Source organism: Macrobrachium rosenbergii, chromosome 5 (assembly GCF_040412425.1).
Source record: "Macrobrachium rosenbergii isolate ZJJX-2024 chromosome 5, ASM4041242v1, whole genome shotgun sequence".
In the NCBI taxonomy this organism is placed as follows: Eukaryota; Metazoa; Arthropoda; class Malacostraca; order Decapoda; family Palaemonidae; genus Macrobrachium; species Macrobrachium rosenbergii.
Window position 1 is genome coordinate 10,467,901 of NC_089745.1, and position 54,386 is coordinate 10,522,286.

Sequence of the window (54,386 nt, forward strand, 5' to 3'; positions counted from 1 at the left end):
CACTCAGTAAATCAGTCTGAATGGCAGACAGGTGTAGACAACCAGATGGTACCATGGATGCTGACAGACATCTTCCTGAGCAACCCAAGGGGCTGGATTAGGGAAGCAGAACACCAGAACTTTCTGTTTAGCTGCCAGGCAAAGGACTTTTCAACAGTCAAGGTAGTATAGACCACTTCATCACTGACTTGGCCCAGGTAACCGAGCTTGTCTACTATAACATTCCTCCTCCTGGAAAGTATCTGGCTGACAGCTCAATGGCATGGTGATCTTCCCCCATGTGCATCTGTCTTGCCAACTGACATGCATCTTGTCTTGCCAAGTGACATAGGAGGAAGGAGACTGTACCCTCCTCCTTGTTGACATATGCCATTTAGTTGTGTTCTTGCACTCATCAACACTATTGAATGGCCCATCACCCAATCCTGAAACACTTGCAAGGCTAGCAATGCTGTTCGCACCTCCATGATGCTGATATGAAAATAAAAGTCTTCTGTCCAAACCCCAAGGTAATGAAGCAAACACTGATGGAGACGCCAGTACAGAAAAGGCTTCTCCAAGACGATATGTAAACCAGGACAACCTGCCAGAGCTGAGCTGGTAGTTCCTACTAAGGTAAGAACTATGCTGTTACCAGGCTGAGCTTGCTGACACAAGTCTGACAGAAAAAACCTGGTTGCTGCCCTGTCTATCAGCATGCATCAGTGCCTTGTCTGCTGCTTGGGCATGAGACCTGACCTTTTCCAATTTATGATTCCCACACTGTGGCAAAATGCACAAAAGGGATCTTTGTCCCAGAGCAACTGCACCTTTAAGTATGCTAGAATCAATCACTCACCAAGATAGAAAAGGCATATCCCATGCAAATGGATCCTAAGTGGAAACCAAGATGACCATTTGTATGAACACCTGAGGGGTTCTTGCCAGTTCAAAGCAGTTCTGAACAGTCCTTTTGCAGACAAAGCAAAGGTACTTCCTGTAGCCAATATGGATGGGTATCAAAAATATGCATTTCACAGGTCTACATAAAGCATCAAATCACCTCCTTATGGAATTCAATACACAGTCTGGTTTCCACCTTGAACAGCCTAGCAAACAAACTCATTCATGAGATTCGATGATCAGTCTCCAATTAACCATTGACCCCGACACCAGAAGAGATGACTGTAGAAGTCAAGGGACTGAGCATGAAATCCAGCAGTTTTTACAGCAAACTATTTCCACGAACTTGCATTGGTACTTATGCCATCACTGAAGCCAAAATGAGCAAGCAATCCACCAATCTCAACTAAAATAATGACCATCCCTATGTCACCTCAAGCTAGTAAGTGATTCTTCTTCGTGATGTTAACTGGATCATCCAATTTTCTCTATATGGATTAACACTTACACTGCTTCAGGTCCTGTGTGCCAGAGCTAGAGGTTCTTGGCAGCATTTCTATGGCACCAGTCACTGCTTTATCCCAATTAGCTTCCACCCCTTCCTTTGATCATTTCCCATCTCTGGGTCCAACTTCTTTTAATTTGTTCCACAAGACAAAAAAGTACCTACCTTAGATAAACTTCCCCCATATTTACAATGATACATTCTGCATATTTCAACTTTCAGCATTTAAAATAGGGGTTTCAAAATAGCTGATTAGCAACTGTCATCAGTAAGTGTTCTTTGTGAAACATATTCTCCAGCAATCCTGGCCATAAGAAGACTGAGAGTATGTTACAAAAGGTGCTAAAACGAGGACATAAATGAACAGAAGCTGAATTTTCCCGAATTTTCATTTTTTGTCTTCCAAAGCATTGTTAAACAGCATCCAGCCACATCATGAATCTTATTTCAGTGTCTCCAAAGCAAGGCAAAATAAAGCTACAAAATAATATATACTCCATATTTATTTTCAGAACGGATGACGGGAGGTACAATTGTATTCACCTACAGAAAGGAAAATAATGTTCTCATTAACAAAATGGTATGAAGATCTACTGGAAAAGACGTTACATAAAATCTTACATTTAAATATGATTGGATGATCTGATCAGCAGTAATAAGCCACTTGCAGAGGGCATTCATAGTCTCCTCTTGAATCACATTACTGCATGTGTCATGCAACAGTGACTGATCAAATCATGCAATGTTCACAAGGAAAATACATCACTACTGTGACCCTCATTTTGGAAAATCAACAGCAATCTAATAATTCCTTACAGTGACAAAATAGAACATAACAAAATAAATCAAGAGTTAATGAGAAATACATCAGACAAATTGAATTTTCATCTATAATGCCATCGTTAATATTTTCACGTGAGATTATCCTTACCAGTGTGTCCTTTATCGAAAGTACAAAAATCTTTCATCAAGCTAAGGCTACCCCATCAATGCTATTAAGGTTCAGCTCACTATAACACTTGCTATAGGTAAGAGTACTTCTATTATTCAATGGGAAATATTTTTATGTACAAATGGGACCCTAAATGCCATCCCTAACCCCACCTCCCACACACATGCATGGTTTCTTAAGATTACTGATAAAACTCAAATTTCTTAAGAAAGAAAACAAATTTACTTTTCCATTCTCTCACAACATGTAGAAGAGTAGAGTTTGAAGGGGCACTTTTTCTTTTCCCTCAGTTCATGAATGTAGAAGAATCTACAAGACAACCCAATTTAACCAGACATGTTCTAACCTAGTAATAAGCAGGACAAGACAGTGAAAGGAGAACTTCCTTGGCCAAAGGGGTCCAGGATCTCCAAATTCCACATTGTTAGTGTCCTTATAGATCCATACACTTATGGAGGATATTTAAATTCTGTTACAGAGCTGGAGAAGCCTTTCATGAGTGAGTTTACACTTAGTAAAAATGAAGAGCACAATGTCACATGCAATGTCTCACCAATTTCTCTCAAATGGTATGCACAGCTTTGTGTTGGGTTGCTACTGGCAGATTTGAAGTGATTTTTGTCACTTTGTTACTTACTGCTCCTCATCTCCAATCCTACTTAGCAGGACCTAATAGAGACCAGTATCAGCCATGAACAGGGAAAAACAAAAGGTATTACCAAAGACACTGAATATATATAAGGTATTACCACAAAACTCTAAAAGCTACACAATCGTAAGTTCCCAAAATTTCATTCCCTATACTCCTTTAGCGTATTATGAAAATGAGCCCAACGATTTTCCCCCCTGCAGTAAAAATTTCAATTTCCTCTGTTAAAGTGGGGTACCAAGGTTTTGCACTGACACTGCACTTAACCAAAATAAATTCTTTACGCCAAATTATCTACATCACACATACTTTTTGGAATCTGTTAGTGTGCAATACCAAAGATAAAAATTTCACTTGTAACTACTTTTGAAGTACAAATTGTAAGGGATAATCATGCAAAATAAAAACCACAGGAAGAAGAAGAAATTCTTAGTGCCAAATGTTGATGGCAAAATTCTAATGACTACAACTGGTGATGCAATTAATAATTCAATTACAAAATGACTAAAACACAGGATAAAGGCTGCATACATATACCAACAGAAACAAACATTTCAGCATTCATCCATTATCAAATACTAAAGATTGTACAAATCTTGCCAGAAAATGCTCGCAGCATCTAACAACTATCATTTTATAAAGAATGATTGAAACTTTTGGAAAACAAACACGAGAATGTCAATCAGAATTAATTAAATGAGACATGGTTCAACTGACATTTTCTGCTTTCATACAAATGCAAAAACTAGGTCCCACTGTGATGACATCGGTAATTGAGGAAGTCTGATACGGTGGAATGACTTGCCACTCCATTGTAACTTTTCTGTGTTCTCAAAAACCCTAAGAACAAATCAAAACACTTGAGCCAATTCCCATTAAGCCTGCAACACTGCTACAAGCAAATATACAACAATGAATTGAATGAATTAGCATCATATAAAAAATAGTCTCTCAATCTAGCTAGACTAATGATTACCAAGGGTGCTTCAAGGAGTGCAAAGCACTTTCAAGCTGCTTTCTCCTGCTCAAGTGCTTTGCATCTGGAAATGCATCCCTATCCTCCCAATATAAACAATCTAGAAGTTGAGGATGAACAGTGAAGACTGCTTATAGAGGAAGACCACATATTTATATATTAGGATTTATATTCGAAATTAAGACCGCTGCAGTCTCGTGAGCAGAACCAACCACTAACGGAAATTAGGAATCGCAAAGATGAGGAAACACTTCTTCACATTATAGTTATGAATAAAACACACTTTTTTTTTTTTAAGTACTGTTGAGTGCTTCTTTACTCTTTTTTTTTTGCCTGAACACCAATATCCAAGAATATATCATTTTGAGCATGCAGAGGCTCCAACTAAGAACATTTACTACAAAAGCTGATTTAAGAAATCATATCACCTGTATGTGTGAGATGTTACCCATAAAAAATGTTCAGTAGAAAAACTAAGCAACTGGTCTTCTATTACAAGACTGAAACACAAATTACAAAAAGTGGTCTGAAGAAGAAATGTCGGCACTTGTTTTCCTTAAATTAAAGGAGAAAGGACAAAATCAGCACTTCATGTATGAAAAATCTCTCTCATGGGGTTGATATATAAACAAGCCTGACAATTACAAAAACAATTCCCTCCTTTTCGAACCATATCAACATAAGATTTGAAAAAAGGGAACCAACGATATTCACACCATCAACTTTATCACTTCAACCAATCAGTTATGTTTCTCAACAGAGTCTCACAATGCTGGCCTGAAAAAAACATTACGTCACTTCCCAAACTAAGGAAAAAGGACAAAAACAAAAATCAAAAACAAAAACAAAAATCTGTCGATTTGGAAGAACAACACTATAGTATCATCTGATACTTGTTTTAATGTGTACAGTCTCGACTGAAAACTTTCAAAACAAACAAAACAAAACCAGAAATACATAAAAAAAAATAAGATGATGTTTGGGGACCATAAGTTTGAGCGTTATCCTTTAAGAACTCAACAAGACACATGATACCTGATTAGAAACTAAAAAATATTTAAAATACAAGTTCTAACAAATTTAAGAGACTGTTTTCTGAAACATTTATTCTGCATATTAATGATATTTGGCCATTATAAGTATATAGATAACTAAATAATTAATCCATTAGTTTAATTCTATGAAACTATCCAAAAAAGAAAATAGAATTGATATTACTTTTTGAGGGAAAGGCTAAACTTATGGTAGGAAATTAACATACTTTAGAACAAAAAATTAAGGAAAAAAAAAATAAGTGAATAAACAAATGATTAAGAATTACTAGCTTTACAGCAAAACCTTACACCTTCAGCAGAATAAATAAGAGTAATCAATCTTCTTTCAACACTAAAACAGTACTGTAAAAAAGTTCATCTGTAATTGATTAAATTTTCAGGCTTCAGTTGTCAGAATTCTCAAAGAACATCCCAAGAGGATGTTACACATACTTAGCACACCCACTTTCCAGCTGCCCATCTCAATCCTAGGTATAGATAAGTTTCTTTCATTATCTAGGGACCTCAAACTTGTTTAGCAAAAAAGCATCCACTATCAAAGACAAAATATGAAGGTAACCCCTCTAAGAATGAAAGACCATGGAAATCATTATGTGAACTGACACCAAGGATACATAACAAAACATACATCGTATCTAGCTCTGATGGCTTCATCACTAGTATAGTAATATTAAACAGGAACTTCAAACATTCTTAAAAGGTGTTTGTTCACCAAACTTCATAAAACTGCAGATAATTTGCACAGGTATGGCAATCAAACTTTTCATTTTGGTAAAAAAAATCTAAAAATCGCGCAATGTGAAATTAAAATACAATGCCAAAATTATTAGGTGAATGGTCACTCCTCAAGATCTTATCTCACAAATTTAATCTCTCTCAAGAAGTAATGAGAGAATAGCACCAAAACCCCTACATGCTAAGAACTGACAGAAGTCTTGTTTTAATTTATTTTTTCCATGATAAAAAACTTACTCATAAGATTTCACCCACAAGCAATTTCTACATTGGTGAAGACAAAACCCAATCAGTCTTTAGTTTAAAAAATTTCATTATCTGCAATGTCACCATGTACAGACTGACACTGGAGATATAAAGTGACAGAGGAACAGGCATTAGATCATCAGTCATAGAGAACCAACTATAAACCACAGAACAAGAATAATTACCATCCATGAAATAAAAACCAATTCAGCAAATTAGATCATCAACAAAGTAAAGCTGTTTTCAAACTACTGAGTTAACTAAAACAGTAAAGGCTAAATAATTCTAAAATGCAATGAGCCACATACAAATACTCATTACTCTTGGGGAAGAAAGTATTCAAGCCTTACAATGCAGATGGTACATCTTAAACTCTTGAAAAATATATGGAATATATTAAAAATAACAAATTATAGAAATAACTATGTGCCATAAATTGAAAACTACTGAACTAGTATACTAAAAACCTGTAAAATTTGGAAATCCTGTACTGTATACTCCAACTGAAACTCAATAGAATTAACATAATATAAATGGTTAAAGGAAGCTAATAGGCTGCAGAACTGAAAAAACAATGAACCAACATGATACACTATGCAACTGATTAAGATGCTGAAACAGTAACACACACACACACACACACACACACAGACTTACCAACAAAGTGTAAACACTATAACTAAAGACAAAAAACATAGTATATATAGTGATTGTGTGTTTCCATTCACTAATAAAATGATGAGAGTTCAGAATAGAAAAAAATAATCCACAACAAGGAAAACTAAAAAGTTCAACTGTCAATAGGCAAATACGTATACACCAGTTTCCTTATAGCATTACGATATAGTACAGGTGTAGGATATCTGCTACAAAATGATCAAGATAGCACATACAATATCTGCTTGTGGGTGAAGTCTATATAAGCATATTACTTTTCATACCCTGACATAAAAAAAAAAAAAATATAAGATCTATGCGAAGTACATTGTGAGGCTGTTGCAACCTAACGTAAATACATAACAGAAGGTCATGATTATCATAATAAGTATTGGTATGTAATAAATATATTACTCTAACTTAAAGTCTAAATCATATAAACAAATTCACATGAAACAACATAATACAGCTATATAAAATCTTACCTCACTACTCAAAAATGATTCATGATTAAAGCCATTTTCATGAAGTTACCACTAACGTTATTAAAAATTAACTTTCAATGAACATGCTAGACTAAACATTACTACAATCAGTTTACCAGTGAAAACAACATCTGGCATAAAAATGAATGTCAGTCAGAAAACCAATGCTTATAAATATGATATGAATATCTGGCTTTATTCTTGTAATGCTGAATGACACATGTAAGGGTAAGAGTGGGTAGGCATACAAAGCAAGCTCCTTTTTTTACCATCCACATTAACATGGCATTACCAACTTTGTACTACTGTACCATACTACACCAAAATGAGGTACTAAATCCTGGATGGGCCAACTAGAACAAAGATGCCAGAATACACCAGAATTTTGAAATCTTATAAAAATTTAAATCAAAGTAACTTCAGTGATGATGTCAGCCAGTGATATTCGGTAACTAGTTACCACATACAGATGGATTAACTCCTATTTCATGCTTATGCCAACTTCTAATACCTCAGAATACTTAAGAATCATTTTACCCCCCTTTCTTAAATGTGAAACAAGTTTCCCTTACAATTCCCAAAGTCAATCCACCCCCAACAGAAGAACCTTACCAGTCTCCCAGGATCAGCATGATGTTTCCATCACTACCTACACATGGCACTTATACTTACAAGAATGACCAGAATTTTAGCCCACATATGACTTATAAACCTATGGCAAGGGATAAATGACTAATGGGGAACCAATCCCTCAATTTTAAGCTTTTACCATGAAAAGAACATTACTTTCTCCTCTCAAGCGATGCATACTAAAGAATCCAATGAATGCAGATGACTGACTCCAAGCTCCCCTATAGCCATGCCACAGTATTTTAGCATCAAATTTCCAACTTTGTATAACAGACTTCACTCAGTAGCCATCTAAATACAAAAAATAACATTTCATAAGCAGCAATAGATCCCAAGAACTATCCTACTGGACTGTAAAAGTTTGGTCAACTAAATACATTTACATTCAACTTGAAACTTGTTGAATGTTAAGCTCCTCTTTTGATTTAGGTGTCTTTTAAAAACCTGTCTTCAATCAAATTTCACCCAAAATATTCCAAACACTTTAAAAGCAAACAAATATCGTAACAAGAGAAAGAACTCATGGCTGTAATATTTACTCTATTTTACTCCTTTTGTTACTGGTTCCAACATTTCAAACTTATTACCTGCTACACAACACAAGACATGACATCATCAGACAACTTTTGAAAGTAATTGTTAGTAAGTTATAAAAATTGTATCACATTGCTACAGACTGCCAATTTACTATAGCTTCCCATTACAACACTGGAACTGGAGCTACAAGATCGATCAAAGAGTGTTTTTCTTAAATGGATGAAAAGGATAGTGACTCAGATTCTTTATACAAGAGAAATTGTGTAAACACACCTCCGGTTTTTCTGTGAGAGTAAATTTTCAAAACGTACCTTTTCAAAATAAAAATGAAACACTACTCCATCCATTACTTATCAAAAAAATATCATCCAACAAAAAAATATTACAAGCAAAACCATGAACAAAAATTACCAGCAGCCAATTTTAGACAAATCTCCGTCTCAACTTTTTAATTTCTACAGAACCTTTGTCTAACAGCACAATTACTACATTTATTGTCATACACACCTTCCTGGAAAACAATTCTGAGTAAATTACCTATTACAAATTTACTCCTTCACACCTTCAAGCCATTAACAAAAAAAAAAAAAAAAAAAAAAAAAAAAAATGGAGGTTAAAAGTAAAACTGACCCCAGTAAGAAAAATCACCTTTGGGGATCCTTGCAAACTAAGCACACAATGATCACAGGGTTGCTTCATGGAATCCTCTCACATGGTTACGCCAGTCTTTGTGAGAAGTATCACGTGTTTTGGGGCAGTTAATACAGTATAAATATGTGAGTTACAACAGTTTACTGCATATATATATATGTAGATATATAATGCCTTTAAATATAAACTCTGCCAAGAAAAACTTCAATTCCATAAAAATTTCAAACCTTAAAACTGCCAGAACAGGGTTGAGTCTGATGGACACAATGATAAAGAATGTAGACTAAAACAGAAAAAATTGAAAAAAATGTACGTTGCAGAATACAATACGGTCATTTGCATTACAAATATAAAATGTTCTTTAAAATTCCTGATAAATGCATTGGTATAATAATCTCCTAAACTAGCTTTCATTACATGTCAAAAAAATTTCTCCAGTTGTTTATTTTGTTATATAATGATAATAAACACTAAATAGTGTCCACTTTTTACACACTTTCATTAATATATCAAATTTACACTCTTTCATTAAATTCCAATTTTCAGGTCAGGAGGAAAATTTGAGTTGTACAGACACATTGTCTTTTAAACTGGTATCTAACATACAGTACTGATAAATGACATTCAAAGTTATAACAAAGTACATAAAAGTACTTCAGTCACAATTACCCATATCACTTTATTTTTAAAAGGGGGAGGGGATTTATTATATTTATGATAGTTTATCTTACAATTCTGTATTTGTTTACTCAAGTGCTTTGTGGGAAGGGAAAATCCAACCACTCGTCACTTCCTAGGTGGGAGTTTTATCACCCTCAATACAGTAATTCCAAAACATTAAGGCATGAGTATAAAATTCTATACAACGTAAAGATACTCCCACTTACCTGAAGAGTCTGTACATGCCGAGATATAGAACACATTACGTACACTTCATTTGCTCCTTAAAAGCTACTGTACTGAGTGACAGTGATCCCGTCCACTCATAATGGTATAAACGGTGAATATGAAAATGAGACTATGAATGGCTAACAATGATTATGAGAGTGAAAGATGATAATGAAGGAATAGAAATCCTTAGAAGTATTTTCATTATTTGGACGAATTATTGCGTTCTCGTCGTCGCCGGCTCTGTTAATAAACTGATCTCAATCTGGAAAAGGATGTTAAGGAAATCATAAAAATATATAAATAATATAAATATCATCTTAATATGCAAACCAATAATAGAAAACAATGCAAAACAACAGTAATAGACGTCAAGACATACTGTGCAGAAAAATGATCAATGACAAAGAAATTAGTTTGAATTTATACTTTCTCCAACAGTAGTGTTTTACTTCTTATAATATTAATAAACAATATTTCGAGGTTAATGCGAAACAAAATGTCTTAAAATTAACATGTACATCTGACACAAATATATTGCATACAGTATTTATTATTTTTCATATCAATAAATAGCTTAGTTACACCACTAAATTTTAAAATTATATAAACTGGACAAACTCAAAATGTTGATTCTGACAAAGCTTCTCTTATAGACTTGTTTCCAATACGGTACTTCAAGTAAGTTGCTGGCTGAAACTTAGACAATCACTCACAATACGTTTGATTGTAAGTGCTCCTCTGCATTCTCAGCACTCAGGAATGGAATGGAATATAAAATTTAGGCCAAATGTCAAGTGCTGGAACCTATGAGGTCATTCAGCACTGAAAAGGAAAATGGAGAGTAAAAAGGTTTTAAAAGTGTAATACGAGGAAAACCTCGCAGTTGCACAATGAAACCGTTGTTAGGAGAGTGAAAAATAAGATGGAAGAGAGGATATGAACGGAGATACAGTATAAGGAATGAAAGGGGCTGCAGGTAGGGGCTGAAGGGAATCTGCAAAGAACCTTCGTAATGCCTACAGTGCACCAAATGACATGCAGTAATAGGTTATGAAGAAAAGCAGTTGTTTTCTGTGATTAATTGTACACTTCAAAGTTAAATGGGACCAACACTAACAAGTTCCTTAGCAAAAGAAAGCTGTCCTAAATGCATTTATAAAAGGATACAACTCGTAATCCTCGTTCAATGGGGTTGGTGAGAAGCAGACCTCTGGGTGACCAAGTACGCTCATTTTGTTCAGCAACGTACTTGGTCACCCTTTTCATCATCTGTGAAAGAAAGAAGAAAAAACATAGTCAGGACATCCAGTAACAGCTTATAACTGCAAAAATCTTCACTATCGAGATGAATTCCTAACAAACACATCATAAATATCAAACATTTTCTCAGGGTCATGAGCAGTGTGTCATCATCAGTACTTCAGGAACCCCTCATTACAAGAATTTATAAACTTACCTGTTCATAGTGCGTTTCCATACAAAAGAATACAAGGTAAGCCGTTAAACAACCTAAGCAGCCTTCACAGTAACGCCCACACGACATTTTCTCGGCCTCTACAAACATACCATTGATGTCATTGATGGTATTTTCAAAGACCGACCTTTCTATCTGTAATGTAACAAAGATATAATAAACTAAAGGTTGGATAAACAAAGGAACTCTTTGATGTGTTCAAATACTCAGTAGTGAATAACATAAATCCTTGAGCAACAGAAGACTTTTCTCACCAAATTATTTGCTTTTAAACCTGGTGTTTGCCAATTACATGAGGTATGTATTGGGGCTTCTAAAATTTTGCTTCATAATTTTTAACCAACCTCTTGCAACCTATCATTCAACTTTGATAGATACCTTCGTCACATTGTTACAATACCTGCTTTGCTATAAGAATTATCGACTGGGAAATGAAACATGTTGAAGAATTTGCTCTGTCAGCTACCTATAATTAGCTTATCTATTTGGGCAATTCTGTTCCAGTATTTTCTCATACTTTGAAATACATCTAAAAATGAGAGGAAATAGACTTCAAGATTTTTTCCTCAACATAAGTACAGAGTTTTTTGTGGTGTCTGTAATATCATTTTACATTAAAAGATGTTTATCATCATTCTCTGAGCTTCCACTTGAATGAATACAGTCATCACCCTGTGCACAAATGAGTTGCGTTATGGATGGCCGTTCATATCTTGAATTGTTCGTAAGTTGGTTTTTAATATGTGGTGCATAATTTTTGTTGATGTTTACATTCCCAAGTTAACTCAGGAACCACAGATTATACTATTTTCACTGCAATTGTACATCATGCAGTGTTATAAAGAATTACTTTGGATGCTAGAATGGTAAAAAGAATATAAAATTTAGATTCACACAACATTCAAAATTTAGTATTTTTTCCATTCTTTAAAAGTTATGAACTTGGGGAGAATTTCGCAGGAGCAGCATCTGACATTGGCAGTTAATAAACTAAACAATGCACACTGCCACCTATTGACAAAAATACATACTAAATGTTTCCTAAGGGGAAACGAAACATAGAAAATGGGAATTCATCAAAGACAGAGTTAAATTGGGAGGATAGAAATAAGTAAGAATACTTTACGAACATGAACACGTATTCTTGTGGTTGCAAGAAGAATACACAGTAGTTAATGATGAGAATACTCGGGATAATCAGGGAAGGAGTTAAAGGAACAGGTTCTTCTTCTTCCTTGTGTTCTTCTATTCTTTGCAAAAATTCTTACTAGCAGAATAGGTGTACAGAGCAAAATTTGAAGTTGTGACACTGTCTGTTCGTATCTAAGAATGTTCGTAACTTGAATGTTCATAAATAGGGTGGTTTTTGTTGTAAGCCTTCAACATTTCAGATTTCCATTTGTGAGCTTTCTAAAACCGGACCATTCTGTGATGATCATCATGACTGAAGACATTTCCTTATAACTTTGCCTAATTGTTGTGGATTAAACTACATCTGCAACAGAATGGCCTTTTGATGATAATCTTATCTTTTAACAATGATTATTTTATCTTTTGACATGGCCATTAAATACTTGGTTGAACTAAATTCCTATTTGTCATATCCATTTAAGATGTCTCCAATGGCATTTGACTGCACAATTTTTCTACAATTTTTTGTAACTTAAGTAACATAGTTTTTAAAACCTGATAAATATTTTCTTTATAATTTTTATACAGCTTTTGATGAGGCTGAATCATGAAAAGACACATTTGGTTTGATGTGAAACTATGATGATGCATAAATGACACCAACAAGCAGCTAAAGTGTCAGTAACGGTCTTTCTTCAGACTTGTAATGACGCAGGTACAATCAGATTATGTTAACCACCAAGCAGTATTCAGACATTTAGTTTACAGTTCCCAGAAATTTCTTTTGGTGGTTTAACCTATCCTGAATGCAAATGCAGGCTTTGTGAAAATATCTATCTGGTGCTAAGATCTGGAAGAGCAAATTCATTTACAACTGACATATTTTTTGGGTCAAAACCAAGGACACTGTCAATGCTGCTCTCTCACGTTATGAGAGCAGTTATATTCCATTCCATGATTTTAAAATATTTTTCTTACAGACTCTAATCAGTAAGTAGTCAACAAACTAGTGTACTGCAGTGTCTTTTGTAAAAATAAAAATGAAAACACTACCTGCTTTTAAAGTTGCACGAGTTTGCATTCACAACATTTTACCTCCCAACATGATGGTTTTGCTAATGTCTAATGCTCTTAAGACTTCATGATACCACATGATCACATATTGGTCACCTAGCTTTGAAACAAAACCAGTGATATAATATACCTACAATAGAAGAAAAATAAGCAGTTAGTAACTAGAAAAAGATTAGTTTTAGTAACTAGAGTCAATTGCACAAGGTAATTTTTACCAAAAACAGAAAACTGAATATCCAAGCTAGTTAGGCATAAGTTTTAATCACAAGCATACACCCTGGACCACTTAGTGAATGAACTGTACATCGCAACTGACTGATATGTGTTGTTCATAATCAAATGTCATATTAGCTGTTTAGTGTAACCGTTCCCTGAGAGCAATATACCATACTTATTGTTTAAGAGAAAGCTTACCATATTCACTGGAATAGAAGACGCCCCCACCAAATAATGTGTTTGTTTACATGTAAGCATTTAATGTTACTGGAATGTATAGCTACAGTATGGAAGAAAAAACTTGGATAAAACATGTACTGTAACTAAGACAGCAGGAAAAGTATTTTTAATAACAATTCTACTGTCATTTAGAAGACAAAACAAAAGCAGCTTTGGTAGAGCAGATAACATTTTATAACAAGCTACCAGTAGAGAAAGAAATACCGGTGAAGCAGGATATGAGACAAGCACAACAATCATTTACAATGAAAACCTCAAACATGAATACAATACCATATTCGCTGGAACAGAAGACACCCCCACCAAATAATGTTTGTTTACATGTAAGCATTTAATGTTACTGGAATGTATAGCTACAGTATGGAAGAAAAAACTTGGATAAAACCTGTACTGTACACTGAAAACCTCAAACATGAATACAATAATAAAACATGATAAGAAGAAACAAAAGCACCACTGGTACAGCATAAAGCAGGTACAGTATAAGGAACATCAGTGTCTACAACAATGACCTCAATCATTTTCAAATCCTGAAATTTATCAGAATCATCATCAAAGCTTAACCACTCATAATCACCAGTGCTGTACTGTTATCACCATCTTCACATAATACATAGTGTTGTTATGATAACACGGTACTCGTACTAAAATGCCCGTCCTGTTATAAACACTGTTATACAAACACCAAATATACAAAATGGCAACAGCGAAAAAGCATGACTGGAAATAATTGGTGAGCAACAATAGATGGAAGTGATGCAGGTGAGGCCTGTGACAATGGTCACTGTCAGTGTTGCTTACCATCGTCACCATCATTTCAAGTTTATTTCAAAAACTAATGGACATTTCCATATAAAAATACTGTAATGAGATATCAGGTAGATATGCCATAAACATACATAATCATGCATGTGCTCAACATCCAGCTTTAATTTCTATAATACTGTATAATTCCTTTTTTAATCAAACTATGTACAGTACCATAATCATCACACAGGAATAATAATAACTGCAACAATAATGATGCTGGTAATCTGTGTAAATACCAGCACAATAATATTATAGTATTATGGACTTTGGCTACAAACAAGTACTGGTATCTATGGCTTCTGGGTAAATATTAGTCTACCAGATACCTCAACATTGCACAGAAGACCTGAGTGATGTTTCTTAGCCATTTTTTGAAAAAAAAATTTCTTATATATCACCATATACAGTACAGTCATTCAATTCAAATGTTTCCCAAATTCCCTTATTGGCATCATGGCTTAACAGAAATCCTAAAGAAATTTCACTTTCTGGGTATCATTAAATGAAAATTACTAACGTACGAGTTTAAATCACTATTGTAATTTAACCATGAAGTGATTTTACCTGTGAAATGATAGTTACATTTAAACTTAGTACAGTATATTTGGTCAGAATGTTTCAGTGTACTGTATATCAATTGGATTGAGCTTTGCAATAAAAATAAAAGTCAAATTTGAATGATGCACAAACTAAAATTTGTGTTTCCAACAAAGCATTTACATAAACTGCAGGGAGACATTTCCTTACTTAATAAATTATCTTGCAAGAATACAGTAAGCTACAAAGCCCAACATCTATGCCAAGCCAGAGGACGAAAACATGTCAGACAATAAAATATCATACCTTTCCTTCTAATTCTGGTGGGAATTTAGTCTGAAATTTTACAGACGTTCCCTCTGAGTAGTCACGCTGAATGAATAGCTTTAGGCAGCCTGCAGTTGCTCGGGATCCCGCCAAATCTTCCAACGGCGTCCCATGATTCTGTTTAAAGTAAAAATTAAATTCCCATGATTCTGTTGAAAGTAAAACCTAGATAAAAGTATGAAGCCATTTTACCTACAGGCCGAGGCACCCAAGAAATGCCACTGACTAACAGGGAGCAGGCAACTTTCACTCATCCAGGGATATTAAAACAAACTGCCACACATATGAAAGGCAACAGACACTTTTTAATGGATGAGAAATACATAAAAGGAAATAAAATGCAAAAAATTAAAATCATTACAGAGGGATAAGGTGACCTAAAAGGGAAAAGATTACTGGCACATGACTGTTAGGTTACCATATTAAAAGATCACATGAAAAGTGTCACATCATAAATAATTGGAAAGGTTGTAAATTATGGAACGTCACATTAAAATTTTTTTTACCGAGAACAATGATCATACTATGGATAGCAATGACACGCAGTGTCTTAAGACTTATTGATATACTATACTACTGTATACTGCCTGTGTCCCATCAAGATATGCTATACAAAAGGAAACGAGATAAACATCTGCACTAAATAACTCCTAATAGAGTCACAGTCTAAAAAAAAAAGATAAAACCCAAAATTAAGAAAAATTCACTGCTATAGCAGCAAATTAGATTTCAATAACCACAGTACTTTACATAGGCTATTTATGACACTGTATTTATAAATGTACTCGGCCCAAATTCTTTTAAATCCCAATTTTAGTTGAGCATAAACACTGTACATGAGTATCATCTGTATGACAGGTAGGTTTACTTTACCAGCTTTTGAATATTCACTGGTCTCACCAGATGAAAGTTATTCACTGACCAATATCTTATCATATACAGTATCATGACAATGTAACTGACAAAAAATTACCATCTATTCCACACACTTTCTCATATTTCATTCATCAGCTTCTTTGAACAACATATTACCATAAGAATCCCTAATTATACCATACGAATCTGCCAAATTTTGTGGAAGTCCACAAAGTTGTCAGTCTTAAGTATGTCTCATTCATTGACAAGGCATTTACCTTCCCAAGAACAACCATCATAAAAATCCCCATGGATGGCTCATCCAGGGACTAAACAATCCCCCTAGGTCTTGAAGAGGTTCTTTGACAACTATACTTCCTCACACAGGCTAAGGCCAGAGTTCAAGAGACCATGGATAACAGGCCACTAACAGGATCAGTGTTCAAGAAAAAGGGGTTCAGTGGTCCTTGAAACAATATCCCTACTTGTGGTGGTTGTAGAAGTGACCACTCTACATTAGCCTTCCCTTCCCTTCCCCTCCCCTTGCCTCCCGCTCGAGCTGGTCCATTTACTATAAGATAAGACCTCTTTGTCGTGGTTTTGAGGTCTGAACCCTCCTGATACCAGATGAGGAAAGTGTGGCTGACCCTGAAGGCTTGACCTTGGTACAGTTCAATGCCCATGAGGCCTTATAGGAAGCTGCAAGGTGGACAAGGGTGTCCTGGATATCAGAGCGCCTCTCATTCGCCACTATCTTAACTTTACCTTTCATAAAACTGTATTATATTATAAAACATAAAAAGGAACTAAAAACTGATCCATTCCACTGAGCTAGGGCGGGACTCTTAGTTATCCTCAGTTTGACTAGGGAATAACCAGAGTGGAAGGTATCATATGTGTAAAGCCACAATCACCATCCAAAAGATGGATGAGGAGCACAGAGACTCCTGAACTCTCCAAACACCTGCCAAGGGCCAGAACAGGAAAGAAGGGGTAGATAAAATGTGGATGTGCTTTTTAAGCCCCTCCATGAGGATCCCCTCCTAACATATCACCACCTTTCAAGCACAAAGTAGAAGATCTAGCAGACTACACATCACCAAAACGAAGAATAAACCAATTTGAACCTCCCTTGGATATCTTTCTGGTGGCCACTCAAGAACCCTTGTAATATACCTACAGCTTCTCATAGAACTTTGGTCCCAGAAGGAGACCAAGGACAAAGCAACCCTAGTAATGCACATGGGAAATCCCCTTGGTTTGCCTCAAAGGGAAGATTCCCAACAATCCAGCCATGCAGGAGAAGAAAATATGACTCTCAAAAAACAATGATCATTTAATAATTAAAATATGCCAAACCAGGTAGTCTTATACAATAAACTTATAAGAAAAAAAGTTTCTACAACACAAGAAACAAAAAAGTGTCCCTGACAAAACTGATCAACCACAAACACATTATAACACATTATTCATTGTTCACTTACCACTGACATACTGAACAACCGCACAGTGATATGTAAAGATAATAAAACAATAGTTTAATAGTCTAAAAACCAAAGCAAGTTGTGTGACCACAGAAGCACCTGAGACATCTTGGCTCAATGCAGGCCAAAAAAAATGGGGGCTTACTTAGTACACTGTAACCCAATGCCTCATCTACTTGCCAGTCAGTTAACTACCTGTTACCAACGTTCAATGGCCAAACCAGAATTCACCTAAGCTATATCCAAATAAGGATGCAGGTCAGTATCTTTGCAGTAATAAAAAGATGGAAACCACTGATTTAGCCTACAGCCTATTAATAAATGATCTTTCTGAAAGAAAAATTCTGATCAAGGAACCACAGACCTTAGCTAGGTTAGGGTACATCAGAAAGCTTAGCCTAGCTTTTAGTAGCTATGTTTGTATAGCCTAGGCTATATTCTTAAATTGGTAGTATGCTAGCCCTTGGCTTACAGACTATCTTAGACTTCTTCCTTCGTTTCATCATTCTGGAAACAGAATAATACCCTCAACTACCCAATTACAGAACAGGGAATAAGCTAGGCCATATGCCACACCGCACACCTAATCCTAAAAATACAGTATATACAAAGTGGTTACCAGCACAGAACCATATGGAAATTGCCCATCAATATTAATATGAAGTAGTTTTACGGTGCCTACTTAATCTTGCCTCCTACTCTTGATTACATAGCTTCAGTTCAGATGCAAGCATATTTCTTAACTGTTTCATCATTGCTCAAGTAATGTTCTTAACTGTTTCATCATGGCTCAAGTAATGTTTATGTGAAAAGTCTTGTACTTTCAATTGTGATGTCATGATAAACATTCAATGATTTTACCAAATACAGCTAAAATTATATATATTTTTTCTGGCAGTATGCAACTTTCTGTTATTGAAATCTTTTTAACTTTTTTAATGTGGATCAAATAGAATTATAAGAATTTGTTGCCTTGTGACAGTGCAAGACAGCATAATCAGTAGATCCACATTATATGTAATTCAAATTATCTGGCGATGTGCACTATGCCATAAAAGTGACATTACATCCATCCACTACTATCACTAACATGAATGCTTTAGTTGATGATGTTACATCAACTTTTGCTCAATGTTAACTGTATTATATTTTTAATGAGTATAACAGCCTTTAATATATTTGGATTGAGTGTAGATATACTTTCATGAATATAAAAAAAATAATAACAAAATCTCTGAAAATGTTAATATGCATTTTGCGGGAAAACAAAATAATGTACAGCAATTCTAGTAAATAGCTAGTTTTATACCACCATTCATTCATTAATAATTTTCCTAACTGAAATCCTTGTTACACTGGACACAATAAGACTGACAAATCATTCTGTCAATTTCTAAATATAATCAAACTGCATATCTAGCACCCTAACTCATTTGTGAAAACTGGGTTGTAGCCCCAGCATGCCACATATTTGCACTTTATTATTTATGTGATTATTACAGACTAGCCTACACATACTTTCTGCTAGTGCAATTCACACAATTTTTCTCTTCCTTCACCCACAAACCCATGATTCCAAATGGAGTCGGCCAATAATTCTTGGAAAAAATAAGGAGGGAAAGAATACAGAGAAGCTAACGATTTCCATGAAAAATAATCTTTAAAAATGCATAAAACACTAAATAACCAGTCATAACAATATACTATTCATGTGTTTAGCAATAAATAAATAAACAATATATTTACTAAGCAGCCTAACCTACAGATTCCAGGTACTCTACCAAGCTCTGCCTCGCCAACAGTGGCAATTTAGGCTTTGCCTATGAATTAAATTGAATTGAATTGGCTTTGCCTATGATCAAGAATTTGATCAGCAAGGAATATATCTTAACCAGGCTATGTGTAATTCTGCTGTTCAAACTACAAAATTCTAAATTAATGTCCTGTAATTCTTACTTCCAAATTAATGTCCTGTAATTCTTACTTCCAAATTAATGTCCTGTAATTCTTATTTCCAAGTTAAAGTCCTGTAATTCTTACTTCCAAAGTTATAAAGGTTGATGGGCTTAAGTAGGCATGCCCCTTGATCAGAAAGGTCAATTTTACATCGTAACAATGAACCCTGGGCAAAACTGAAGACTACTGCCACAGCCTGATTACCGTCAGTCAGTGACTGTACTGTACACTACCCTTTTCTTATGTGCTTTTTTTATGCTTATGCCTTTTATTTTTTTTATGATATTTACAATTTATGTTTTTATGTTCATCCCAAAGGAGCTGGTACTAAACATGGCACCCATTTTGCACGTAAAATGAAATTTACCGAAGTAGAGGGGCGTGGTAGCAGCGTTCAGTTTTACCAACTCTGAGTTAATCTTAGCAAGACGGACACTACACCATCACTCTCACGATGGTGTACACGTCGCATGCATCAGCCCACCAAGTATCTTTAATAAGTAGGCTGGGTGACGAAGCAACACCCTGTTCAAAGAACTATCGGCAATCCCCAAATAGTTCCGTCTGGGCCACCACAGAAAAATAACCTTAAAACTGGTAGCCTTGGCTAGCCTAGGTTGACCTCGAGCAGGCACGGCCCCACTAGCCTAGCCAAGACTAGCTTACCTTACGGGCATAAAACAATATTTGTCCCAGAAAAGTGTTTTATCCAATAAGGGCTCGAAAGAAAAAATAATGAGGCCTACCCATTGGTGGTACATGTAAAGGGATGGGCACCAAGGATTTGCAAGAGCTTAGCCTACAGACGAGAGATCTACGTTTCACAAAAGAACTTATCAGACTTCAAGATCAAAATTTGACGTCATATTTCTCTACGCGACAAACACATTCACCATTTCGCAGCCTGCAAATCACACTGGGTACATGAGGCGAGGAGAAGTGGACTTCCGCCAGGCAATTATGATCTATTGTTATTGTGCATTCCTCATCTGACAATCAGCTGCTTCCTGGAAGCGATTGCGTACATCCAATTTCAGCCTCTGATGAGAACTATATTAAAAATTAAGAAGCATTCGGGTTTCATATTGCCTAAATATCTCTCACCATAGCACTCATTCACTTCCGTAAGGAAATACTTAGGGTTTAATTCAATAAATACACATTTTGTTTACCGCGTTCGACGCCATCTTGAATATTATTAGGGACCCAGTGTGTAAAACGGCACAAACCCTTCAATGTCAGGGACCATTAATATAACACTCTTAATAGGATGTAAGAAAAATATTGTTCATTATTGTTTGACGTATACATTTTACAATCCTTCTTTCGTTTAAATTATTCATTTTTATTTTAATGTGACCTTTAGCTTAGATGGGTTCTAAACTTTTAAAAGCGATAACATAATCGAAAAAAAACTTCAGGAAGCGACGATGTTTTGGTCTTCCCATTATCGGAGTGGTGACGTTCATCGTTATTTTCAGCCTGATTGCTTCTTTCACTCTAATATCATTAGGTGTGGCGAATTTATTAATTCACTGTTTATCTGCAGAAAGACCTACTATTTACCACTGTTTCCAATATGTCTACATACGGCACACACACCTCATGTTAAAGAAAGACTTTCGAGAGATATTAGATTTATTTTCAATATTTAATTCGAAGGTCGTGGTATGTTCAATGCCAAGCTAGAACTAACTGTTATTTGAAGAAACACAGGAAAGTTTTCCAGGATAACAAAGGTGGAACACGTAAAACTCTTTGCTTCCCGTTTAAATTATACACCATAATCAAGAATCTGTAAGACCAAGATATATAAAACTACCATTCTAGATTATCATGAAAATTCGTGCATTTGAACAACGACTGCTTTATCTAGATAGACGACTGATGGATAGTACATTTTTATTCACTGAATGAATTCTGATTCTGTCGAAGTTAACAGACGAATTATACCGAAGCATCGCCCAGTGCCATAAGTTATCTCTTGACCCATCAGTTCCTTAATTTGACCGAAGTTACGACAGTACCGGGGATGGGAAGCTCATACAAAATCTTCGAAATAACAGCCATCACTCAATGTCAATGGCGAGTGGTTAAGACTAAACCCGTGGGCCGTGTATTGAATATGGACGGGAAGGAAGTACAGATGTCTTAGATATGGACTGAAACAGTTGTTACGGGGATATATGTAAAACTAAAAGTAAACTGCTCTCTACATGAATATTTTAAAAAAATGTAAAGAATAATACTACTCTTTAATGTCAGGTCAGATACTGAGATCCATATTTGACTTCTGTAGCCAATTATTGAGAATTCACTTGCTTTTTATATAGGAACAACAAAACAGGATTCGAACTCTCAGAACCTATAATTATATTGGATAGCCTCCTTAACAAGTTGTATAATGCTTTTATGCTATCTGAGCTTTTCAAGGAAATAATAATATAGCTGAAATCTACATTATTAAGCGAAAGTCTGAAATGTTCTTTGCTTTAAAACTTCCCGTACCAAATAGTATCATTAATAAGTTTATGAAACCAATAGAAATAATTTACTAGACTCTCACAGGTAGCGACAAAGGAACTACCTAAATGAGAAGCGAAAATTGGAGCAGAGTAAAGTTAGAGAAACTGGACAACCAAGTCGGAAGAGACCAAAGGGAATGGAGGGAGAGAACAGGCAGAGTGCAATGCACCTGGGGCCTAAAGACGTGATACTAAATACCCTTTAGATGGTAATAAAAAAAATCGCTGTTAAAAGCGAATGAATGTTTATCATATTTCAAGAGATTACTAAAATCAAGGGAACGGTTGTGAAGCAAAGTACGACGTGAGATGAATTGCTAAATAATCCCCCTTTTATTACTAACTGAAACAGTTTTTCATATTAACCAATTAATCATAAATATCCTTATTTCAGAGCAAGCTGCCCTCCAGTCGGGCCAATATGTTAAAATATAAAAGACAGAGACCCCACTGCGCATGCCCAAACCACGTTTCAGCATCCTACAAGGGGCCATTCTTTCGTGAGAACCTCAAAAGACAAAGATTACAAGGATGTCAGAAGGGTACTGTGTGCTATGATAAATAAATATATTAATAAGAAAAATGTGTTTTGTTTTGTAAAAAAAAAAAAAAAAAAAAAAGCACTGCTTGGTCAACATGAACCTAATAATGATAAATAGCTTGAATCCCAATTTAGGAGCCAGGACACGGGAGTAAAGAGGTAATAGTAAGATCAGAAATCTACTTCTAAAGCTGGTCAGAGTGGAACCCAGGTGTTATATGATGGCTGTGCGTTTATGGCGGACTGGAGCCTCAGTAAAGAGATGGATTGCGAAGTGGTAACTTAGAACTCCAAATTTTACACTCAGGCCAAAAGTTACACGCTAAAGGCTTCTTTCCCGGACGCAAATTCCTGAGATGTATGCTAGTGTTGCACCCGCCCGGTTTTTTTGACATGCCCCTAGATTAGGTTGGATAGGTTAAAATACTTACGGTATACTCTGGAGTAATTTGGGTGGGGGAACATAATGAGATTATTTTCAAGAAAATTCTGTGGTTAGTTTTTAAGATATGGGGTCCAGCTTTTTTCAGGGAAAGGCACCAGTACTCGGTTACATCTCACGAAAATGTTTTCGGGACGCAAAAACCGAGTCTCACCTTAAAAAAAATAACTACAGAGATAAGTTTTTAACTGCATATATATTGCAGCCATGTTTCCCACTGATGGTCAATTTTTTTCTGATAAAAATGTCAAGGATTCGCCTAAGTTTGATATAATAATATTTAGCTTTGTTGGTAAAATAACATATCTTGCATTTGTAGTTTTTATGCATAATAAGATATTACAATCAACAAAAAATATCTCTAATTTTATATCCTCGTATCGTGTTTTAATCGATAAAACATTTATGAGACTGGGAATTGTAATGTTTTGATAAAAGCCAAAATAATCAGCGCCTGACTTATCTGATAAAAAAGAAAAAAACCCACTTATTGTTTACTCTTTTGTTTAAGCTACACATAACGTTTTTAAATTGTTTGGATGTATATGGCAACTGGAATACCACTTAAAAGTCTAGCAAATAAAAAAAAATCCAATACCTGAGCGGCACAAAATAACAATATGGTCCGCCGAAAAATTCGGTTGGTATGTGAGCAAATTTTGTATGAGAGATTTAGCCGATTTGGGCACGAACGCTTAAAGAGGTTGCCCACCCCTGCTCTATAAAAACCACTTTAGGTATTGCTTACGAGAACCTCTTGAATGTCAGCTCTTCAAGCTTAGCTTTGCTATACACGTTAGATTTCAAGTTTCCACAAACACTAAGCGTTGCAGGCATGCACCGAACTGAATTGAATATAGAGTTTAGGCCAAAGGCCAAACACTGGGACCTACGAGATCATTCAGCGCTGAAGGGGAAATTGACAGTAAAAGGTCTGAAAGGTGTAACGGGAAGAAAACCTCGCAGTTGCACTATGAATCAATTGTTAGGAAAGGGTGGAAAGTAAGATGGAAGAGAGAATATGAAAGGATATACAGTAAAAGGAACGAAAGGTGTTGCAGCTAGGGGCCGAAGGCACGCTGCAAAGAACCTTAAATAATGCCTACAGTGGTGCACTGATGGCACTAACACCCTACAGGGATTTTATTCAGTCAGTTCCCAGGAAGGGGAACTGTCAATACCTAAGTTCAATATGAACACGGTCTCATTTCTGTAAATGATTGACACACCATGCTATTGAAGCACCTCTCCCAAGCCACCACAGCAAGTCCCAAAAGATCATTTCATGAGAAGGCATTTTGGTAAGGGATGACATCAGTTAATTTGTTAATTTATCTGTTTCTTTTCCAACTGATCTCCTCTGCCTGTATTTCCCTTTACCTTCTGTTACTTCTTTCGAATGAACATTATATTCTTTGGAAGCTTGAATTTCATGTCAATGGCCCCTGCCGGCTTGCTCAATAATAATAATAATAATAATAATAATAATAATAATAATAATAATAATAATAATAATAATATAATAATAATAATAATAATAATAAATAATAATAAAATAATAAGTAAAAAATGCGCCGAAGTTTCTTCGGCGGAATCGAGTTTCTGTACAGCGTATAATGCTGGATGAAACTCTCAGCAGATGCACATGAGACTTTCAGCCAAGACCCGGTGGTGGCCTGTGTTGTTGGCGCCTATAGCGGTGCCAGACGCACGAGCACGGCTAACTTTAACCTTAAATAAAATAAAAACTACTGAGGCTAGAGGAATGCATTTTGGTATGTTTGATGATTGGAGGGTGGATGATCAACATACCAATTTGCAGCCCTCTAGCCGTAGTAGTTTTTAAGATCTGAGGGAAGACAGAAAAAGTGCGGACGGGCAGACAAATAGCCATTTCAAGAGTTTTCTTTTACAGAAAACTGAAAAGGATGGCAGAAGATACCAAAAGGGACACTAACTGTGTTTCAGGTGAAGGTCTGAAGGTCATGTCCAACAAGACTTATCTGACTTCCATTAAAATACAATCAGAAGAGATGTCACTTTGTGTTAGTGATTCAGAAGAGATGTCTCTTTGTGTTGGTGATTCAGAAGAGATGTCACTTTGTGTTAGTGATTCAGAAGAGATGTCCCTTTGTATTACTGATTCAGAAGAAATGTCACTTTGTGTTAGTGATTCAGAAGAGATGTCACTTTGTGTTAGTAACAAAATCAGTGGAAAAGAAATCTCACCTGATCGGGATTCCAATCTTTTCTTGGAATTGACATTTACGTTCCACGATGTCACACTCTGGACAAGCAGCACGTACTGGCATTCGTGATGTAACTTTTCAATGGCCTGTAGATACAAATAATATATGTAATACTTTATGTAACCTGTTAAAAAATGAGGGTAAATGGGTGTGCAACGAAGGAAAATGATAAATGATTAGTGTTATAGGTCACATATGGAGGAAACAATTGTGAAGGTACAGCATACCTTCAAGTAGCTAAAATGCCAAATTAAAGTCTTTTTGGCTCTCAGTACAGACAAATGAACTCTAATAACGGATCATGAGATTTCACAGCAATGTATCAAAAGTTATCTGTTATTTATTAGTTAATATTCTGCATACATATATGCATAGATTTCAGACAATTCGGATAGCGATTACTGTCACATTCTGCCCTTATGAACACAAAGAGGTTTTGAACAGATTTGGATCCCAACCTATCATACCTTTGCTGCTTCAGTTCCATTCCTAAATGACCAATTTTTTTTATACAGAGGTAAACATTTATATATAGGTTAGTTGTGCAAGCAAAATCTTGTGGTAGAAAAAGGCCAGTTCGATCTAACAAGAACAGAGCACGTGGGAAAGAATATAAGTGGTGCCATATCAATCATAAGAACAGGAAGTAAATAAATAAATACTATATTCAGTAAGTGTCAGCACATGTATAATCAAAGTGGAAGGTGGCAAGCAGTTAATGAGGGCATACATAAGGCAGGAGTAGTCATCCCAGGTGTGGTATCGTGGAGGGGAGGTGGGATTGGGGAAGGGAAAGGGAGGTACACAGGGTGGCTGTTAACATACGACAAGGAGAGAAAAGATATTTCGGTAAGAACATAATCAGAATCTCAAGGGTCACTGCCTCACTGTGCCTCTGCTGATGCATGCAGGTAATGACGTATCTGGCGTTGAGTCAACCGTCGTTGGTATAGCAGCGCGGGTGGGGAAGGAAAGTTGTTTGTAAAATACTTTTTTACACAGGCCTCAAGAAAACTGATATAGTTCGTGAAGTTAGCTTCAGTCGCTCACTCAACCAGTTGCCTCTGCGGGTCCCATTGTGACTCACTATCACTGACATCAGACTCTCAGGATCTAGGAAGTGATGGAAAGCAGAGAGAGAGAGAGAGAGAGAGAGAGAGAGAGAGAGAGAGAGATAGAGAATTTATTTCTACCAAGAGCTGTGGCAGCAATATAATGCTACAAGGCCGATAATCGACTAAAGCACCAATGGTCGAAAATCTCGAGGAAAATCCTTATATAAAAGACCTCATTCAGTGTCTCCCCCTCAAAACAAGGTAGTTAGACCGAAGATCAAGACCCAGTTTGTAGCGTTTATGCAGAGCAATATTTTACCGTTTTACTTTATTTCATTGTTATGACAATCGCATTTAAAAATATTCTCCTAATAACGGACGGCGAATTCATCTTAGTTCATAAGGGTAGTGGTTATTATATATATATATTATATATATATATATATATATATATATATATATATATCTATCTATATATATATATATATATATATATATATATATATATATATATATATATATATATATATATATATATAGTTTACTTATCCAAGACGCATCCGTTAAAATATGAATACAGCAGTGACCGCTGTATGATTTTCCTCGAAAGCCATCCACTGAGAGAGAGAGAGAGAGAGAGAGAGAGAGAGAGAGAGAGAGAGAGAGGTGGGGAGGTTGAGGGAGAGGAGCTCAGCCCGCTCCCCCCATCCAGCTTCTCAAGCCTCTCAACTCTACTTGACTCCACTGTTAGCTTCTTTCTTTCCAGCGTCGTGAAACTGAGGTGAGGTCTGTGACTTGTTCCCTGTAGGCCAAGGGCACCATAGGCCTAGAGTTTTTTTTTTTTATCCAGTCAATCAGAACGATGTGATTCATATGCCCATGTAGACATGATTGCCTTTCCATTTTCAAACTCATGGTGCTTCTCGATTTAACGAAACACGCCAGAGACGCGGAAACAATACGACCAATGACTATATAGGCTACATTTCCACCGGAGACTGGTTTATAGGCCCAAGGTCTCTGCTTCCACGATCAACTCCAATCAACCAAAGAAACCTTAAAAAAAAAAAAAAAGTTGGAACCCAACGATTTCAACCTCACCCGTTCCGATAAGGGTAGCTTGGTGGCTAGTAAGGTTTTATACGTCTGAACGAAAACGACCCTCTCAACGTTTTTTTTTTTTTTATTAACGATATCTGTTATTTTAAAGAAAGAACCTTGTGGTTAGTAGAGATACCTTAGGCCTATTACTGAAATATGAACATGAAAAACAAGTTAATCACTTTTTATTTAGACTTGTCTGTAGTTTAGTAGACGTAACTGGCCCTATTGCCGAAATAAGACAGTGAACAAAAAAGTTAGCCTCATACGTAATATAGTTAGACCCACCTCTGGTTTGGTAGACGTAGCCAGGGCCTACTACCGAAATATGATTTTGAACAAAAAAGTTGATCACATACGTGATATGGTTAGGTGATATGGTTAGACCAGTGAGTTAGATGTGGCCTAAAAAGTTAAGTATACCTTAGTTTAACCAGACCACTGAGCTGATTAACAGCTCTCCTGGGGCTGGCCTGAAGGATTAGATTTACTTTACGGGGCTAAGAACCAGTTGGTTACCTAGCAACGGGACCTACAGCTTATTGTGGAATCCGAACCACATTATAGCGAGAAATGAATTTCTATCACCAGACATAAATTCCTCTTATTCTTCATTGGCCGGTCGGAGATTCGAACGCGCGGCCAGCAGAGTGCCAGCTGAGAACGGAACCCACCCTCCCAATGAGGAACTAAGCCTACTACCTAAATATGAATGTGAATACATAAATTAATCACGTTACGTATACGTAATATACAGCAGTTAGACCAATCTATGAGGTGCTTTTATAACAAGGAATTACACCAACGTTATTTTGTCTTGTATCTCAACAAACTGCTGATAATAAGAAATATATTTTACTAGATGGTGTTTTTCATGATGTAAGTGTTATATATGTGAATGTGTATTGAGAGGGAATTAATACGTTTCGGTTAATGATTCATCAGAATGAATTATGAAGTGATGTTGGGGGGGGGTTATCTTACGAAACAAAGGTTTACGACAAAAACTATTGTACCGGTGATATGCAGCCCCCCCCCCCTCCTGTCGTTATTGCACAGACTGGCAACTGTAATGCATGCAGAAGTTTTTGAGAGTTCTTCAACAGGAAAAGGTGATCAGTGAAAATAAATATCAGGAGTTATTTATTTTCTTTGGGGTTACCTTATGGTATTTTACAGGGTATCCCTAAAATACACAAGGCTGCTTTCAAGGGCTTGAAGGAAAATGCAGAATGAAAAGATAAATGAACCACCCATGACCTTTACAGCACCAAAAATGAAAATGTATGCTGCGTTTATCTGTATAATAGTATACTTAGGAGAAAATGTCTACTTATATTTCAAAAAGTTCTCCCCGTTATAGCCCTTAAACTTGTTTCAAAACACCCAGTCCCCGTAGGGAGGCTACTGCCGTCAGTGCACCTCATGCGGTGCACTGTAGGCATTACTAAAGGTTCTTTGCAGCGTCTCTTCGGCCCCTAGCTGCAACCCCTTTCATTCCTTTTACTGTACCTCCACTCATATTATCTTTCTTCCATCTTGCTATTCACCTTCTCCTATTTCATAGTGCAACTGCGAGGTTTTCCTCCTGTTACACCTTTCAAACCTATAACTACTATCAATTTCCTTTCCAGCGCTGAATGACCTCATAGGTCCCAGCGCTTGGCCTTTGGCCTAAACGCTATGTTCCATTCCATTCCATTCCAAAACACCCAGTAACCATCGGGTCAGTGGTTCACTTAAGGACCGTCTCAACCTTCTTTTGTCTTTAATGTTGTAAACAAGTATATGTGGCCAGACTGCGATCATGAGACCTACAGTATGTTGTATGCCCGATGTTGTGGAATGGAACGAAATATGCAGTTTAGGCCAAGGGCCAAGCGCTGGGACCTGTTAAGTCATTCAGCGCTGGAAAGGATATTGAGAGTAGGTACGTTTTAAAGTGTAACAGGAGGAAAACCTTGCAGTGCACTATGAAACAACTGTTAGCAAAATGGAAGAAAGATAATATGAATGGAGGTACAGCAAAAGGAATGATAGGGGTTGCAGCTAGGGGCCGAAGGCACACTGCAAAGAACCTTTAGTAATGCCTACAGTGCACCCCGTGAGGTGCACTGACGGCACTAACCCCCAACGGGAAATGTTGTAACATCAGTTTTACCACCCACAATCAAACAATTGTATGCACGAGGATGTTGCTAAGGGTTCGCCAAGAAGCACATAGAGGTCTTAGTTTTTAGAACATTCCAATATAAAATCACTCTAAAATACGTAAAATCTACATAGAACATAAAGACTTCCAAGTTGATGGAAGAGTAAACAATGAAACTGACCTGAACATTTTGGAATCTTCATAACAAAAAAAAAAAAGTCCCAACTATAAACGCAAGCACAGTCGTCATCTGTACAACTGTTTGTGGCTAACTTGACGTTTTACAGACTTGTCATTGCTTTAGTGTTTTCAGTATAATATGTATGAATGCACTGTAAATTTAAAGTTAAACTATTATAGCGTCTACAGTTATCTGAGCCTTGAAAATGCGACTGGAAATTAAGTCGCGAAAAGCCTGTCCCTTCTCTTTACTTGTGTGCTATTACGCAACGGTTCTTTTCTTTATATATACACTATATATATATATATATATATATATATATATATATATATATATATATATATATACATATATATAATATGAGGGAATGGGTCAGGGAAAATTAAAAGACCAAGCACCTATTTAAGTCCAATGTAAAAAAAAAAATGGTAGCTGAATGTAAAATTACTGAAGTGAGGTACTCCCACAAGTACAGAGACAATGAACGGACATTTTATTTATTATTAAAAGATAGTTTAACCAGACCACTGAGCTGACTTATCAGCTCTCATAAGGCTGGCCCGAAGGATTTAAATGAAATACCGGGTCTAGGCCAATATCCAAAGAATGGTATCCTTTGGATATTAGTCTAAGCCAGAGGACAAGCACTACGACCAAATAGCTCATTCGGTCTGGTAATGAAATTAAAAACTGCACAAAGGCATATGCTGTTTTTATGTAACGTTTTTAATATTGCATAACTCCATGTAGTATCATTGTGCCTTTTCAGTACGAGAGAATACTGCTAGTATTTTTAGATGGCCATACAGGAACTGATCGAGTTGGTTTGAGGAAATGAAAGGTTAGATATAGCTTGGAGAAAACCCAAAAGTGGAAGACAGTTTAATACGCCTAGAGAAAAATTGGTACCACATAAAAAGTGTAGAACTTGAGACTAATTAATTTTAATTAAAAAATTGGTACCACACAGAAGCTGAGAAATTGAGACATTAATTTGTAAAATTGGTGCCACATAAAAGTCGTGAAGTCGAGACTGGTTACTTTTAAAAATTGGTACCACACATAGGCTGAGAAGTTATGGCTGATTAATATGTAAAATTCGTACCATACAAAAGCAGAGAGTATCATTCGTGTATCAAGTATTAAATCGCTAACGTTCACTTAAATAATCTATGGCGTTCCTTAACTAGAATTCTTGTAATGACTGACTGGCGGGCGTGACTGCAGCCTCGCAAACGTACTTACAAGAGCTGGCGGGCGTGACTGCAGCCTCGCAAACGTACTTACAAGAGCGCGTGTGATTTACGCTCACAAAGTACTTGCCATGGAAGTATTAGGCTAAAATATTGACCTGCATTAGCCTACTGTCAACTTAAAACCGTTCCTACGATAAAAAGAAGAAGAAGAAAAAAAAAAAAGACCTGATTGCCTCACCCACAAGCCATCACTCAAGGGAGGTAAAACTTTAGGAAGGACAGTTCTGTTTTTGAGCATTCTGTCCTCTGACCTGTTTCACCTTAAGAAGGACGCTAATTTGTCCTGCTTTTTAGGTATGTCAAAAAAAAAAAAAAATTTAATACTAAAAATATAAATAAATACAAATACATATACTAAAACAGTGAGAACTGATGGTCAAAATAACCATTGCTTTTTTTTTATTAGGCCAATAATTTGATATAGTGGCTGTTGGCACAGTTAAGAACACTAGGCATGGAGCCGCAGCGTACTTGTATAGAGGCCAGTTTACACAGTTATGCACTAAATTGTTCCATCATGAATAAAATTGAATATTAATTAATTTCAGTTCTTTATTCATACACTATTTGACATTTAAACACTCAAGTCAAGTTATATATATATATATATATATATATATATATATATATATATATATATATATATATATATAGTTTTGTTTGCTCTGTATTGTTGTATGGCTGTGAAACTTGGACCTTGAGGAAGGCAGATGAGGGAGAGGTTACAGGCTGCAGAAATGTGGTTTTGGAGAAGGATGCTGAAATATCATGGACAGAAAGGAAACTAATGAGCAGGTATTAGAGAGAGTAGGCATTGAGAGAGAACTTTTGGCTTCAGTGAGAGGTACACAAATGCGGTTTGTGGGTCACATAGTGAGAAGACAAGAACTAGACCATCTCTCTCTCACTGGTAAAATCAATGGAAGTCGGCCAAGAGGAAGACCTGAACAAAATATATGGATGGATTGGTGAGAATGACTGGAGGAAGAATGTCTGCAGCTCAGTTGCTGCAGAGAGCCGGAAATAGAGGGGAGTGGCGAGCCATGATTGCCCGACGTCCTTGGGGATATGGCACCTGATGATGATGATGATATAATATATATACATATACATTATACAACACTTTATATTTCAACTCCTTAGTAATCATGCTTAATTTAGGTTAAAAATTGGTGTTGGCAAAAAAAAAAAAAAAATTGTCCTTTTTTGGGAATTTGGAAATGGCCACCCTATACCACGGCCTTAGATATTTACAGCGTTTTGCCTACCTCGGCGACCGTAATATTTACAGTTTTGCCTATGTTTTTGTTTGTGTTTATACCTTTGGTGTTTAAGATATTCAAAATATTTTGCTTATGTTTTTACGTTCACCCCCAAGGGGCAGATGGTACTAAACATGGCGGCCATTTTTGAACGTAAACTGCTATAGCAGTCTTCGGTCTCACATAGTTGATAAAGAAATTTATCTTATGAATTTCCCGATTTCATGCCAGGTTTCAGAACTTCATACTACCGACCAGACTGGATTTTCACATATATTTTCACCTAAAAATGTTTGAAGTCTACCAACTGAAATCATTCTGAGCCCTCAAACGAAACTAGGCCTAGTTCTGGACAAGCATTTGTCTGAAGAGCCACCACAGTAGTAGGATTCTTGTCCACGCAATTATCATCGCCGACATTAAACCATTACAATAGTCACATACCAGCACCGGATATGATTCCGAAATGCTCAGAATTGCAAACACAACAATACTTGGAAATATAAGCTACAACAACGGATACAAACGTTGACAGTGCACACCATGAAAATGTCATGCTTTCCTTAAACATGGCCGTCTGACAATTGCTCAAGAATCTCAACAACAAGCCCAAAGCGCTAAGACAGAAAGGGAAAATATTTACTTGCGTAAATAAGCCAAGTACGCTTCACGTTCTCACACCACACGGCCACGTAATAACTGATAGGATTGCCGGATATTCGGATAATCGGGTATCCAAACAAAGCAACTCTAAACACGTTGCCAGTTATGCTATTTATCGTATTTATGAACGGGTGGTTTTAACTCCGGAATTGGAGTATGAAATTAAGACCAAAGGCCAAGCACTGGGACCTATGAGGCCATTCAGCACTGACAGGGAAACTGAGGTAGGGGAGGTTTTAAAGGTGTAACAGGAGGAAAACCTCGCAGTTGCACCAAAGAGCATTTGTAGGAGAGGGTGGAAAGTAAGATGGAGGAAAAAAAATATGAACGGAGGAGCCGTGTAGGGAATAGAATAGAATTTAGGACAAACGCCAAGTGCTGGGACCTACAGTATAAGGTCATTCAGCGCTGAAATGTTAACTGACAGTGCAAAGTTTTGAAAGGTGTAACAAAAGGAAAGCATCGCAGTTCCACTAAAACAATTGTAAGGAGAGTGGGAAGATGGAACATATGAACGGAGGCACAGTAAAATGAAAGAAAGGGCTTGCAGCTAGGGGCCAAAGGGCTGCTGCCTAGAACTTTAATAATGCCTACACCGCACTATGGTAGGTGCGCTGATGGCACAACCCCCTTACGGAGCACAATTTTGGAGGATGTTTATAAGTTAGGTTGTTTGTTGTCTTGATCTTCAGGTCAGTGTTGCCACTCTTCAAAAAGCAAATTCCCACAAACCTTACCTCATTTCTCACACAGATTCACACAGATCATGCTTGGCATGTTTCCCACAAAATTCACATAAATCTCTGAAATGGTTATAAATATACCAAAATGAACAGTTCTATGCAAATCACAATTCGTGTGCTTCCCTTCTCTCTCTCTTTCAATCGACACTTCCCTTCTCTCTCTCTCTCTCTCTCTCTCTCTCTCATACCGGAGTCATGTTTTTTCAACATCTTTGTTTTCCTCTATATAATGAGAGAAAAAATCTTGCCGTTGTAGAAAAATTCGCACAAAAATTCACACAGATTTTCAAGAGTTTCAGCTCTCACACAGCACCTCCCAAGAAGCTTCATTTCTCACTCAAATTTGTGGGAACATCTCATGAAGTGGCAACCTATGTTTGAGGTGCTGAGTGACAACATCAGGATGTTTTTACTGATAAATGGAGATAGACAATCAGCAGTGGAAACTTCAGGGAGGGGAGGTAGGGCCAAGATGCTGTCGGACGGCCATTTTAGGCCTCTTTAGCACTGGGCAAACCTTACATTCTTATAACTATCTTTTTCTAAGGATGTTTACAACCCAAACGAACACAGCAAAACATCATAACAATATGAATTGAAGAATATTTCACGACTACGAAAACTTTCACGTTAAGGCGTTTCACGTTTTGGGCATGCAACAACGCTTTAAATCTTCGTCTGCTGTTCTTTCATAATGATCTGTTCAACTAATGAACTAACGGTAATATTATGACTCTTAAAAGCACCTTTTAAGGGATAGATAATAATTGTATTAATAATTTTAAAATAGCCAAAATGAAGGGTGGACCGCTTGACGTCCTTTTCACCAACATTAGCCTACACACGTTTCTTTAGTTTACCAGCCAGGCAGACGAAAGTTAGGACAGCGCCCACATTCAGAGCAAAAAAAAAAAAAAACAAAACAAGGGACTGGGCTACACTGCTACACATTCGATTACAAAAATGAAAACATTTACAATCACAATCACTCTACAACAGTAGTGTAAGATATTAGAGGGGAGGATGATGAATCAATTCCTAAACAAATCAATAATATTTAAAGGAATAATTTTCCCGTTACAATAAATGTACTGTACTGTACTACGATGCTAAAAGTAGTGTACATCAGTCTATATAATAATGTGGACATTAAAGAAATTACAAAAGAATGTTCATTAGACCATTCCAAAAGAATTATTTTCTTTATACATATTTTTGACTGCTTCAGTCATTTCATCCTTAACTGTATCCTGGGTACAACCACCATATCTCTAAACTCTCTGACTTCTTAACTTCGGCTATAATGGCAATTAATTTATGTGAACTGTAAAGAATTTCCTAGCTTTGCCTTTAGAAGATTGTTTACTAAAGACACTCGCTCTCTGCATCAGCATTTGACGTTGGTAAAGACACAATATGAACATCTAAGTTCTGGTTACTTTCTACGTCTGTTCTACAGACTAGTATCACTATATTGTGAGCCTCTCACAGCTAATCACGACCGATATTTTAAGGACTTACTGACTGATAGAAACGAAACCATTTTCCATAGAGGGTTGTCAGGATCAAACGTTTTTCTAATTGCAACACAAATGGAATTGGAATACAGAATTTAGGCCAAAGGCCTACCGCTGGGACATTTGAGGTCATTCAGCACCGAAAGGGAAGTTGATAGTAAGAAGGTCAAAAGGGTTTAACAGGACGAAAACTTTGCAGTTCCACTATGAAAAATTGATCAAGAGGTTGGAAAGTCAGACAGAAGAAAGAGAATATGAATGGAGGTATGGTAAAAGGAATGAAACAGGTTGCAGCTAGGGGCTGAAGGGATGCTGCAAAGACCCTTAAGTAATGCTGACAGTGCACCACGTGAGGTGCACTGACGGCATTACTCGCCTTACGGGAGCTGGAAAAGTGTCTGCACCTGTATTTAACATCCTGCACCATATCAGGGGTTTTGAAGGACTCTGTCTGAAACATCCTGTGAAACTCTGCTCCAAGGTAAAATTGGTTCAGTGGAACATAGTTATTATCATTACACGGATTAATATTCATCAATGGGTATTTCGGAAGAATGTGTGACTGATTAAAAAAAAAAGTACTCGATAGAGACCTATAAAAGTTTTGTCACTGTCAAATAGCAAATGGACTGTGGGGGAAGTTTTGGAAATACTAAATTAAAACCATTAAATTCTGGAAAAATGAAATTTAAAAATATATAAAAGAGCTGCTGGATCCCTCATCCTTTTAACTAGCTGTTGCACTGCTGTTAACCATTCTTTACTTAACCTCAGGTTAAGTAAAGTACAAGGTTAAGGTTTTTCACTGTTCAAAAACCCTTTTAACTGCTTCATGCAAGGAAAGCCAGCGAGTCTGACAAGGATGGAGTATCTCGTAAGGCTTAGTATTACAAAATTCATGTGAATGTTTTAAATTATTCTGCCTTTGTGAACTATACACAAAAAAATGTATATACTGTATACTGAAAAGGAAATCTTAACAATGACAAGGAAGAGTTTTTGCAGCACCTGAAGAACACAAATGAATAGAGTAGCATATATATTTATATACAGGAAGCTCAGACAATAAGTTCTCAGTCTTCTACACAAGGAATTATGTTCAACCATGATAGTTGATGCACATCCAGCTGCATACTTTGAAATTACTGAGAGGAATGCAATATTTTGTCAGTGTATTTATCAAGAGTATAAATTTCGTCCTTGAACATTATTTGAATCATTTACATTAACATCTAGCATAGCTGTGGTGGTTTTCTGTTAGTCTGAATCATTAAACTTAACAATTACAGAACAGGACTTTGTTTTGCTCACATCAGTTGACTCATCTATGACGGAAAATTTGTTGGTCCTCAACTTTTTTACCATGCTGTTTGTCACAGTTTTCACCCATGGTTCTAATCGTCTGTACATTCGTACACTTCATGGATAAACCTTGAGCTCCAGTAGAATCAGGGAACATCCTCTTCATCAAATAGACTAAATGGCAAATTATTTTCTGCTATGAAACACACAACGGAGTTCTGTCGTTGGGATTTCCTTCAAGCTCTAGATCAAGTCCATGCTCATTTTGTGGATGGATTTTACTGGTGCTATTTTTGACAGAAATCAGTTCAGCATTTAGTTTAAAATCCTTTCTGGGTTTTCTTCAACTTGTTTTAGCTAAGACTAAAAAACTTCAATTATCCAGGCATCTCAAAAAAACTTCCACTTACCAGGCATAATCAACTACAAGCAATTTAACAATGAACTCTAACACAGTACATAAAATTGAAATAAATTCTATTTGATAATCAGCCATGTACGTGAAAAGGCCTACAAGTAATTTCCTTAGACTTACACACTTTTAGCCAATAGAGTATGTATAGAGTATCTTAATTACATCTTCCTAAGGAAATATGATAATATGGCATTAGTGCTATAACAATGAAGAAGAGACCTGCATCTTAGGCTGACACATTTGGTTATGTGCTCACAAGTGAACTTGAGGAAATAATTACCACTCCATCATATATTTCCAATTTATTTCATAAATAAAATATTTTTTTTGCTACAAATACAGTAGTATGTATCAATTTTACTGTATAACTATATCTTATTTTCCAGAGTAAAGGAAATTGACAGTGTATCCTGGACCTAGGCTAATATACTTAGCCATTCAATTTTACATGAGGATATAATAATCAATGCATTACATAATTTTCATACTCTTACACAGAACATATACTGGAAGTTACATTACAATGACATTTATCGTTGTTATATACATATTCATTCGTTAAGAGCAATGTTAACTACCAACAAAATCACAATGAGATCTATCTATAATAGACTAGGCCTATGATATTTGCTAAAGCCTTAAACTATATGAGTTATAGTAATGAAAGCATTAAAACCCGCTCTTTTCAAAATTCTATGTCACTGTGGCTATAAAATAATCAAATTGATCATACACACACATAAATCATTTTCATGTGCAAAAATTTCAATGTGTACTGCAAAACCATCCAATTCATCGCTGATAAATAATTAGTTACCAAACGGCAGTACAAATTTATGCATGTATATCACATAATCTTAAGAAAATATACCATCGAAACCAACAAAACAAGAATACTCACTAATATTATGAAAAATGATAAATGTGGATTTTATTGATCGCAAGATTAAATAATAGACACGTCTCGACAAAACTGCTAACTTAACAAAGTACTCCAAAAGGAGCTAGTTAGTTAGTTAGTTATAAATGATTTGTTTAACCAGACCTCTGAACCCTTTTAGAGTTCCTCTCGGGCTGGGTAGTCCAAAAGCAGCACTTTAGCAAGAAATCAGAGATACAAAGGAATACAGTAGCACCTAAACTTAAAAGACACTTTGGGGGTTCAGCCTTTCTGATAAGTAACAAAATACATTAAGTAACAAAGATTCTGTATCACAGCCAGCACTTGAATCTTTTCAAGATATCTTACATGTAGCTAACAGTAACTCCACAGAGTTCCTACCCTAAATTAACCTGCACTTTACACTTGAACATTCAGTTTCAGATGTATCTAAAAATGTACCACAACTACAATGGTAGCAAGGGGAAACATAATCATAATTTGATGGTTGGTATGTATAGAAGTGCACTAAGTTGAGGTGCTACTGTAATTACATTCATATGTGCCCAGCTGAACGGAAATTTTCCCTCATATTCTAAATAATGCTTACCTTTTCTCATATGAGTTTCCCTGCTATAAACAGAAGGCAGGTTTGTATAAGATTTCAGGTCTTTATATTAGAAAGAAATCCACAATAAGTTTTACGAACTTGAAATATTACTCAATTTCTTGGGACAGGTGCTTAATCCATCTTTCCCTCTACCTGCCAAGGGAATATTACCCTTTGTGATGGCTAGGTCAGTGACTTCTGTATGGCAGTCTAACCTGACAGCAGGTGTAAAATCCTCAACACTCTTAGGGCTTGGAAGCTAGACATGAAATAGCCACTGTGACACCACAATTTCATCTTCACCTGATTTTTCAAGTATCTGAAACTGATTTTTTAAGTAACATTTCTGTTACTGGAATGTTGTCAGTCAAAATTATACATGGGACTGGTATTCACAGTAGTCATATTCATATAACAAACTTCTATGGACCTCCTAGATGGTGGGAGTGCACTGTTGGGTATCAAACTGGCAGTAAAAGTTTGGACACAGCTTTTAAACCTTACATTCAAAAGGCGTTATTGGCACTCCTAATCTCAATTGTTTTAGAGCCATCCTGATAGTTTAGTTTACATTTTTTCCATATATAGTTAATTTACCATCTGACACAAATAATTTCCTGGCCTATTTCTGCTAAAACTTACAATACTACCATCTCATGGGTTTTTGTTCCTAGCCCTGCTCGCAAGTACTTCTAAAGTTCCCATTTCACTGAGTTCACAGTTAATTTGGAACATTTGTTCAGAAAAGGATCTTTATAAATATTCCAGTTTCCCAACACCAATTAAGTCTGTACTATGATGATTTATGAAAATTTGGCTTTAAGGCCCAGTATTAGAACACTTTCTGTCATTCAGTGCTTAAGACAGCGAAAAGAGGGAGTTGGAGTGGTTGGACAGCAAGACAAAAGAAAGGAATCAGGAATGCAGGTGAAGTAAATGGTTAAAAAGTGGGTGCAGCTAGGGGCTGAAGGGATGCTGCAATCAACTTTAGTAATGCCTACAGTGCACAATTTGAGGTGCACTGATGGCACTACCCCCTAACAGGAACTAAGCCTGTATTTCACATGGAAACCATCCCACAGAGTAAATTCATCTTGCATTACAAAATCTGAACTGCAGTGAGCAAGACTAATCTTCACCTTTCTTTGTGTAGATGTTCACCTTTAATAAAGAACAACCATTGTTTTATCCAACCAAGATTTTTATAAATTGAGAACATTTATTTACTTTTCTTGCAGTTAATGGAGGACAAGTTAAACATACGCTTGTTAACTAAAGTATAGAGAACTTTTAGATATCCAGCAATGCAAACTATAAACTACTTTCAACAATATGAATAATTCATTGTATTATGATTCATTATGCAAGAAATTTTTCTTAAAATACAACAAAACTTAGAGGAAAAACTGGAAGTGGCACTAAGTGGCAACCAGGAGTTACTTTTAAAAACTGAAAATCAATATAAAGACATTAATCCTTTAGTAAACTAGGTAAATGACAGAAGCCAAGTTAGTTCTTGTGTTGTTGATTTCCTTTTTCAGGTCTGAAAGTAAGTACACAAAAATCAGTATGCACAATGAAGTGTCTGTTCATGAAAACAAATATTCAATACTGTAAGCTTTGAAAGAAGTGATCTTTTTTTCAAAGTGAGATAAAAAATTTGATAAAATACTAATCAGGCAACTATAATCCTTCAGACTGTTTTGCATAGAGATCTTGTACAGTAATTATAGTCACAATTTATATGAACACTGAAATATTTCCATTCCCATGACAAACCTACTTTCATGCCAAATAAAGTTTCAATTCTTTTGAATGAAAATTTTAGCCTGAGTAGGATAGTTTCATACTGAAAATAATATATACATCATGGATTTTATTACCAATGTTCACCTTTACTAAAGAACAACCACTGTTTTTATCCAATCAAGATTTTTATAAACTGAGAACATTTATTTACTTTTCCTGCAGTTAATGGAGGACAAGTTAAACATACGTTTGCTAACTAAAGTATATAAAACCTTTTAGAACTTTTAGATATTCAGCAATGCAAACTATAAACTTCTTTCAACAATATGAATAATTCACTGTATTATGATTCATTATGTAAGAAATTTTTCTTAAAATACACCAAAACTTAGAGGAAAAACTGGAAGTGGCACTAAGTGGCAACCAGGAGTTACTCTTAAAAACTGAAAATTAATATAAAGACATTAATCCTTTAGAAAACTAGGTAAATGACAAAAGCCAAGTTAGTTCTTGTGTTGTCCATTTCCTTTTTCAGGTCTGAAAGTAAGTACACAAAAATCAGCATGCACAATACAGTGTCTGTTCATGAAAACAAATATTCAATACTGTAAGCCTTTGAAAGAAGTGATCTTTGTTTCAAAGTGAGATAAAAAAATTTGGTAAAATATTAATCAGGCAACTATAATTCTTCAGAATGTTTTGCATAGAAATCTTGTACGGTAATTATAGTGACAATTTATATAAACACTGAAATATTTTCATTCTCATTACAAACCTACTTTCATACCAAACAAACAGTTTGAAATCTTTTGAAAAAAATTTTTAGCCTGAGTAAGACAGTTTCATACTGAAAATAATATATACATCGTGGATTTTATTAGCAAAATGAAGTGCATAAAACTAGAGTAAAATTAAGGGTATTTAGTAGAGTTCAATGATGGCATATAACAAGAACAAGAGTAACAAATATATTCTACAATTACAAAAATACCTCTCATACTAACTTAGTATAAACAGTTGCAAATTACTTACCCTACAGGACAGAACTATGCATTTTAAATCACAGCACATATGTAAGGTGCACTCCATCACCATAGCTGGACATAAAACTAGTAGTCTACATGTTTACTATACTACTTTCTTGAGAACTCTTTGGCTTATTATTTAGTTCTGAAATATCAACAGTTTCTCTCTTGAAATGAATTAGTCAAACCTAACTAAGTACAAGTACATTTTTATATTTAGACAAAAGAAAGATTAGAATCACATGAAAAATAAATATGCATCACTATTATAACATAGACAAAACTTTGAATGAAAATACTAACTACTGTACAGGTCTGTGACAACAACCAAACTACCTCCAACCTCAAGTATCTTTTTCCCCAAGCTCATTCAAGTCTTGAGGGTTCAACAATATTTCAAATCTAATAACATACCAAATAGATGCTTAACCTTCAAACAATCTGCTCAACTTCAATTACTCCTTAATGTTTTGGTGTCATAAGCACCACAACTTCATCCATTGCATCCAATTCCCAAGTGTTACGAACTTTTTCATCTTGTGAACGATCTATTGACTCTACAATTTTAATCTCGCATACATCACCTGTCAAGAAAAAGGAGAATGTTAAGGTTGTGGTTATTAACAACAGGGGTTAAACTAATTTATGATTTTTAAATCAAATTTTACCATATAATCCTTAAAGAATATTTGAAACATTTTCTAATATACATCTGCACACAGTAACAATGTAGCAAATATCAGTAAATAATATAGACGCTCCTCTACTTATGAACAAGTTACATTTCGAATGGCTGTTCGTATCTCGAATTTGTTCGTAAGTTCAACTTGGTATGTGCAAAGTCAATATGTACAGTTCTATTTATGTTTTTTCATATTAAAACTAATACTGAACTGTATTTTACGACGGGGGTTCCGTTCTGACGCCATGTCGTAAGCCGAAAATGGTTCTCTGCATTTCTTCCAGTTCCATTAAATCTTCATTCGTCAGCTCCTCTGAAACTAAGTCAAGTTCTAACTTTTCACTTATGTCAACGAGACTGTTAAGGATTTCTTTTGCCTCCTTTTCTTGATTAAAACCTTTATAATTGTTGACAAACTGTGGGCATAAAGCCTTCCATGCTCCATTCAAGTTTATGTCACTTACCATATGCCAAGCAGCATCAATATTTTTTATACAACTGTAAATGTTGTAACCCCTCCAGTAGTCACGTAAGATCAAACCTGGGTCATTTACCTCCTTCAATGCTTGCCTGTACGTATGATGAGTGTAATACGCTATTACGCCTTGATCCATCGGCTGAATGAGTGAAGTTGTGTTAGGGGGTAAATAGACAATTTTAACATCCATATGAAAATCACCTAAGTGTTGTGGGTGACCGAGAATAAGAGAATCTTGAAAGGAGTCCCATTCTCGAAGGGAGTACAGCTTGACTTCAGGAACAAAGTGATGAAAAAACCAGTCTTCGAAAACAGCAACAGTCACCCAGGCTTTGTTATTGGACATCCAGATTATGGGTAGAGAACCTTTTGAAATATCTTTCAGTGCATATGGATTTGCAGTGTGATACACGAGGAGAGGTTTTAACTTCAAGACTCCCAATGCATTGCCACCCAGCAGTTAAGTTAACCTATCCTTCGCCGCCTTAAATCCTGGCATCGTCTTCTCTTCACAGCTGATGTATGTTTTTTCTGGCATTTTTTTCCAAAAAAGGCATGTCTCGTCAATATTAAAATCTTACTGTGGGGTATAACCTTCCTTATCAATTATTTCCTTGAGTGTCTCAGGAAATTTTTCGGCTGCTGCTTTGTTGGTGCTCGCTGACCCACCAATAACGGAGACGTGATGTAAGTTAGCACATTTTTTGAAAAAATGAAACCATCCATGACTTGCAGCAAATGTTTCATTGGCAGCGCTTTCCCCAGCCTTAGCATTCAAGTTGTCGAAAAGGCCTCTAGCCTTTTCCTGAACCAGCATAAGGCTAAGTGGTGGACACCTTTGTTTCTGGTGTTCCATCCAGATACCCAAAAGTTTTTCCATTTCTTTTACCACCCTTCCCCATCTCTTCTTTATAATTGTTGCCTGCATTGGCACAGGTCTTATCAAGTGTTCCATAATTCTTTGTTCTTAAAAACTGTGCCAATAGTAAAGTGATTCATATTTTTTACAGGCAGTCCCTGGTTATCGATCCAGCTTTATGGGGCTTGTCTAGCGACGAAAATTGGCAATTTTCAGTGCCGAAAATTGCCGATTTCCACTTATCGGCGCCAATAATTGGACATTGGCTCCGATACATACCTAACAGGGGTGCTGATAACCGAAAATTGACGATTTTCGGCGCCGGTAAGCCCTAAATATTGACGAAAATGCGCTGATTTTCGGATATCAGCGGTCGAACGGAAGCGATAACGGGGACTAAGTTAAATATCTTAGTTTAACCAGACCACTGCGCTGGTTAACAGCTTTAGGGCTGGCCCGAAGGGATTTTTACGTGGCAGAACCAATTGTTTAGCAACGGGACCTACAGCTTATTGTGGAATCAAACCACATTATAGCGAGAAATGAATTTCTATCACCAGAAACAAATTCCTCTTGCTCTTCACTGGCGGTCGGAGATTCGAACGCGAGCAATAGAATGGTAGCTATCACCCAGCGAGGAACTAATAACCGGGACTGCCTATACATGTGTGCTACTTAAACTATTTTTTCACCACTTTCTAATTTCTTTATAATTGCCACTTTTGTTTCCATTGCAAGCTTTAGGTTTCTGAAATGGAGCAATGCCATGTCTGTCTGAAAATAAAGTCATACTAATCCCATGCATAAAAGAGATGCTTGTGAACTCATGACTCTACTATGGCCCTTCAAATGACCCCAAAGTCTTCTCAAAATATCTAGTATGATAAGATAAACAAACTCACTCCAATGGTACCCTGATTTAATGACGATGGTAGTGTACAGTACACTGGTACCTCAACTCAACAACCAGTTTGGGGGTCTGACCTACCATTAAGTAATGGAATCTGGCATGACACCCAAGACCCACAGCCCATCCACTAACTTTTTTATTACATGAATGAAGTGTTTGAGCAACTCAACCACAAAATTGGACTACATTAAGTAATAATACTGTGAAACAAAGTTATTCTGTTTGTAAACAATTACATATTTACTTTAGTCTTAGATATGGCATTAATATGCTCTAAATCTTCCATGAACAATTTATACATACTGTAGACATAATATGTTAAGATTTTAATATTTACCTTATACTGCACTGTTGTTTTGAACCCATATTTTGTTTTTAACTTAGTTATTTCCCTTAATATTTGTACTGAATATGCACGGTAATATGTTGAAAGCGCTCTGTCTAGCCTACACCAATTAGCATCGCTACCCTAACCATGCTATTTATGAAATTCCACATAGGGTTTAAGCAAATGTATACACTATTCAGAATTGAAAACTAATGAGAATACTAACAAAAATAAAAAATTACTATGAAACAGTTTAATCCTTCTGATGGACTATTAGACTTATCAGCCATAGGGATTTTCATGTTATCCACTAACCCCATGCCCAAACATTTCCAGATAACAGGGATTTTACTCTATATTGTACTTAAGGTAATAACTTTTTAAAAGCAATTTAGACCTTTATATCTAGCCTCTTTAAGTGAACAGTGGGATGGAGATACTACTCAGTACAAATAACCGTGCCTCTCAGCAAACATTTACATAAATCAATGCAACTTTCAAAATATATCTAAAGATTAGGAAAGGCATTAAGTTCAAAACTATCATGTTCTTAGAAGTGAGTAAAACTGTTATCATCCCTAGTTTCACGATGAAGATATTGATAGGTTTCAAATGTTAATTGTAATGAGAGCTTCTATGGAAAACATTTATGTCTTATACATGAATGAGACCAACATTCAAAAGAAATTTCACTCTACTGTATTAATTACTCACCATAAAGCTCCTGGAGTAGCTCTGTTGGTATAGTCCTAGGCGGCCCTGAAAACTTCTCAGTTGGAGTGTACTGGACAATACTTGCCAAATAACGAAAATCAGGTGCCAAAACTGACTTCATCAACTTTGCATAACTGTAAAGATTAGAATATACATTTTATTTCTATATATATATTTCAGAGATACAATACATCCATTATACATATGCTTTTTTGCTGGCCCTAGGATTAGGATCAATTCTTTACAATAAATCTGTCTTCTTAGTGGTACTAACAGTGAAGCAGCCATGGGCTCACCCTTTCCATCACATACACCACTGACTTTTACTTTCATCTGCTTAACAAGATGTCTCCTGAAACCACATAAAGTTATGTACAGAAATAAAGAAAATTAATCCAGTAACCACAACTAGGGATTAAGGTGAGAAGACAACAACGACTGCACACTACTGTATATTCAAAATGGTCTTGGATACTCACTTCTCTCTATCCTCTTCATAAATAGCCACAAGAGATCCTCTGTCCCAGATTGCATCAAACTTTCCCAAAATAGCTGCATTAAGTTTGAATAAATCACAGCAATACATCAGGAGTCTGCCATCTTTAGACTGAAAAAAGAATTCCATAACACTCAGTATGTTTGCAAAAAAGGCTTGAAAAATTCATCCACAACATCCCTCTAGTATTACATAAAGTCAGCCAAAAATAAAATGCACTGGAACCATACGACTGGTATAACATTTAATAACTGTTGATATTATGATACTACAGTATATTACAAAAATTTATTGTTCACAGTAGTTCTTTGTCAATACTGTACTCTATGAAAAAAAATTACTGTACTAATCCCAAATTGCAATACTAAATAATGTTCAGAAATTAATAACTTATTCCTCTGTTAAAGAAGAATTGGTAACTTGATGAAATAAAAATATTGAAGTTTCTGGTAAAACTTTTTTCAAAGTTTATTTCCAAGGTTTGCCCTTGATAATGCCCTGTGTTCTTTACATTCAGAGACTAGGTCACATGGAATAATTCATGAAATACTTAATAAAAAAAGATGACTATTTTGAAGATAAGCAAAGATTAAAGTATTTCATTATGTTCCCTTTTCAATGAAGATTGCCATAAGGCTAAGTTTGGTATTAATCTCTTTCAACTTAAAAGGTTCACCATTCAATGAAGTCCATTATTTATTCAATGTATGGCAACAGGTTTCCCCGACCTGCCAAGATCCTTATATCCCTAAATATGTACAAAGCAGGGGATCAACATCTGCACTAAAGATCCAACGTTCCTATACAGCCCACATTCATGGTCTTTAGTATATCCCAGACACTGCAATCTTTTGTCTAACATACAGAGAAGCAATATTCGTACTGCACTTGGGCTACCTGGATCCTCAGTTCCACATCGTTAACTGCCTCACTGTCAACAGCTGAATGAGCAAAATTCCCACACTGTTTTTCGTTACTGAAGATGACTAAAGGTCATTATCCTTACTTCATTAACCTTTCCACATATTTCATCTTCATTTCATCCCTCTCATATCAATCTTCCCTTCAAGGGATCACTAACTGAATTCTGCACTTTAACAGGTAGTTAATTTTTCACTGTATTCCATCTCCTGTTCTGCCAGCTTCTCATATTCAATCAAGAGCAATTACCTTTGGATTTTCTGAAAAAGATGTTTCTTTTTGAGAGCAATTACCTTTGTATTTTGTGAAAAAGATGCTTCTTTTTGAAAGAAATTACCTTTGTATTTTCTGAAAAAGATGCTTCTTTGCAACAGTTAGCAATAGTTTCCTTTTCCTTTTAAATTCAGTATTTGGATGTTTTGTTATTTGAAGCCATCACTAGGTAACAAGAGGCTAGACAGACAACTGTTCTTAAGCTGTAGTTACCCTTCACATAAATTTTACACTTTTTGCAGCTTACACTAAAGAAGCACTTTGTGAAAAAAAAGTGCAAACAGCTTCTATGCACTAACATAAAATACTAAAAGTTTCTACCATAATAATAATAATAATTAGCACTAACCTTATAAAGCTTTCCATCTGGAAACTGCTCAACAACATACGGAATGTCATGTTCAGAGAAAAAGTCTACTATTGGCATTTCGATCCCTTCAATACCAACAACAGTATGCCCTCCATCATAAAACCTGTAAGAAAAAATTCCATCATAAAACCTGTAAGAAAAAATTCCATAAATACAGACTTGCCATAAAGAAGACAATTCCCTCAATTAAGAATTTACATACACGACAGTTCTTTCTGTAATTAATGGTGAGTTATGAAAGGTCATTATCAATGTTTTTATTGTTGACATTTAATCATGCACCTGACCACAAAGATTTAGTCTGCTTATGAAAAGAAAAATTGAAAAAAGATTCATCAAACTAGATTTCAAACCGGGTTAAAACATCAAGCAATTTGGTGACTGATGCTCCTCTAATGAGTTATTGCTGTCAACAGTACGTTAAATGACCAAAGGCACTGAGGATGAGCTTTTTATTTCCCAATTTGATATGTAACCACTGGGAAGCCTTTGGAGTCTATAGCAGCGTCCATCAACTAAAAGACTAGAAAATTAAATACCATAGGCTCCCACTCAGAGATGGAGATATATACATTTCATTCCCACTGGATCATTTTCATAACACAAGAACTCTGTATGTGTTCAGAAGAATGTGACAGCCTGTGCTACCAAGATGTTTGTGTCCAAGCTTCAAAATATTTTATACTACCAGACATTACATTTTCAGCATTATACTCAAGACTGCAGTATGGCAAAGGTGTACCATCAACATCAATAAAAAGACTATGCCATAATGCTAATATCTGGAAAACATTCAGTAGAAGAAGGCTGTGGGTTTGCCTTGATAGGAGTAATTTTAGCCATGGGGAATATGAGGTACAAGTGAATAAGTTACATATTTACCAAGAGAAAAATGATGTCTTGCAATTTATTCAAGTGGTAGCTGGTTGTAGATCATGTGCTTTGCATGAGTAATTGCATACTAAAAAACAAAGCCTAACAAAATGCCAGTTACAGGGATTGGGACAAATGAAACAAATGTGTGCCTTCTAGCTGTACCTCCAAACCTCAATTTAAGGAATATATTACATATTTCTGTATTTATTTTTATGACTGACTGTGCACAGTGTCAGATGGGGGTCCTTAACAATCAGGTGGGGACTGTGCACAAATTTATTTCTACCTAACCTCGCACACCAGGTTCTAAAACTCCTGTCTCCCCCTTAACACTACACATACCATAATCCTCACTTAAATGTCAGGAGGTGCATAGCCAGAAGGCACACACTTCCTCTTGTCCGCACTCAGTCCCGGTAACTCTTCAGTTTTTTGTGGAGACATTTATCAATGAAAAGATTACTTTCAGATGGATAAAGTTGTTTTACTTCTCAAAGACAAGGAATCTACTGTTATGTCAAACTGAATGGACTGTTGCCAAATGTGGCCAAATTCTGAAAACTTCCAGGTACTTAAGCATGAGAATTTATGAAGTTTTAATTGGTTGAAAATGGTAGATAACTATGTATGATAATAATGAGACAGTTTGCACAAGAATTTATAAATAGCGCATGCATTAAAATGGGCAATAACTTCCCAATACAATGCCCAAGAACTTATGGAACACTGAAAACAAAAACAGGTTTTGATGATGATGGAAGCCTTCATATTTTCATTGTTAATTATATGACTTAACATTCACTTGTCCTTAATTTCCTACGGATAAAATTCCAAAACAACATTCACTCTACCCTTTCTGGTGTTGAGTTCCATGTTGGAGAGGAATTAAAAGTATCATCAAATATGAAGGTATGCATCATTTCCTAAATAAAATGTTATCTCCTGAAGGCATATCATTCCTAAGTTCTTGGATACTGGGAGGTGATTGTCGCTTGCAGTGGATGCTATATTCACACTGGGGTCCCCTACAACTGTTATACATAGGGAATGGAAAAGTAGTTTTCACCACCAACAACAGTTATAAATGTGCATAACACAAAAATACAGTTGTGAAAACATACAGTTTTGAGTATTTGACCAGACATTAAAGTACCATAGTATTTTTGCATGGGTGTCCATCACTGGATAAGTAGCTTAATCACTAGATTAGTAAATTCAAGCTTTAATTTTAATCTAAACCATTACTTGGGGTTGGAGTTCATATGTTGTGATCTTAAGTTTCCTTAGCATGCTTAGTGCGAGTCATGCTCATATCTGTTGCCAATTTACTGTGAATGAAATTTTTTATGACGAATCTTGTTACCTATTTAGATTTTTTCTAATTTTGCTTATGTTAACAGTGCCACATCAGTGGAGCTCCTGATCAGATTTTGCTTGTCCAAATGCACTGTGGTTAAGGATGGATTATGCATCTGGAATGTCTTCAGTTATTTTCACCCAGAACTGTGGCTACAGGGAAAATGCTGAAACGTGATGTGATGCTTAAAAAAAGCCAACTTCAACTTGCAGTCATGATACCTTTGGTTCTGTAGTGTTCCTCTTCCTTTCTGAATTTTTTTGGCTGAATCGTTTAATTCTATGCAGAATTTTGTCTTACTCACACAGATGCTCTTTTACCTTAGGAACATTATATTTTATCAAATTCTTTGCAATGTCCCAATAGCAATTCTGTGAATTCCAGAATAAGGAAGAACAGCACTCGTGCAAAGACAGAGAAAAGACAGCAATATCATTTCTCGGCTGGTGTTTTCAAAGGTGCCTTCTTGGAAAGGTTCTCACCTTCCATCATGTAACTTAATTTTGTTTGTGAACCACGGGTTACCCCTCCCAGTCTGACAACCAGCAACCTTCAACACCTAAGGAGGATCTTGACCAGTCTGAAAATAACAATCCTACTGACAGTTATGATTTAGATTAAGGTAAATTTTTTGAATGTTTTCAAAATACACTGTAATATCATGCAGTTGGGTAAGGAACTGGTGCCCTAGGTTAAGTAAGATCGTTGGGCTAAGGCTAGGTAAAGGGCCTGGTGTGCTACGTTAGTTAGTTGAGGGGGTCCATGGGGAGCAAAGCCCCCTGGCTAAGTAAGGACATGGCCCCATAAGTTAGGTTAGGTAGCGAGTCTGGGTCTAAGTAAGGACCTGACATCCAAAGATATTTATGGTAGGAGGATCTAGAAGGGGCAAAGTCCCCCAACTGGCTTGATAAGAACATGGGGTAAAAATTTGTTTCCAGTCCAAACTCAAAGGACTAGTATTAAACACAGTGAAACAGTGATTCATCTACACTGTTTCGCCGTGTTCAGTATTACACCCTGGGGGGTCAAATGTATTTGCCATGTTTAATACTACAACCAGGGGATCAAATGTCCCTTCAAATGTCTCTAATTGCATTTTGCAAAATTGAAACTTAGAAAAAAATCCTCAGTTATTTACATATATTTTATTTTTTATTGTGATACACATTAGTTTGTAAGAATTATGTATATGATATTTTTTTTTATTTTTTTACGAAGACTTGAAAGATATAAAACATTAAGTAAGGATGTTCGGACCGGAAATGAACATTGTCTGAACATGGGCCCCTAGGTTAGAATAGGTAGTGAGTCTGAGTCTAAGTAAGGACCTGGCATCCCCCAGGCTTGGTAAGAACATGGCCCTCTAGTTTAGGATACGTAGGGGTTAAGGACCTGTTATCCTAGGTTAAGCTAATGATAGGTAGGGGATAAGGAACTGGCATCCTAGGTTAGACTATGATAGGTAGGGGGTCTACAAACCATTCCCCACTAGCTTATAGTCCTCCGAATTATAGGATATAAATAGGCTTATGGGGTCCACTAAGCTATCTCTATAGCCTATCTACTTAGGCTATTTGTTAGTGAAACGAATGTCAGAAATGCTATTTGGACGCAGATGGAAAAAGACGGTAATTTAAGAAATTAGGCTGTGGTACATCAGTGCGAACAAACAATTTAGCTAAGGCAATATAATCTAACAAACGTCAAGTCTTTACCTACGCTACCTTAAGCAGTAGCCTAAACCGCTCAGTACCCTAGTATAGCCCCAAAATAAATGGGAAAACTCTCACCATTTGAGATCTAGTGTTTTTCCACAAAGGGGGACCAAAACCCGACGACTGGGTTCTGAAAGCAACAAATCTCCGTGATTAAGTAACACACAATTGACGTCCTTTAGGTGCCATCCGGTTTTGTTCTCTTCCCATCTAATGTTCCATTGGTCGAGCCTGTTCTCCATTTGGTTTGCTCTGGAATTGGACGCAGTCAGTGTCAGCTTCACCCGATCTATTATACGGAACACGAACTGTCGAAATCTAATCATGTATTACTGCGATAGTAGCCGTTATTTATCCGGTGTACTTTGGACTTGAATCCGGCAGTAGTAAGAGTAGCAGTAATAGTAGTAGTAGATGAGAGTTTTCCTCTGAAACGGCTCCCTATCGCGTTCTGGTCCTCCTTTGTTTGTGTTTGCTTACAGTTCATTTTTCCGTAATACCATATATTTTTTATAAATCCCTCCCTAATTTCAATTTCTTCTTTCGACAGATCTGCAAAAGGAAGGATGTCAGCTAACAATTCCTTTTTATTAAAAGTTCCCAATCTGGTTCAGGTTCAAATTAGGGTTGAGGATTTGTCTTTGCAACAGCCCTTCAGTTGATCCTGTAATCTTTTCTAGTTTTAGACAGTGCCCTCTTGCATTCTTGTTTGTCTTATTTTTGACATATATTACACAGTTTCTTCTTTCTTTCCAGTATCACATTAACTGAATAAAATTGTTTGGCTATTTCACTTGCGTCCTCTTCATGCTTGTGTGATTGTTGCATTCCATCGACTTCACTTCTTATCTTCTTCTTTCTCTGCATCTTTTCCCACTTCCATGTGAAGTCGATTTTCTGACAGCTTGCTTCCACCTGGCTGGGTCAAACACATCGTTTTCTGACTATTGTTAGTCTCTCCACCTTCGCTTCGGTCTTCCACTCGCTCTCCCACCAGGCACTTTCATCTGCACCTGTCTCCTCCTCCCTATATATGCCTCATCCCTTTTCATCACATGGCCATGCCACTGCAGTTTTCTTTACTGGACCTTCTTTGATAGTTCTACGACTTTAGTAATTCCTCTTGGTCTTTCGTTCTTGATCCTGTCCATTTTTGTCACTCCACACATCACTATATTACTTCCTATAAAAAAAAAAAATTCGCTCTTCTATATTTGCAAGAAATACCAGCTGAAACTTATTGGTTCTTGTTCTGTAAAAAAAAAAAAATACTGATGCATAAGAGTTCCCGTGAATTTGTATTTCCTTAATTTCCCCTTCCCTTTTTTTTACATTTCTAAACGTCCTATTTTCTAACCCTTCTTTCCTCTTAACATTATCCCATTGCCTTAGTTTTGGATTATATGTCTATTTCTCCGCCTTATCGTAAAGTCTGTATTCGACCACGTACCTAGAACGTGCATTAGACATGTGACGTAGTCGGCGATCTCCTAAAAGATGTCAAGATAATGACAGTGAATATGATTGTCAGCTTCCAGGAAGATCTTCTTCTTCTTAGATGCATCCCATAAAGAAGGTCGCCAAGAACATACCCAACGAGGCGCTCTTTGCAATACCGCCTATAAGATGCTAGTACATAGCGCATAGCGCCTCCGAGGTTTCTGAAGGTAATTCCTCCTTCATGCAGAGGCTATACGGGTGATGATGGAGATGATGATAATGATAGTTTTTCCCAGACTTTGATGTGTTACTTTCCACGCGAATGTCTTTTTCTGAACTATTCCAGTTTCCCGCATCTGTATATACTTTCACATCCTCTATTTCGGGTTTTATTTCATTCAATTCTTACCTATTTTATTGTTTCAGATTTAAATTCCAATTTTGGTGAGTTTTTCCGGTTCACTGTAAAACTGGTCTTTCCATCTGTATATCCATAAACTAACCGACACAAAATGGCCACTTCGTCTATTGTCACCTTTTACATACTCCAGTTGTGACTCCGTAAATTAATTCTAGATCAGAACTTCTTTAAGGAAATCCTTTGCAGCCTATTGAAAGCAGATTCGATAAGAATCTTTGTGGAGTCTTTGAGAATGTGTATTTAAATGTCCATTGTGTCCTCAATTATATTCGCCAAGGAGAGGTCTTCGTTGTTCCAAAATGATTTATAGTAAAGCGGGACAACATCTGTACTGTGTACTGTAATGTAATGTGGGGTCATGCGCAGAGCTTTTTTTATCGCAACTGTTGCATGAAGACAGTTTCGACCCATCATAAAATTGATACTTTCATCTATATATCTATAAGCTAACCAATACAAAATGTACCGTGTTCTCTATAATCACCAGCTGTAACATCAAAGAAAATTTTAAGCAAATCAATTTGGAATCGGAGCTTAAAGCTTTTTCAGTCTAACGACAACAAATTCGATAAGAATCTTTCTCAAATCTCCGTTAATCTGCATTTAAATACCCATTTTTGGTCTCAGTTATTTTTTCCAAAGTCTTTCTTTAGTGTTCCAAAATCTTTCATAGTGAGGCGGGGAGAATATATTTGTGCTCATGTGATCTAATATGTGCGGTCATGCGTAAAGCCCTCCACTGAAACTGCTGCACAGAGAAAAAAGAACTGCACGATTCGTGTTTTTGTCTGGTCTCGCTACTATCTACACAACATCACGCTCAAGATTGCTGTAACAGCAGCGTATCATAACAATATATCGCGATGGGGAAAGAAAGCAAATTGTCATCATTGTTATAAGAATTAGTCATAGAGGTATCATTA

The 54,386-nt window shown here is 36.2% G+C and overlaps 2 protein-coding genes across 8 annotated transcripts; both read right to left on the reverse strand.

Moving 5' to 3' along the window:
- Nucleotides 1–1,872: 1,872 nt before the first annotated feature.
- On the reverse strand, nucleotides 1,873–33,431 carry LOC136838498 (golgin subfamily A member 7). 5 transcript variants are annotated; one of them, XM_067103505.1, is made up of 6 exons: nucleotides 33,363–33,431; nucleotides 25,693–25,798; nucleotides 15,640–15,777; nucleotides 11,308–11,460; nucleotides 11,019–11,120; nucleotides 1,873–10,113 (listed from the first exon to the last, which is right to left on the reverse strand). In XM_067103505.1, the coding sequence occupies exons 2-6, from the start codon at nucleotides 25,726–25,728 to the stop codon at nucleotides 10,066–10,068; spliced, it is 477 nt and encodes a 158-aa protein (XP_066959606.1). In that variant the 5' UTR covers nucleotides 25,729–25,798; nucleotides 33,363–33,431; the 3' UTR covers nucleotides 1,873–10,065. The 5 variants fall into 5 exon arrangements, with proteins under 5 accessions (XP_066959606.1, XP_066959608.1, XP_066959607.1 ...); XM_067103507.1 differs by lacking the exons at nucleotides 25,693–25,798; nucleotides 33,363–33,431 and adding an exon at nucleotides 21,128–21,218; XM_067103506.1 differs by lacking the exons at nucleotides 25,693–25,798; nucleotides 33,363–33,431 and adding an exon at nucleotides 20,798–21,076.
- A 4,215-nt stretch (nucleotides 33,432–37,646) lies between these two features.
- On the reverse strand, nucleotides 37,647–52,018 carry LOC136838499 (probable thiopurine S-methyltransferase). 3 transcript variants are annotated; one of them, XM_067103513.1, is made up of 6 exons: nucleotides 51,678–52,018; nucleotides 47,634–47,757; nucleotides 46,074–46,201; nucleotides 45,595–45,728; nucleotides 42,038–42,207; nucleotides 37,647–40,392 (listed from the first exon to the last, which is right to left on the reverse strand). In XM_067103513.1, the coding sequence occupies exons 1-5, from the start codon at nucleotides 51,926–51,928 to the stop codon at nucleotides 42,086–42,088; spliced, it is 759 nt and encodes a 252-aa protein (XP_066959614.1). In that variant the 5' UTR covers nucleotides 51,929–52,018; the 3' UTR covers nucleotides 37,647–40,392; nucleotides 42,038–42,085. The 3 variants fall into 3 exon arrangements, with proteins under 3 accessions (XP_066959614.1, XP_066959612.1, XP_066959611.1); XM_067103511.1 differs by having other exon boundaries at nucleotides 37,647–41,135; XM_067103510.1 differs by having other exon boundaries at nucleotides 37,647–42,207; nucleotides 51,678–52,012.
- Between the last annotated feature and the right edge of the window lie 2,368 nt (nucleotides 52,019–54,386).

Coding starts and splice junctions, on each gene's coding strand:
- LOC136838498 (XM_067103505.1), bottom strand. CDS start 25,728: ATGTCAATTCCAAGAAAAGATTGGAATCCCGATCAG. Junction 11,461..15,639: donor CACCAGAATTAGAAGGAAAG/GTATGATATTTT, acceptor GTTACATTACAG/ATAGAAAGGTCGGTCTTTGA. Junction 10,114..11,018: donor TTGAACGAGGATTACGAGTT/GTATCCTTTTAT, acceptor ATCCTTTTCCAG/ATTGAGATCAGTTTATTAAC.
- LOC136838499 (XM_067103513.1), bottom strand. CDS start 51,928: ATGATTAGATTTCGACAGTTCGTGTTCCGTATAATAGATCGGGTGAAG. Junction 47,758..51,677: donor AAAACACTAGATCTCAAATG/GTGAGAGTTTTC, acceptor TTTTTCTTACAG/GTTTTATGATGGAGGGCATA. Junction 45,729..46,073: donor TATGAAGAGGATAGAGAGAA/GTGAGTATCCAA, acceptor TAATCTTTACAG/TTATGCAAAGTTGATGAAGT.